This window comes from Pelophylax lessonae (genome assembly GCF_965119305.1).
Source record: "Pelophylax lessonae genome assembly, chromosome: 7".
Taxonomy (NCBI): domain Eukaryota; kingdom Metazoa; phylum Chordata; class Amphibia; order Anura; family Ranidae; genus Pelophylax; species Pelophylax lessonae.
The window spans coordinates 213,397,972-213,470,060 of record NC_138774.1 but is presented as its reverse complement, the minus strand read 5'-3'; the positions used below and the strand labels follow the sequence as shown (position 1 = coordinate 213,470,060).

The window sequence follows — 72,089 nt, the reverse complement described above, 5'->3', positions numbered from 1 at the left end:
GGTTAATTTTATTGGAGAGGGAGGGGTTAATGTATGCCTGGTGCTTACTGACGTGTGGGGGGGGAGGGGACTGAGTGAGTCATGGACAGATCGGATGTCCAGCTATGCTGAACAGTCCGATCTGTCACTCCCTGTCACTATGGAGATCCGCCCGCTTGTGTTTACACAGGCGGGCGGATCTCCACACTAGATCCCCGACGATCGGGGGAAGAGCGGCGGCGATCGCCGCTGCTCCTCCCCTGGCCCGACTCCCGCTGTGACTGAAAACAGCGGGAGCGAGCCTCCGGCGGCGCGCAAGCGCCGCCCAGAAGGGGGAGTGTCTGACGACGTAGTACTACGTCGTCAGACGATAACGAGCCACGCTGCCGCAGTAATATTACTGTGGGCGGTGGTAAAGTGGTTAAAAACCGACCTAAGCCATAGGATGAGGTAGAAGGGGAAAATCTGGACCTCCTAGAGCCAATTAGGATAATTATTTTAGGGACATCTACCCAGCAATTGAGGAATTGGGAGAAAAAGGAATACATGGGAGCAAGGAGGCAGCAAACATTAAGTCCCTCACTAGCCACAGCCATCCATAACACCAATAGTGATCTACAGATATACAGTATATATAAATATATATAAAGTACTAAAAGTGACTTAGATCTACGTCGCTAGCCTGTGAGGCTCTAGGGAGCGAGCGCGAGGCTCTAGGGAGCGAGCACGCGCAGCCGGTGGCGCGCTCCCGCTCGCTCACGGCCCCCACCCCGCGCGTGAGCGGCGGACCCAATGTCCGCCGCTCACTCGCGATCGTCGGTTACACCGGGAGAAAGGCAGGAGGCTAGTGTAAACAAAGCCGCCTGTCATTCTCCCCTGTGTAACAGCAGAGAACATACGGTCCTGCTATGTAGGACCGCAGATCTCTGCTGTTACATGAAAAGCCACATCCAATCAGAGTTAGAAGCACGCCCCTAGGGACACACTTAACCCCTCCTTCTCAAATAAAGTTAACCCCTTCCCTGCCAGTGTCATTTTTACAGTAACAGTGCATATGTATAGCATTGATTACTGTAGTAATGTCACTGGTACCCCCAAAAGTGTCAAAAATGTCAGTCAAGGGTCCGATTTGTAACGCAAAAAAAAAAAAAAAATCGCAGATCGCCGCCATTACTCGTTAAAAAAAAACAATAAAAATTACAAAAATCTTTCCCTTAGTTAGTAAACGCAATAACTTTTGCGCAAACCAATCAAAATACACTTTTTGTGATTTTTTTTACCAAACATATGTAGCAGAAAACAAATTGGCCTAAAATGTTAAAAAATTTTGATTTTTACATTCTTTTTTTGGGGAATTTCATATGAAAAAATTTGAAAAATATTGTTATTTTTGCAAAATTGTCGCTCTTTTTTGGTTTATAGCGCATGATCAAAAAAAATCGCACAGGTGATCAAATACCACCAAAAGAAAGCTCTGTTTGTGGGAAAAAAAGGACGTCAATTTCATTTGGGTACAGCGTCTCAGGACCGCGCAATTGTCTGTTAAAGTTACGCAGTGCCGAATCGCAAAATAGGCCCTGGTCAGGAAGGGGTTAAAATCTTCCAGGGCATAAGTGGTTAAGGCCTCATGTACACATAGCCTACTTTGACTACTGGTGGTGGGCGAAATTTTACGGTGATTTTGCGGCCAGCGGTCAAAACGTTTCTATCATGAACTCAATTCTTCTTTTAATCTACTTGAGTGGGTCAAGGACATAAACCTGTTTGCTGGGAAGCTGGCCCTTTAAAAATGAATATTGGAATAAACCCACTCACCCTATAGAAATGATGACATCTAAGAATAAAGAAGCATTGAGACTCCTGGAATCGTTACAAAATGAGTGTGAGGGAAGCAGTACGGAGATTATGGGACCATTCTCGCCATTTAAATTGAAAAGTAACTATAATTCACCCTTCCTCCAGGGCAGTTATATTCAGTTATTGATTAAAATGGTTCTGATGGGATTTATGTACCCTATGGGAAAATAGAGGTGGCAAACAGAAGTCCTTTAAACTCATGAATGCTGAGTAGAAAGCACTGGAAGAATTGTGTAATAGGTTTTTGTCAAACCAGCAGATAAGGATGGCAATATCGTCCTCACGGAGAGACCCTTCTATTTAAAAATCCTATGACATCTTAGGTATTGAGAAGAATTATGAGGACCTGCAAAATGATCCAACTCAGGAATATCTGGAAGAGCTAAGATGTATTTTGGAATGAGGAAGAGATAAAAGGGGTACTCTCCAAGAGCAAATCTCCATTTATCATCAACAATCACTCTATGATTGTGACTTTTTACGCGCTTCCACAAGTGCACAAAGATCAGACAAAACCTCCAGGCTGCCCCATTGTGTCAGGTAACTGCAATTTAACTGACGGCGTCAGCCAATACATAGACTTCATCGTGCATCCATTTGTCCAGGAATTGTGATCATATATTGAGAACACCTGTGACTTTGGTAAAAGCTTACTGACATAGTGCTGGAAGATGTACGACTGGCTAGTTTGGATGTTAAGGCACCTTTATAGCAACATAGGTCACCATCTTGCCTGCAGGCATGCATATACTTTTTTGGGACCAGAGGAGTCATTTTTCAGGTACATACAGAGTTTGTATTTGAACTCCTTAAATTTGTACTGGAACAAACCTTCTTCCTATTCAATGTAAAAATCTACAGAGGAAAGGGACTAATGAGCACAGCATGTGCACCCATGTACGCAAACCTGTTTCTGGAATGGTTGAAATGCACCCAGGCATTTGTCGAAAATATGAAAGAGTTCACTTCATGAATACTTCTATTGGTGCATTTTAATGATGACATGTTTTATCTTGTGACAGGGCCCAAGATAGAGTTTTGTGGACTTTATAGCTCCTTTGAACATGAATGATATTGACATGTACTTCAATAGTGAGATCCAATATGATTTTATAAATTTTTTGGATCTTAGAATCACAAGGGATGAAAGTGGGGTCATTAGTACAGCAGTCTATAGTAAACCAACCTCCACAAACAACTTCGTCCACTGGAAGAGCCACCACCCTACATCTTTGAAAAGAGGCATCCCCACAGGGCAATTTATGAGGGCAAAACGCAACTGCTTGACAGAAACAGCCTTTCAAGCAGAGAATGGTGGAACGATTCAGAAGACAGTTCTCTAAGATGTAGGACTTCAAAAGATCCTATGACAAAGTGATAGACATTCCCAGGGAATCCCTATTGGGTCAGAAACAGAGAAAAGCTGATACCCAAGAAGGGATGCAGATTGAGGGGCTGCGCTGCAATGTAAAGGAGGCACTGTGATGTAAAGGGAACTGCATTGAAAAGGGGCACTGTAATATAAAGGGTACTGCACTGTAAAGGGGCACTGTAATGGTTACAGTGCCCCTTTACAGTGCAGTCCCCTTTATATTACAGTGCCCCTTAGCAATTACAGCCTCCTCCATCACAGTGCCTGTGCAGTCTGCCCCCATTTCCTCTCTCCCCATTCTAATCTCTGTCTCGCCTGCTTAGGACTCTTATTTTTGGCAGGGCACAAGCTGTGCTCACTCATTGTTTCTTTGCCCTGCTCCCCCCATCCCCCCGAAATGTCACCTTAGCAGGACAGGGCATGGGAGGAGCTCTTCATTCCGATCTGCAGATCCTCCCGCAACATTGTTGGCCGGGCAGGTGGAGAAGCCAGCTGAGGACACATGGGCATGGGCGCATAGCAGGTGGTGAGTGGCAACAGCGGTCTGTAATAGCCTTGTGCGGGCTACGCTTGCCACTGTGTGGCCCGGTCATCAACAGGCTGCTGACCGGCACTGGTTTGTGGGCCAGTGGCTGGGGACCCCTGTTCTAGAGCCCGTAAATAACATCTTGTTGAAGGACAGACCTTTAGTAAGACATGTGGCAAACACATGGAGGAAAAAACGATTTTTTTTTAATTCTGGGTTATGAGATAACTCCATTTGGGGCCAAGAAAAGGGGACCTAGATAAAAGGTTTCTCATTGCTCTAATTAGAGGCCAGATGGATATTCCACCTTAAATTACATTCTCTATGTGATGAATATCTGGAGACCAGAGAACATATCTGTGACTGAAGGATCATCCCCAGCTCCAGCGACCAAACCGCAGTACTGAGGACAGGGAGTGTCGCAAGCATGACGCAGTGGAGTTGCGGTGCGAAACCGCAATGGCGTCCAGTGAGGTAGCCACCTCACCGATAGCATCCCTGCAGCGAACAGGGATGGGTCGTTCAATGTGCCAGGGCAAAACCTAAGCTGAACGCTCGATGGCAGGCTGGGAAGCCCCTGGCCCTGAGCCCTGGGAACCAGGGTGGCCAGACCGAGACCCAGCTCCGCACGATCATCTTCATCAGAAGAACTAACTAACACTGGAAATAAACAGCTAAGTAAAAGAAAGAGAAAAAACTTCAAATAAAACCAAAAAAGAGAAAAGTGGCTGAGACTAAGAGCCCCAGCACAGGAACAGCCTGCATACTCCTGAGCTAGGCATATGAAACTGGGTTGGTATTCAGGAAGCAGGGAGGTATTGACTGAGGGGACCACCCCCTGGGGGTGGGATATGCTAAAAGCTTTGATATTAATATATTCTGCCGCCATTTTCTTTACCATGTGGGAATAACTTGCAACACCCTTTTTTTCCCTTTATTTTTTTTTTATCACTTATGCTGGTGGTTCCTTTATATTTATTTACACTCCTGACAAGGTTTGAGCAAAACAGGAAGGGTTTATTTTCTTTGGGAGCACTTTTTTGGAACTTATTTTGGGGCTACACATGGTTTATTAGGGTGGGGGTTTTGAGGACTTCTAGATCTGATGGTCTTTTGAAGTAGTCCAGTTGCTATGCATGGAGAGAGCAGTGAATGGGGAGGCTGATGTTGTGGACCTCTATTCACTGAGCCTCTTTAACCACTTTACCACTAGAGCATTTTGCTGTCTTACGTCTGGGCCACTTTTTGCGATTCGGCGCTGTGCGACTTTAACTGACAGTTGCGCGGTCATGCGACGCTGTACCCAAACGAAATTTACGTTCTTTTTTTCCCACAAACAGAGCTTTCTTTTGGTGGTATTTGATCACCTGTGCGATTTTTATTTTTTGCGTTATAAACAAAAAAAGAGCATTTATTTAAAAAAAATAACAATATTTTTAACATTTTTTTATATGAAATTCCCCCCAAAAAAGATGTAAAAACCAATTTTTTTTTTAATTTTTGGCCAATTTGTTTTCTGCTACCCATGTTTGGTAAAAAAAATAGCAATAAGCGTATTTTGATTGGTTTGCGCAAAAGTTATTGCGTTTACTAACTAAGGGAAAGATTTCTGTCATTTTTGGTGTTTTTTTTTTTAACGAGTAATGGCGGCGATCTGCGATTTTTTTGCGGGACTGCGACATTGCGCTATGCTGAACACTCCGATCTGTCACTCCCTGTCACTTAGGAGATCCGCCCGCTCTGTTTACACAAACAGATCTCCAAACTGGATTCCCCGATGATCGGGGCAGAGCAGCGGCGATCACCGCCGCTCCTCCCCTGGCCCGACTCCCGCTGTGAATGAAAACAGCGGGAGAGCGCCGCCTACAGGGGGAGGAGTCCAGCAACGTAGGTCTACGTCGCTGGACGATAACGAGCCACTGTGCCGCAGTAGCAGCACAGTGGCTAGTGCTAAAGTGGTTAAACTGTTCTTAGACACCTTATTTGTCAAGTTGTTATTTTTTTTAGAGGTTCTCATTGTGTCACACATCAGAGAAAAATAACCTTCTGGACCGGAAGATTTTCCCCCTTAATGACCAGGTTTTTTTGCGATTCGGCACTGCGTTACTTTAATGGACAATTGCGCAGTTGTGCGACGCTGTACCCAAATAACATTGATCCTTTTTTCCCCACAAATAGAGCTTTCTTTTGGGGGTATTTGATCACCTGTGCGATTTTTATTTTTTGCACTATAAACGAAAAAAGAGCGACAATTCTGAAAAAAAAAATAAATAAATATTTTTCACATTCTGCAATATAACATTCCAAGAAAAAAAAAAAATCTTAAAATCAAAATTTAACATTTTAGGCCAATTTGTTTTCTGCTACATATTTTTGGTTAAAAAAAAAAAAAAAAATCGCAATAAGCGTATTTTAACCGGTTGCCGACCGCCGCACGACTATATACTGCGGCGGTCAGCCCCGGCCAGGCAGAGTGACGTATCGATACGTCACTCGCCTGTCACTGACTTGCGAGCCTATTGCGGGCGGGCGCGCGCCCGCCGCGGCTTGTTCACAGACAAGTCAGTGCGTGTGACCGGCGGACTCGATGTCCGCCAGTCACACTGCGATCGCTCCTGTGAAGGGAGAAAGACAGAGCGGCTTGTGTAAACAAGCTGCCTGTCAGTTCTCCCTGTGTAAAAGTGAAGATCTGACCGTTCTACTATGTAGAACTGTTGATCTTTGCTTTTACACCAATAGCAATGTCCCTGCACAGTTAGAATCACGCCCCTAGGACACACTTAACCCCTCCCTGTCCAATAAAGTTAACCCCTTCCCTGCCAGTATCATTTTTGCAGTAACAGTGCATATGTATAGCACTGATTACTGCAGTAATGTCACTGGTACCCCCAAAAGTGTCAAAAATGTCAGTCAAGGGTCCGATCTGTCCGCCGCAATGTCGCAGTACCGAAAAAAAAAAAACGCAGATCGCCGCCATTACGCGTTAAAAAAAAAAAAACACCAAAAATGACAAAAATCTTTCCCTTTGTTAGTAAACGCGATAACTTTTGCGCAAACCAATCAAAATACGCTTTTTGCGATTTTTTTTACCAAACATAGGTAGCATAAAACAAATTGGCCAAAAAATGTTAAAAAATTTTGATTTTTACATTTTTTTTGGGGAATTTCATATAAAAAAATGTGAAAAATATTGTTATTTTTGCAAAATTTACGCTCTTTTTTTGTTTATAGCGCGTGATCAAAAAAAATCGCACAGGTGATCAAATACCACCAAAAGAAAGCTCTGTTTGTGGGAAAAAAAGGACGTCAAATTCGTTAAGGTACAGCATCGCACGACCGCGCAATTGTCCGTTAAAGTCACGCAGTAAAAAATCGCAAAAAAAACCCTGGTCCTTTAGCAGCCAAATCCTCCGGGGCTTAAGTGGTTAAATTGGTTTGCGCAAAAATTATCGCATTTACTAAGTACGGGAAAGATTTGTCATTTTTTTTTTTTTTTTTTTACTAGTAATGGCGGCGATCGGTGATTTTTTTGTAGGGGGTTCGACATTGCAGCGGACAGATCGGACCCCTGACTGACATTTTTGACACTTTTGGGGGGGACCAGGACATTACTACAATAATCAGTGCTAAAAATATGCAGTTACTGTAATAATGACACAGGGAAGGGGTTAACACAGTAAGTGATCAAGGGGTTAAATGTGTACCTAGGGGCGTGTTTCTAACTGTATGGGGGCGGGGCTTGTGAAATGAACACAGAGACCTGTGTTCCTATATAGAAGGATCATATGGGCTCTATGATCATTCCAGAGATGCGATCGCGGGTGTCAGGCGGCATTCGGAGCCGCCTGCCCCATCCATCGGAGTCCCCGCTGAGCTTGAGGAACTCGGAGGGACTCAGCGTGTCTCGGAGAAGCTCGGCAGAGACCATGGGAGACGGTGGAGCTGAGCTGTCGGGGAGAGGTACTGTGGCCAGGAGGCTGTAGGCACCCGCCAGATGCTGGAAGATACCGACAGAGGACAGAGGAAAAACATAGGACTCAATGCCTAGCTAACATTAACAGGTCCCCTTTGGCGTATTTAAAAGAGAAGATTATCCAGGAAACTTCTGAGCATAGAGTGTCAGTCTACCACACTAAGAGGGGTCATAGGCTCCTATCATCTCCCATAGACTCCCATCACCCTTTCTAGGAAAACCACCAGTACTAGCTAAGTAGATTGGAAGAAAGTAGAGAACGAGCCAGAAGCAGCTCACCTGGTTTTCTGGACTGGTGAGTCAATTAAACTTTCCCTTTTTCATAATTTGATACTCAGTGGGATATCCAGTTAAAAAAAAAAGCTGAAAATGATAAAACTAGGAAAACTACAACACTAGGAGTCTTGGGTATATGTGGCAGGAGTGAAAATAGAGAAAGAAAGAGAAAGAAAAGCAAATAATAACTATGAAGGGGAAATCAGCAAAAGTGAGCAGACCAGTAAAATCGCCCAAAATAAGAGCAAGTCCAGGGACCATAAAAAAGTACATGCCTCAAGGAGACAGTCAGGACAAGTCAGCAACAGAAAAACATCCTGGGGCTCGGGCCAGACAAGTAACAGGGAATGTTAAAAATGGACATAGCACTTTAGCGGGATCAAGTATATCGAATCAATCGAGAGTAGATTTGGAAATTGATAGCGACAATGAAATGGGACACACGGAAGAACAAAGCTTAACAGCCCAATTACCTACAAAAATATAAATGGCAGACATGTTTGCAAAGTTAGAAAACTCTTTAAAAATAGAAAGGGCAACATTGTATAGAGATTTGAGCCAAATATTGACAAAAGTTGAAGATATAGAAAAGAGACTTGATACCCACTCACAAGTAATAAAAGAGTTAAAAAGTTAAATGAAAAACCTGCAAACAGAACAAAGGAACATGGTGTATAAACTGGAAGAAAATCTAAACAGGAGGAAAAATCTGAGAATCCGTGGTGTACCAGAAATAACGGAGGGAGAAGTTCTAAAAGAAATAATGAAAAAAAATTTCAATCCGCTGCAAGGTGGACAAACATCAGAACCCCTGAAAATTGAAAGAGTACATAGGATTAGAAGACCATATGGCACTGCAGAAGAAACCCCAAGAGAGATAATAGTTAGGTTCCATAACTATGAGGACAAAGCGCAAATATGGGGAAGTCTGAGGGATGGTGCTCCGCTGAAATATGAAGGTGGAGTGGGATGAGGGCCGCGCAGCAAGGCTGAGATTCCCTGGAGAGCTTGAAGATTTCTGTAAAAAGTTAGACCTTATAGTGCCAGACATTCCAGGATGGTCAGATATCAAAAGAGGGAAAGAACAACTAGAAGAAGAATGGCATTTGATCTAAAAAGGACTGAGAAATTAAAACAGTAGAAGGTGGGTAAAAGTTAACTAAAATTGTTGTTGTGGGGGGGGGGGGGGTACAGCAGGGATAATGGGGGTAATTACCCTATAGGGGAGGGAGGTCTGGAGAACGTGCCAGCCAGAATTCCACCCCGGGTAGGAGGAGTAAAGGGGCTGAATAGACCCAAATGTAGATGGTGGAAGTCTACTCATGGACTGAAAAGAGGTCAAAAGCTCTAATAAACAAGATCTTCTACATTAGAGTGGGGAAGGAATAGAGTGGGATGGGGTGGGAACCATACCGTGCCAAAGACTTGAAAAACTCCATTCTCATAGAAGTTAGATGTATAAGAGGTTTAAATAGCCTGGTAAAAAGACATACAATCTTAAAAGAAAACAAAAGACACTCGGCTAGTATAATTTTCCTACAAGAGACACACAGGGCAAGATACAAACTGTACTCAAAATACCATCCGACATGGTATCATGGGGACTCTCCAACAAAAAAAGCTAAAGAGGTGGCAATAGGATTGGCTAGAGTGAAGTTCTCTGTAGAGGATAGAAAGGTAGATCCTGAAGGGTGGTATATATTCTAAAGAGGGAAACTACAGGAGATGGAATGTACATTAGCAAATATATACTAAAAACATGTGTATATTCTCTATAAAGTCAATGCATAAGAAAAATTCAACACATAAGCAGCGCTGGAGAACCCTATACCAGAGTCCACATTAGTGAATGAGACAAAGTCCATAGGAGAGTGAAATCCACGGATGAAGATATAGGAAAAAAACTTCCACCACACCACGTGTCCCCCTCAGGTATTGCTCACTCACCAGATATTATAGTAATACGAGCTGTTAGATATCCTCCTGAATCACCAGATGCTGATCACTCCACGATTTTTTGGCACAGAATCTCCCCAATCCATATACCATATATCAAGCGATCCAACTCCAGTATATATATCAGGCAGTAAATACACAAACGAGAAAGGGGCTCATAGGGCAGTATATCAATGCAGAATTTATTGTTAAAATGCCCCCCCTAATCCCTCAATCAGTGCACTCACAGAAATCAATAATAAAACTCTCATATCACATTGTCAATAGGCTGATCGAGACCTCACCGCTCAGCTCCGCTCCCGCTGCTCCGTGCCTCTGTATCGCAAACTTCAGCTTACAGCCGGCAGGGTGTGGAGATGTGTCTCATGCAGCCGATGGAAGATGATGTCGGGGTGTCCGCGTGCTCACGCCCTGACATGTTTCGCCAACAGACTGGCTTCTACGGAGGGCATGAGCCCGCTGCACACCGCCTCCCTTTATTAACCTCCTCTCCGGACCATTAACCCCTTGTAGCGGCTAACTATCGTTACTGACAGTCTGCCTGAGGACAACAAGTCATGGGTCATGGGAGGATATACAAGCTTATAAAATGCTCTACATAAGTCAATGTGTATATGTGGCTATTTGGCTAGATTTTTTGTATATATAACAAAGCGATTAATCATTGTATATTTTTGGGGAGATAACATACCAAGATTTAATTCGCTAATATACTTAGCCAGAAAACGGGCTGGACAGATCAAACCGTTGTAGGAATACACAGACATCCCAATGTCTATTTTTAAAATTAGCTGCAAATCTATAAATACTATATCCACAGATTATAGCCACATATTTAAGATTGACATAGAGCTGTGCACCACCGATCGTATAGCAATCAGTGTGAATGATAGTAACATCTACCACATGTGCTAGTTAAATGTCAACATGGATACAAAAATAGGACACAAAGTGTCAATATAAACAGGCTACATATCCTATAGCCGAATATAAATAAACAAAACAATTGCATAATAGAATTTAACAGTTAAAATACATTAAAACCAAACCATTAAAATCTCCTCAGAATAGATATGCACGTTTAAAAAACATAAACGAATTAAAACGCACGGGATAAAAGTGGTATTATCATACAACAATTTATATTATTTATGATAAAAGGAAGGAAAAAGAAAAAGAAAATTTCTGTAATAAAATCAGGGATAAAGACAGGCTATACGTCAAAAGTCGCTAATAAAGCAATTCACGTCTAATTCAACGTTCAAGCCATTAGGTGTTAAAGAGTTGGTTAAATAAATCCAGTGAGTCTCCCGTTTGGAGAGATCCCTAACCAAATTTGCTCCTCTCCACACTGGATACACTGGATCTATTTTATCTATACCCCAAAATTTAAGGCCTGAAGGGTCTCTATTATGTTTCAATCTAAAATGAAGAGAAACATTATGATATTTGAAGCCTTTCACTATGTTGGCCAGGTGTTCTGAGACCCTTTTACACAATGTCCGTTTGGTACAGCCTATATAAATAAGCCCACATGGGCACTCCAGGCAATAAACTACATGCGTAGATTGGCATGAGATAAACTTCTTTATCTCAAAAATTTTGCCATTCGCGCTAGAGACAAAAGAGGTTTTAGCTCTTTGTATCTCTTTTACTTGTCTACAACATGTACACCTGCGGCATGAATAAAAACCGACCCTGTCCCAGAATAATTTAGGTCTCATCGGGGGATCTAAAACTTTCTTTATCACCTGATCCCCAAATGAGGGAGATTTCCGATAAATAAACAATGGCTCAGGTGGAAGAACCGGACCTAAAACTTTATCCATACAGAGGACCCCCCAATGCTTATGGAAAATGCCCTCCACCTCCTTATATTGCTCATTGAATTGTGTGATAAAGCCCCATTCATGTTTGGTGTCAACTGGGGCGTTCCTATCTTGCAAACAGCTCTTGACGTGAATTGCTTTATTAGCGACTTTTGACGTATAGCCTGTCTTTATCCCTGATTTTATTACAGAAATTTTCTTTTTCTTTTTCCTTCCTTTTATCATAAATAATATAAATTGTTGTATGATAATACCACTTTTATCCCGTGCGTTTTAATTCGTTTATGTTTTTTAAACGTGCATATCTATTCTGAGGAGATTTTAATGGTTTGGTTTTAATGTATTTTAACTGTTAAATTCTATTATGCAATTGTTTTGTTTATTTATATTCGGCTATAGGATATGTAGCCTGTTTATATTGACACTTTGTGTCCTATTTTTGTATCCATGTTGACATTTATCTAGCACATGTGGTAGATGTTACTATCATTCACACTGATTGCTATACGATCGGTGGTGCACAGCTCTATGTCAATCTTAAATATGTGGCTATAATCTGTGGATATAGTATTTATAGATTTGCAGCTAATTTTAAAAATACAGACATTGGGATGTCTGTGTATTCCTACAACGGTTTGATCTGTCCAGCCCGTTTTCTGGCTAAGTATATTAGCGAATTAAATCTTGGTATGTTATCTCCCCAAAAATATACAATGATTAATCGCTTTGTTATATATACAAAAAATCTAGCCAAATAGCCACATATACACATTGACTTATGTAGAGCATTTTATAAGCTTGTATATCCTCCCATGACCCATGACTTGTTGTCCTCAGGCAGACTGTCAGTAACGATAGTTAGCCGCTACAAGGGGTTAATGGTCCGGAGAGGAGGTTAATAAAGGGAGGCGGTGTGCAGCGGGCTCATGCCCTCCGTAGAAGCCAGTCTGTTGGCGAAACATGTCAGGGCGTGAGCACGCGGACACCCCGACATCATCTTCCATCGGCTGCATGAGACACATCTCCACACCCTGCCGGCTGTAAGCTGAAGTTTGCGATACAGAGGCACGGAGCAGCGGGAGCGGAGCTGAGCGGTGAGGTCTCGATCAGCCTATTGACAATGTGATATGAGAGTTTTATTATTGATTTCTGTGAGTGCACTGATTGAGGGATTAGGGGGGGCATTTTAACAATAAATTCTGCATTGATATACTGCCCTATGAGCCCCTTTCTCGTTTGTGTATTTACTGCCTGATATATATACTGGAGTTGGATCGCTTGATATATGGTATATGGATTGGGGAGATTCTGTGCCAAAAAATCGTGGAGTGATCAGCATCTGGTGATTCAGGAGGATATCTAACAGCTCGTATTACTATAATATCTGGTGAGTGAGCAATACCTGAGGGGGACACGTGGTGTGGTGGAAGTTTTTTTCCTATATCTTCATCCGTGGATTTCACTCTCCTATGGACTTTGTCTCATTCACTAATGTGGACTCTGGTATAGGGTTCTCCAGCGCTGCTTATGTGTTGAATTTTTCTTATGCATTGACTTTATAGAGAATATACACATGTTTTTTGTTATTTTAATATTTTAAAGCAGCAGCTATATGTCAAGTCACCTTTTGTATATTTGACATATTTTATGAATTTTTCCTTAAGCGCAGGGTGATTGCGATAATTTTTGGTGATAAGTCACTATTATCTCAGTCTTGGTGTTTCAGCAAATATATACTGCTCAAATAAGAATCTGACAAGTTACCTGAGAGAAGTCTTGAGAAAATTGATGGATTGTAAAAAAGGTATTCTTATTTTGGCAGGAGATTTAAATTTCTGTATGGGCCCAGAGGTGGATAGCACGGGGACTAGAGGTTATCAGCTTAGAAGGGTAAAAAAGAAACTGTACCAATGTCGACTGGTAGATGTATGGAGAGTCCAACATCCTGGAATGAGGGACTATACCTATTATTCCCCGATGCATGGGACATACTCTAGGTTGGATTATACGATGGTGGAGCACAGACTGTTAGAATCAGTAGGGAAAACATCAATAGAAATTATAACAACTTCAGACCATGCCCCAGTCACAATGAAGCTGAGTTTAAAAGGGAATCAAGAAAAAAGGAGTACATGGAGAATGAATGAAGATTTTATACAAGGAGGAAGAGGTGGTAACCAAATACAAAAAGAAATCGAACAATATTTTCAGTTAAATGAAACCCCAGGTGTCACAGAATCCACGATTTGGGAAGCCCATAAACCTTACATTAGGGGGCACGCTGATCTCCATAGAGGCAAGGAAGAAAAAAGAAAGTTTAATAACATAAATCTACGAGTTAGAACAACATAAAAAGAAGGCAGATAAAAACATACAGGGTGCCCTGGTAGTAAAAAGGGAGAAGCTAAAAGAGGTATTGGAATAGGAAACAAGACAGTTATTTAACAGAATGGCTACAGAAAGGTATAAATGGGGGAATAAACCTGGAAAACATCTAGCAAGAATCCTAAACAAAAAAAAATGGCAAATAAATTATATAGGGAAAATTAAAAATGGAAAAGGAGAGATAGCACATACAACAACTGAAATAGCCAGGGTCTTTCACAGCTATTATATATAGTGCCTTATATACTGTAAGGCAAAAAGGGAAAGGGAAAGCGAGTTTATAAGGAAGCAAAAAATAAAAAAAATATTTAAAGAAAGCAAACCTTCGTAAGATAACAAAAGAAAGGAGCACAAGTTTTAGAAGACCCAATTATATATGAAGACATTAATATAGCATTAAATAATACAGCAGTAGGGAAGAGCCCAGGACCCGATGGGCTAACGATTCGATATTATAAAAAAGTTCAAAGAGCAAATGATTCCAAAACTCTGCAGCTATATGAATGGGTTGGGGGGGGGGGGGGGGGGAGAGATGAGGAAATAATCATTGCAGGCTTAAGTTACAGTTATACCCAAAGAAGGGAAAGATGCAACTCTGTGCTCCAGCTATAGGCTAATTGCTCTTTTAAATGTGGATACAAAGTTATATGCAAAGATTCTAGCTAATAGATTAAAGGAGCTGATGCCGGACTGGGTTCATACAGACCAGACAGGATTCATCTCAGAAAGGGAAGGGAAATATAATGGGATAAGAACACTACTCCTATTACACAAATTGAAAACTGGGAAATCACGGGTCTATTCCTGTCAATAGATGCCAAAAAAGCATTTGACAGGGTAGACTGGGGATTTATGATGGATACAGTTGAGGATTTAGGGATGGGCCTTAGGATGATAAGATGGATAAAAGCACTTTATAATCAAATTTCTGTCAAAGTCAACGGGAGTCTATCACCACCCTTTGAAATGTTCAACAGAATGAGACAGGGATGTCCACTCACGCTCTTCTTGTTTGTGTTGTCTCTGGAACCATTACTTGCAACGATTAAGGGGCTGTACAGACATAGGAGGGGTGAGGATTAGAGATGATGAACATAAAATTGCAGTATATGCTGATGATGTTCTGTTTTACGTAACTAATCCCAGAAAAACATTACCAAACTTAATAAGAGAAATAAAAATATATGGAGAACTGTCTAACCTAAAGATAAACCCAGTAAAATCAGAAATTCTAAATATAAAGTAAAGAAGAAATCAAGCCCTACGGAATTAATTTCCTTTTACACGAGGGAAAGCAGATATAAAATATCTGGGGATAACATTAGCCCCATCACTGGGGAAACTATACTAAGTAAACTTTAATCCACTATTAAACGAGATAAAAATAGAACGTTAAAAAATAGTTAGTAGACCCATCTCCTGGATCGGATGAATAAATATGTTAATGATGGTAATATTACTGAGAATTCTGTATAAATTCCAGATGCTGCCAATACGAATTCCACAGACATACTTTAGAACATTAAAATCATTGATTTCAAGGTTCATTTGGCAAAATAAGAAACAGAGAATCAAATATTCAGTATTAGGTAAAGGGAAAATACACGGGGGATTAGCTACATCAGATTTCAAAAGATATTATGAAGAAGTATTGTTAGCACGAATAGTAGAATGGACTAAAATTAAAAGTGACAAAAGGTGGGTGAAGATAGAAAATACACTTAGTAAGGCATTTTTGAATAACAATATATGGATCCCACAGAGGTTTAGAACACTAGATGCAGAAACACACAAATTGACTAAAAATGTATTCAAGATATGGGACAAAGTATACAGACAAGCAAAATGGGAATATAATTCTCCACTTATTTCACTAACCGGAACAATTTTTTTTCCACCGGGTAATGGGGCACAATTTGGGGAATGGATAAAGAAAAAATAGATTTTTTTGACTGGGTGACTAAAATAATAGACGGCGGAGGTGCAGTAGACATTGCATATCTAGATTTTAGTAAGGCTTTTGACACTGTCCCACATAGAAGACTTATCAATAAACTACAGTCATTGAGCATGGACTCCCATATTGTTGAGTGGATTAGGCAGTGGCTGAGTGACAGACAACAGAGGGTTGTAGTCAATGGAGAACATTCAGAACAAGGTCATGTTACCAGTGGGGTACCTCAGGGATCTGTACTGGGACCAATTTTGTTTAATATCTTCATAAGTGATATTGCAAAAGGCCTCGATGGTAAGGTTTGTCTTTTTGCTGATGACACAAAGATATGTAACAGGGTTGATGTTTCTGGAGGGAAACGCCAAATGGAAAAGGATTTAGGAAAACTAGAAGAATGGTCAGAACTCTGGCAACTGAAATTTAATGTGGATAAGTGCAAGATAATGCACCTGGGGCGTAAAAACCCAAGGGCAGAATATAGAATATTTGACACAGTCCTGACCTCAGTATCTGAGGAAAGGGATTTAGGAGTAATTATTTCAGAAGACTTAAAGGTGGGAAGACAATGTAATAGAGCAGCACAAAATGCCAGCAGAATGCTTGGATGTATAGGGAGAGGTATAAGCAGTAGAAAGAGAGAAGTGCTTATGCCGCTGTACAGAACACTGGTGAGACCTCACTTGGAGTATTGTGCGCAGTACTGGAGGCCATATCTCCAGAAGGATATAGATACTCTAGAGAGAGTTCAGAGAAGAGCTACTAAACTAGTACATGGATTGCAGGAAAAAACTTACCAGGAAAGGTTAAAGGACCTTAACATGTATAGCTTGGAAGAAAGAAGAGACAGAGGGGATATGATAGAAACTTTTAAATACATAAAGGGAATCAACTCGGTAAAGGAGGAGAGCATATTTAAAAGAAGAAAAACTACCACAAGAGGACACAGTTTTAAATTAGAGGGGCAAAGGTTTAAAAGTAATATGAGGAAGTATTACTTTACTGAGAGAGTAGTGGATGCATGGAATAACCTTCCTGCAGAAGTGGTAGCTGCAAATACAGTGAAGGAGTTTAAGCATGCATGGGATAGGCATAAGGCTATCCTTCATATAAGATAGGGCCAGGGACTACTCATAGGATTCAGATATATTGGGCAGACTAGATGGGCCAAATGGTTCTTATCTGCCGACACATTCTATGTTTCTATGTAACACACAGTTGAAAGATATAATAAAAAAGGGAAGATTTGCCCATATCAAGAACTAAAACACGAGTGAGATCAGATGATATTGAATAAATGGAGGTACTTACAGCTAAAACATTTTGCATTAAACCTGCCACAGGCATTTAGATCGGTAGAAGATTTGAACCCAATGGAACGGCTTTGTAATACACAGATGGGTGCAAAGCACTCTATCCGCAAGATCTACAAAATATTGACGGAGTAGGCAGAGCCGAAATTAGCTCAGTTCATTGGAAAAATGGGAAAGGGAGTTGGGAACACGCTTAGCGGAAATACAAATAAGTAAAATACTGCGAGCAACATATAGCACGGCAGTTGACATGAATACAATTGAAATGAATTAAAAATGTATGTCAAAATGGTACATAACACCAGAGGGAGCAGAAAAATACCAACCAGAGAAATCATCACAGTTTTGGAGAGGCTGTAATGAGAAAGGGACAGTGACCTACTAGTGACCTAAAATACAGGGGTACTGGCAAGATGTAGAACATTACATTACAGAAATTACAGGTATAGAGATACCAGATGATCCGTGGTGCTGCCTATTTTATAGTAACAATAAAATGATAAAACAATATGGGAGCACAGTTGTGCCGCATTTGTTAAATGCGGCAAAAGGTGCGATCCAAAGAGATGGTTAGAGCCAGATAGACCCTCAATGAAGGAATGGTTTAAAAGAATGGATCATATATACAACATGGAGTATCTATGCAGTAGGGAAGAGGATGCGATGGAAAACTGTATAAAAATTTGGGAAAAGTGTACGGGTTTTAAGAAAACCAGTAAATAGGTAGAAATATGTATAAAATAAGAGATAAGGAGAAAAGGAGAGAGAGATAGGGAGGTGGGGAGAAAGAACAGAAGAGAGAGGCACAGAAATGGAAGGGAGGTAGGGAGAGTGGGAGGGAGGAAGGAGGGGTAATAGAAATTTTCTTAGGGGTTATTCATGAATTGTAAAAGATTTTTATGCATCCATTTCTTCTTTGTACTGAGAAAATAAATACAATTTAAATAAAATTTAAAAAAAAAGAAAGGCTGGATTATACTATCTAACAAACTGTGTCTGAACATACCTTCTGTGTGTTCATTAATGCTTAAACCTCCATTCATTCTAACTCGCACCAATACATTGAGTTCATTTACCACTAAACGGTCTTTCCTGGTGCTACTTCACAGCTGAATTAAAAGCATCTATACTCAGTTTTTTATAAGTGCTTGATTGACTTTCATTCAACCAGATGCATCAGAGGGGCTGAGGTTGTTCTTGGAGTTGAGGTGCAGAACAGAGACCCCAAATTACCAAGAAGCTCCTGCGATGGTAGCGCTACATTGGTTTTAGTGAAAAGAACAGTGCCCTATCATTTGTGTTAGTGGAAGGAATAGTGCTCCATCATTCATGCCCATGGGAGAAACAGTGCTTCATTGCTGGTGTTAGTGAGGGGGCATTGTGCCTTATTAGTAGTGTCAGTGCAAGGAATAGTGCTGCATCATTGGTGTCAGTTGGAGGAGAAAAGTTCCCTTTTATTGATGTCAGTGGGAGGAATAGTGCACGATTGCTGGTATCAGTTGGCAGAATAGTGCCTATCCTATTCTGCCAACTGATACCAGCACTCTTAACAGTGCAAAGCACTCTTAACAGTTATCATTCTGATTTTTTGCAATTAACACACCCAATAGAGAACCTTCCCCATATTTTCGCATGCAGCAATAGCCCTGAACAAGTACTCCCCTTTAGTCCTTGTTGCCTTGAAACTCATTGGCTCGATGTACTTGCTGCTATTTTCAATAAACACCTTCTAACTGTAGCACCCTACAGGTAGGTGCTAGGCAAATGTATAGTGGGCCTTGTCTGCCTAACAGCAGGGCCATGATTTATTTTTGTCAGGGTGTCATGGCTTCCAGGTGTGCCTACTGAGAGGGGAGTCTCCCCACTGGTTCCTGTGAGAGGCTTCTCATAGGGCAGTGGAGGAAACCCAATCAGGGGACACATTCAGGCTTGTAACTACCCCAGAATGCAGATTATGCCACAAGGGATTCTGGGAGTGGGTATAACTGAGGGAAGTGCGTGATTGGGTGTCTTTGGCGGGAGCAGAGTCCCAGGAGGGAGAGAACGGTAACCGGTAACAATGGCAGACCCACATCAGGCCCAATGCTACCTGCTACATAACCTTCCAACTTGCATATTATTGGACACCAGGCACTCCTTTCTACCCACCTTTCTGGTGTAGGTGGGAGCAGTGGTGGGATTCAGCCGGTTCGCACCGGTTCCATAGAACCGGTGGCTAACTTTCTGCAAGTTCGCAGAACCGGCTGAATCCCTCTGCGCGTCTGAGGACGCGCAGGACAATTGAATGTCCCGCGCTCGGGCAGACGTGGTGGCCGGGGGGCGGAGCAGTGCGCCCGACCCGCCCATTCTGTGACAATAGCGAATGAGAATTCGCTATTGTCACATGATCCTCCTCCTGGCCAATCAGGGAGCGGGTCCTCCCGCTTCCTGATTGGCCGAAAGGCAAACACCGTGCCATTGGACGAGGAGGAGGCGCCGCGGGAGGACTCGGAGACGCGGGGAGCCGACTGCGAGACCGTCCGTGAGGTAAGTGCATGGGTCTCGCGGGGATCGCTGGCACTCTGCAATTGGGGGCAATGTTGTGGCTGGCGCTCTGCAATTGGGGGCAATGTTGTGGCTGGCGCTCTGCAATTGGGGGCAATGCTGTGGCTGGCGCTCTGCAATCATTGGGGGCAATGCTGTGGCTGGCTCTCTGCAATTGGGGGCAATGTTGTGGCTGGCACTCTGCAATTGGGGGCAATGTTGTGGCTGGAGCTCTGCAATTGGGGGCAATGCTGTGGCTGGCGCTCTGCAATTGGGGGCAATGTTGTGGCTGGCACTCTGCAATTGGGGGCAATGCTGTGGCTGGCGCTCTGCAATTGGGGGCAATGCTGTGGCTGGCTCTCTGCAATTGGGGGCAATGTTGTGGCTGGCACTCTGCAATTGGGGGCAATGTTGTGGCTGGAGCTCTGCAATTGGGGGCAATGCTGTGGCTGGCGCTCTGCAATTGGGGGCAATGTTGTGGCTGGCACTCTGCAATTGGGGGCAATGCTGTGGCTGGCGCTCTGCAATTGGGGGCAATGCTGTGGCTGGCGCTCTGCAATTGGGGGCAATGCTGTGGCTGGCGCTCTGCAATTGGGGGCAATGCTGTGGCTGGCGCTCTGCAATTGGGGGCAATGTTGTGGCTGGCGCTCTGCAATTGGGGGCAATGCTGTGGCTGGCGCTCTGCAATTGGGGACAATGCTGTGGCTGGCGCTCTGCAATTGGGGGCAATGCTGTGGCTGGCGCTCTGCAATTGGGGGCAATGCTGTGGCTGGCGCTCTGCAATTGGGGGCAATGCTGTGGCTGGCGCTCTGCAATTGGGGGCAATGTTGTGGCTGGCACGCTGCAATTGGGGGCAATGTTGTGGCTGGCGCTCTGCAATTGGGGGCAATGTGGCTGGCGCTCTGCAATTGGGGGCAATGTTGTGGCTGGCACTCTGCAATCATTGGTGGCAATGCTGTGGCTGGCGCTCTGCAATTGGGGCAATGTTGTGGCTGGCGCTCTGCAATCATTGGGGGCAATGCTGTGGCTGGCGCTCTGCAATTGGGGGCAATGTTGTGGCTGGCGCTCTGCAATCATTGGGGGCAATGTTGTGGCTGGCGCTCTGCAATCATTGGGGGCAATGTTGTGGCTGGCGCTCTGCAATTGGGGGCAATGTTGTGGCTGGCGCTCTGCAATTGGGGGCAATGTTGTGGCTGGCGCTCTGCAATCATTGGGGGCAATGTTGTGGCTGGCGCTCTGCAATCATTGGGGGCAATGTTGTGGCTGGCGCTCTGCAATCATTGGGGGCAATGCTGTGGCTGGCGCTCTGCAATTGGGGGCAATGCTGTGGCTGGCGCTCTGCAATTGGGGGCAATGCTGTGGCTGGCCCTCTGCAATTGGGGGCAATGCTGTGGCTGGCACTCTGCAATTGGGGGCAATGCTGTGGCTGGCACTCTGCAATTGGGGGCAATGCTGTGGCTGGCACTCTGCAATTGGGGGCAATGCTGTGGCTGGCACTCTGCAATGATTGGGGGCAATGCTGTGGCTGGCACTCTGCAATGATTGGGGGCAATGCTGTGGCTGGCACTCTGCAATGATTGGGGGCAATGCTGTGGTCACTGTGCATTGAAAGGGGGGCACGCTGGTCACTGTGCATTAAAGGGGGCATGTACACTGGTCACTGTGCATTGAAAGGGGGGCACGCTGGTCACTGTGCATTGAAAGGGGGGCACGCTGGTCTCTCTGCATTGAAAGGGGGGCACGCTGGTCACTGTGCATTAAAGGGGGCATCTACACTGGTCACTGCATTGAAAGGGGGCACGCTGGTCACTGTGCATTGAAAGGGGGCATGCTGGTCTCTCTGCATTGAAAGGGGGCACGCTGGTCACTGTGCATTGAAAGGGGGCACGCTGGTCACTGTGCATTGAAGGGGGCATGTACACTGGTCACTGTGCATTGAAAGGGGGCACGCTGGTCACTGTGCATTGAAAGGGGGCACGCTGGTCACTGTGCATTGAAAGGGGGCACGCTGGTCACTGTGCATTGAAAGGGGGCACGCTGGTCACTGTGCATTGAAAGGGGGCACGCTGGTCACTGTGCATTGAAAGGGGGCACGCTGGTCACTGTGCATTAAAAGGGGGAACGCTGGTCACTGTGCATTAAAAGGGGGAACGCTGGTCACTGTGCATTGAAAGGGGGCACGCTGGTCATTCTGCATTAAAAGGGGGCACGCTGGTCATTCTGCTGGGAAAGTCGGAACTGGTTACTAAAATTTTTGAATCCCACCACTGGGTGGGAGGAATAGTGCACTATTGTTGGTATCAGTGGGAAGAATAGTGCCCCGTTGTCTGTGTCAGTGGAAGAAAAAGTGTCCCATATTTGGTGTCATTAGGGAGAATAGTCCCCCCTTGTTGGTGTCAGTGGGAGGAATAGTGTCCCATAGTTGGTGTCATTAGGGAGGATAGTGCCCCCTCATTAGTGTCAAATGGAAGGAATAGTTCCCCATCGTTGGTGTCAATGGGAGGAATTGTGCCTATTTTTGGTATAAGTGGGAGGCGTTTTACCGGAAGAATATTTTGTTTGTTACTGTTCAATGTTAAACATTAGACACAGGTCTTTGCCCAGAGGGACTACAGCCTTCAAACCTGTATAAATAGGTTGGGTAAGATACGTTACCAGTACAGAAGAGGGACTGCCAATATTGAACATGAAGATGTATCTACTTTTCTTTTCTGCTCTGCTAACAGCAGTTACCAGTAACCCTGTAGAGACCGAGACAGAGATGTTCTACCCAATAGAGGAGAATTTTGAAGTCATCAAGGTAACTGTCATACATTTTTTTTTTTTTTTACACCTATGAACAAGGTTGGTAAACTCATCAAACATGTTACAATCTTGCTGTACAATCAACTTTAGATTTACCAAATATATGTAATATGAGCACCCACCTAAGCAAGCCAATACATTTCTATCCAATCAGGAAGGCCCTTGTACTACATAGTTGTTAGTAGATCTAAGGCTGACCATACACTATACAAGCCGACTGTACAATCACCTTTAGATCTACCATCCACTATGTTGTGCGTAGGCCTGCCTGATTTGATACAAACTGATTTGATTGTTTAAGTTGTCCTCACATTATATAGCTCTGATAAATCTAAAGGCTATTGTGCAAAGATTGTCCAATCAGATTGTATAGTGCACGGCCAGCTTAAAGAAAATGGTACAATCCGATTATAATGTGTTTGGTGGGCTTTAGGGATCACTTGGATTTCTTCATGAATAGCTCCTTAGGGCTCTTTCACACGGATCGATCCGCTCCGGCACTTTTTTTTTTTTTTTTCACGGAGCGGATGACATTTGTGTAATCCAGTCCGTATGTCCGCATATCATCCCATCCGTTTGCGGATGATATACGGACATAATGTATGTCTATGGGCATTGCGGATGTCAGCGGATGACACCACTGACATCCGATTTTGCATCCGTTCCGTTTTTTACACGGAACAAAAATAGGGTTCTGTTCCGTTTCAAAAAACGGAACAGAACTAAAAGGATGAAAATCGGATGTCAGCGGATGGTCATCCGCTGACATCCACAATGCCATTTATATACATTATGTCCGTATATCATCCGCAAAAAAATAGGATGATATACGGACATGCGGAACGCCCGTGTGAAAGGGCCCTAAGTCCTAACTCATGGTTTCCTCTTCCTCAAAACCGCACCACATATTTAATTGCAGCATCTTTATTGAGCAACTAGTTTACAATGAACCCAGCATCACGTACTGTATATTTTTCCAGGTTAGATAATGCATTCTAAGTAATGTCTACATTGAACTCTAAATCTAGCCAATGTTTCAATAATCTGTATAAAACCTGTCAGATTATTGTCCAGTTGTATTGATCAAATACAGATTATAATCAAATGTATGGGTAAGAGATTGTTTGTTTACAGGCAACCACTTTTGATCTTATGTTTGATTCCTGGCTGATTGAAAGTGGATGAAATTTTCCGAAAAATTCCACATGTATGGCAATCTTTATACAGGTTTATTTCCTCTCCAGAGATTGCAGTACTCCCCGACAACAACTTCATCTGCTTTTCCTTCCAGAAGATTGGTACTAGATTTCTTCAGAAATCATTCGGGGTTAGCTTCATGGTCTAAAGTCCCATACACATGTAGCACCCTCCTAGGAAGGTGCTAGGAAAAGGATAGTTTTCTCTGCCTGGTTCTCTGGGGAGCCTGGTCTATAGTTATGCCTGTTGCATGTGTCCATGTGAGATTCATCTGGGCTGAGGGAGGGGAGCCTGTTGGACAGTGGAGGAAACCCAGCCAGTGACACACAGGCTTTTGTGGCTATTCCAGTGGGTTGGCACAAGAATGGTGCATCCTGGGATAGGTCATAAAAGCCAGGGGCACATGTGACAGAGAGCGTCTTTTGGCGGGAAGCCAGGTCCCAGGAGGAGGGTGACAGCTGTCTCTCCTCCTGTCTGCAATGAAGGTTGTCACAGGCAGTTGGCCTAGTGAGCCAGAGTGTGGTGCTGAGCCAGAAGGTCCAGGAGGCTGACAAGTGGAGCTGGGAGCAGAGCAGCCTGAGGAAAAACAGTGTCAGTGAGTACCAGGAAGCTTGCCAGGAGTCTGCCCAGGAAGAGGACCACTCCAGTGAGGTGTCAGTGGACAGGAGTTCAGCACACACAGCCAGTGAGAAAGGGGGTGCCAAGTTAGACCCTGAGGAGTAACTTAGAAAGACACCATGTTCTTCATCTTCACTCTAGTGGCAAAGTGAAGCAGCGGCCTTGCCGCATTCTGTAGTCAGTTGTCCTCAGAGATTGTGCATAGTTCAAGTTGGAGTATCCCACTCATCCCTTCTTCCATCCAAGTTCTAAAATAAAACACAAAAACCAAAACCCCTGGACTGTTCATTGTCTGAGTCAAGTATTTAAACGGATACGTTTCTACACACTGTTGCTACAGGTAACCCAGGGGAACCCAAGAAGTGTAATTCTCAGCAGCTTCCTAATGGGCAGTGCTACACACCATTTCAAAAATAAAAATATTTCATACATAAGTTTTGTCCTCGTACGAGGAACGATCGGTCAATAATTTGTTCATTAGTAGAGTCCAATCAGTAAAATTTTCTTTCAACTGAGATCCAAATCACATTTGTGTGATAACTCAGATCCTTCACATCACAACTCCCCTCCTACTAAATAACAATCCCATTCTTACATCAGATCCTCTGTCCCGCCCCCCCCTTGCATATCACAGTTTCCCCTTCACAGTAGTGTCCTCAACCCCCCTTCACATCACCACCCCACAGTGGTGCCTTCTGGCCTGTCTTCAAATCACTGCCCCCACAGAAGGGCCCTCTGCCCCCCCTTCATATCACCCCTCCCCCTCTACAGTGGTGTCCTTTTCCCTGTCTTCGCATCATAGCCCCCCGCCCCCAAGGGTGTTCTCAGCCCCCCTCCCATCGCTGCCTCTACAGTGATGTCCTCCCTCAAATCTCAGCCCCCCCACATCAATGTCCTCTGCCCCCTCTTCACACCACCCACCCTCCAAGGGCATCCACTGCCCCCCTTTTAAATCACTACCATTAGTTCTGAGTGGCGAGCAGGAACTAGCTTTCCCCCCCAAGCCTCAGTCGTTGCTATTGAAGGCAAAGTTAGGAGTGGGAGGCTGTTCAGTTCTGAGTGGCAGAAGGGATCGGCTGGAGTTAACTTTACCTATTAACAAGAAGATGATTGGTTGCTAGGACTGCCCTGTGTCCTAGCAACCAATCACCTGCTGGTTAACTTGAGAAGTTAACTCCTGCAGCTCCCACAGAACAGCCTACCGCTCCTCACACTGCTTACAATAACAACGGCTGAGGCTTGGGGGAAAAGCTGGCTCCTAAATGGTGGGGCCACGGCAGTCCAGGTAGGACAGTGACTTTTTGTGATGCCTATAGTGCTTTCGACAAACCGATTTTGACTGTTTATATGAAAAGACTTGAAGATGTAGGCTAGAACATTTTTACTGTAGAGTAACAACGTCTGATTTTCGTTCAATGTAAACAGTTATCGTACAGAAATAACGGAATCGAAAATACCACGCTCGATCAGAAGCAAAGGATGACCCGGAAGTTCATAACTACAGTATATTTGCCTATGTCAATACTATTCTCGGTTACATCATGATTAACACCTGCGTGGAATATCTGACAATCGTTCATCATAGTGTGTACTAGGCTTAAAGTGTTACTAAACCCAGGAATCTGCATTCATTATATCGGGTCTCCCACAGTACACAGAACATGGAAATGCAATAGTTTTAGTATATATAAACCGCTAAATTTCATTTTCTCATCAGCAGTATATAGCAGTCTTCTGACTGTCAAATTAAAGATTGTAGGAGGAGTTTTCATTCTGCTCTGACTGTCCTATCAGGCTGCAGGATCCCTGACCCTCTGTTTAGACACAAGCAAGAGGAAGGGCGGCTGGAAGCAAATAAAAAATAAATTTCTGCATATGCACACAAGCCTTTCTGAGGCTCAACAGAGAGAAGGCAGCTGCTCTAGAATGATGCAATGCAAATGCTTGCATGGATTGAAAACCAGAAACTGGAAGAAGGCTACTTGTGAAACACATGCCAGAAATTCAGAAGTCATACCTAGACAAAACAAACAATAATAGGTCAAAGAGAAAAAAAAAAAAAAAAGATGGATAACCTACTTCCACATGGATGTTTTGCTGCAACTTCAGATTTTTTAATAACCTATTGAACTGCATTACCTGTGCTTCCCAAAGACTAGCATGTAAGCTGTTGGAAATAGCAAGTTAGATGCTGCCCCAGGACAGGAGGGTAAGAGTTAATACTTTCCCAGATCTTTGGTTTTGGCGGTATTTTCTCTGGGTCCGACCCACTGATCCTGTACTGTCGGTGGTCTGGAGGGAGGGAGAGAGCAGGAAGGGGGTCCACATGGGTAGAGCAGAGTGCTTCCCCGGTAACCTGGGGACCACTGCCCATAACGGAAGGAGACTGTGAACAGCACTCGAGAAGAAAAAAAAAAGGCGCTTACCACTGCCGAGATGTAAAAGACCTCAAAGACTGGGGGGGGGGGGGGGGGGGACTAGCTGCTGGAGTATGCAACCGATAGACTCTGTACTGTACATGGACTCTACCTTTGCAGGTATGCCGGGGCAGCACATAGCCTGTGTTAGGTTTAGGGAAGTACGAAAGAATAGTGTTTCCGCATGCAGACTTTGTAATGTCTTTTGGACTTTTCAAGTAAAGTTTTAAAACCTTGTTCCCGCCTGGTCTGAAGTTACTAAAAGTGGTGTAATGCAAGTAGTGGACACTATTCCATAGTTCAGGTCACCATGGTACTTGGGGTATGAAGACATCAGTACAAGAGTAATACGGTGTGAAGACACAAGGGTTACCTAGGGTAATGGAAGCTACAAGCAGCCTGTCATTAAGCATGTGCATGAAAAAGGTAGGATAGCCTCTTGCAGAAGGGAGTAGTTGTTGACATGAAGGTCAACTATTCCTAAAAGGCAGCCTTGTTCCAGGGCATTGATGGAAATGGCACAGAAGTGAAAGGTACCCCATGTGTAAAGCAAAGCGAAGCCCAGCGTAGACCAGAAGACCCTTGCTTGGTGCTCAATGAGGGGAACATGGAGGATGGGACAACCACCACAGCACCCTACCCTTACAAGCAGAATGGGGTGCCTTTTACATGAACCTCATTTAGAGAGTATAGGGGAAGGTTTTAATCACAGTTTATATAAGGTCAAGGAGGCCACAACACATCAATAACTGCCAAGATGCTTAAGGAAATATGATCTCCAAAGTTAGAAAAAGAAAGTTGCTAATAAATATAAAAAAGATTTAAAATAATGTATTGGACTTTCCCTTTTTGCATTTTTGGTGTATTTTGTTCTTATTTGAGGCTTTTTAGATATTAGGAAAACAAATGAAACCAAAGAGAAACTTTCAATTTGTAAAGAGACAGTACACAGTAACTTTTTGTTTTTTCTTCACCCTTTTGGCATATTTTATGTTGGATGTGAAAATATCAAACAACAATGAAAAACAAGAAAAAAAAAAAAAAAACAATTAAAACAATCTTGTGTGCGGTTTCTAAAATTTTAAAAAAAACCTCATCTATCAACAAAATATACAACAAATACCAAAAAATATAAGAAAAAAAGAAATAGACATAATAAAAAGAGGTGCACACATACTTTAATGGGGGCTTTTAAACTAGGGAATGGGGGGGGGGAGGGTACAGATGTAGAATTAGCCAGTGGAAAGCAAGTTGCAGAGGGCAGAAATGGGGGCACTAGCGGTAGGGTGTACGGAGCTCCTATACCCAGGATGGGTATGGGGAAAAATCAGGAGGGCAACCTAAAAACATCAAATGAGGATATATGTAGCTGCTCAAAATTAAGAGGTTTGTATACCAATGCCAGAAGCCTGGCCAACAAGATGGGAGAGCTAGAGCTGCTGTTGTTGGAGGAGGACTTAGATTTTGTGGGGATAACTGAGACTTGGTTTGACAGCTCTCATGACTGGATGGCGACCATTCAGGGATATTCCCTTTATCGCAGAGATAGAGAGGGTAAAAAAGGAGGAGGGGTATGTCTGTATATTAAGAACAGTGTGCAGGTAAATATGAGGGATGATATTAATAATGGAGCTAAGGACGAGGCAGAATCCCTATGGGTAGAGCTTCAAAGGGAAGGCACAGTGGGGAAGGTAATATTGGGCGTATGCTATAGGCCCCCCAACCTGAGGGAGGAGGGGGAGGCGGACCTCATTTTACAGATAGGATTGGCAGCAAGGATGGGAAATGTCATTATAATGGGGGACTTTAATTATCCAGATATAGACTGGGCAGATGGAACCGCGCATTCGGCCAAGGCTAGGCAGTTCCTAAATATCTTGCAGGACAATTTCATGGGTCAGATGGTGAATGCACCGACAAGAAACAATGCGGTACTTGACCTACTGATTACCAACAATACAGACCTGCTCACGGATATAGAAATACGGGAGAACTTAGGAAACAGTGACCATAGGTCAATAAGTTTCAGTATTAATTATAGTAATAGGAAGCAGAGGGGTAATTTAAGGACGCTGAATTTAAAAAGAGCCAATTTCCCAAAACTGCGCTCACTGCTAGAAAATATCAAATGGGATAGAACCCTGGGAACAAAGAACACGGAGGAAAAATGGGAGTGCTTCAAGAGCATACTTAACAAGGGGATTGACCAGTGCATTCCAAAGGGAAATAAATTTAAAAGAGCAAAATTAAACCCTGGGTGGCTTAACTCCAACATAAAAATGCATATTAGTGCTAAAGGAAAGGCTTTCAAAAAATACAAGGCTGAGGGGTCATTGGCAGCATTTAAGCATTACAAAGAGTGTAATAAGAAATGTAAAGATGAAATCAGGGCGGCTAAAATAGAACACGAGAGACATATAGCGGAAGAGAGTAAAAATAACCCCAAGAAGTTCTTTAAGTATATATAAACAGTAAGAAAGCGAGGTCAGAACACATTGGCCCCATAAAAGATGACAAAGGAAATATGGCCACTGAGGACAGGGAAAAGGCGGAAGTGTTAAATAATTTCTTCTCTTCAGTCTTCACAAAAGAATCGGGGGGCTACACGAACCCAGCTTGTAAGGCCAATCTAAACAACACACCTCAGGAAGTGCCGCCATGGCTAACAGAAGACAGACTTAGAACTAAACTTGAGAAACTTAACATAAATAAATCACCGGGACCGGATGGCTTGCACCCGAGGGTTCTTAAAGAGCTCAGCCAGGTGATTGCCAGACCATTATTCTTGATCTTTAAGGATAGTTTACAGACAGGTATGGTGCCAGCAGATTGGAAAAAGGCCAACGTAGTACCAATATTTAAAAAGGGGCCGAGGTGTATCCCGGGTAACTATAGACCTGTCAGCCTAACATCTGTAGTCTGCAAGATTTTGGAGGGGATGTTAAGGGACCACATACAAGACTTTAGTAATGAAAACAATATAATTAGTAGTAATCAGCATGGATTTATGAAAAATCGTTCTTGCCAAACCAATCTATTAACCTTCTACGATGAAGTGAGCTGCCATCTAGATAAAGGTAAGCCAGTGGATGTGGTGTATCTGGACTTTGCAAAGGCCTTTGACACCGTTCCCCACAAACGCTTACTGTACAAACTAAGGAACGTAGGTATGGACCATAAGGTGAGTACCTGGCTAGAGAACTGGCTCCAGGGGAGAGTCCAGAGGGTGGAGATTAATGGGGAGTACTCGGATTGGGCGGGGCTGGAAAGTGGGGTCCCCCAGGATTCTGTCCTGGGGCCAATCCTGTTTAATTTATTCATAAATGATCTAGAGGAGGGGATATCGAGTACAATCTCAGTATTTGCGGACGATACTAAACTAAGCATGCCAATATCTTCTATACAGGATGTGGAAACCTTACAAGCGGACCTAAACAAAATAACGGGGTGGGCAACTACATGGCAGATGAGGTTTAATGTTGATAAATGTAAAGTAATGTACTTGGGGGCCAGAAACCAGAAAGAGAGCTACTCACTAGGGGGGGAACCTCTGGGGGAGTCTAGGATGGAAAAAGACTTGGGGGTACTGGTAGACAACAGGCTTGGCAGTGGCATGCAATGCCAAGCAGCTGCAAGCAAAGCCAACAGAATATTGGGATGTATAAAAAAGGGGATTCACTCCAGAAAAAAAGAGATTATTCTCCCGCTCTACAAGACTCTGGTCCGGCCACATCTGGAGTATGCTGTCCAGTTCTGGGCACCGGTCCTCAGGAAGGATGTGCTGGAATTGGAAAGAGTCCAGAGAAGGGCAACAAAAATAATTAGGGGAATGGAGGACATCAGCTATGAGGAAAGACTACAAGCACTGAACCTATTCTCTCTAGAGAAGAGACGATTGAGGGGGGATATGATATCAATGTACAAATACTGTACTGGCGACCCTAGCATAAGGAACAAACTATTCAGAGTAAGGAAATACAACAAGACACGTGGCCACTCACTAAAACTAGAGGAAAGGCGGTTTAACCTTAAAATGCGTAAGGGGTTCTTCACTGTAAGGGCGGTAAGGATGTGGAATTCTCTTCCACAAGCAGTCGTATCAGCAGGGAGCATTGATAGTTTCAAAAAACTATTAGATGGGCACCTTAAAGACCACAACATACAGGGGTATACAATGTACGGTTAAAAGCAAACACACACACACATCATAGGTTGAACTGGATGGACTGATGTCTTTTTTCAACCTCACTAACTATGTAAATTTACATTACTAACTATAACTATCCAATTGCAGGGGAAATTCTAGCAATTGGACAAGGTTTTCTAAACTGTCTGATTGTAATTTATTTAACTGAAAACTGTCAACTAAAGACATGAGATGTCACCCATTTCATCCAAAATCTGCTTTAATTACCATCATCTCTTGTTTGAGTCTTGGGGTTCTTGAGTTGTTTAACCACTTGCCGTCTGCTCACTAGAGCTCTACTGCGGCAAAGTGGTTCGTTATCGTCTGGCGACGTAGACCGTAGGTCGCCAGACCCTCCCCTCTCTCGGCGGCGCGCGCGCCGCCGGAGGCTCGCTCCCGCTGTATTCAGTCACAGCGGGAGTCGGGCCAGGGGAGGAGCAGCGGCGATCGCCGCTGCTTTTCCCCGATCGTCGGGGAATCGAGTGTGCAGATCCGCCTGCTTGTGTAAAAAAAAAAAAAAAATCGCAGATCGCCGCCATTACTCGTTAAAAAAAAAAAACACCAAAAATGACAGAAATCTTTCCCTTAGTAAACGCAATAACTTTTGCGTAAACCAATCAAAATACGCTTATTGTGATTTTTTTTATCAAACATAGGTAGCAGAAAACAAATTGGCCAAAAAAATTTTTGATGTTTACATTTTTTTGGGGGGAATTTCATATAAAAAAATGTTAAAAATATTGTTATTTTTTCAAAATTTACGCTCTTTTTTTGTTTATAGCGCAAAAAGTAAAAATCGCACAGGTGATCAAATTCCACCAAAAGAAAGCTCTGTTTGTGGAAAAAAAAGGACCTAAATTTTGTTTGGGTACGGCGTCGCACGACCGCGCAATTGTCAGTTAAAGTCGCACAGTGCCGAATCGCAAAAAGTGGCCTGGACGTAAGACAGCAAAATCCTCCGGTGGTAAAGTGGTTAATATAATTTCCTATGATTATCAGTCATCAAAGTAACATTTGACTTACAATCATTTTGAATGATAAAAGTAAATGTATATATTTTTCTATTATTACAGAGATTTGCACGGTCAGTGGAGGATGCAGAGGGCTCTGGACACACTGTGGATATACTCACTGAAAACAGGGCAGGTAAATGACCTTTCATCGCCAGCACACAACACATTTTTGCAGGGAAATCTTTTTCTAAGCATGTTGTGTATTTCATTTTGATCATTTGATGTTTATTTTAAAAAATTTCAGCCTTTTGTGTTATTTTTTCATTGAAAATATCTCATACAGGGCGATTAGGTGCACCTGTCTGTATACCAGACAGGGCAGTCTGCACCATGGCTAAATTAATATATTGAAAAGGGGGGGGGGGGAATTTGGGACTTTAACTACTTAAGCCCCGGAAGATTTTACCCCCTTCCTGACCAGGCCCTATTTTGCGATTCGGCACTGCGTGACTTTAACGGACAATTGCGCGGTCGTGCAATGCTGTACCTAAACAAATTTGACGTCCTTTTTTTCCCACAAAACAGAGCTTTCTTTTGGTGGTATTTGATCACCTGTGCGATTTTTTTGATCATGCGCAAAAAAAAGCAACAATTTTGCAAAAATAACAATATTTTTCAAATTTTTTTATATGAAATTTCCCCAAAAAAATGTAAAAATCAACATTTTTTAACATTTTTGGCCAAACTATTTTTTGCTACATATGTTGGTAACAAAAATCTCAATAATTTTGATTGGTTTGTGCAAAAGTTATTGCGTTTACTAACTAAGGGAAAGATTTTTGTCATTTTTGTTGTTTTTATTTTTTAACGCGTAATGGCGGCGATCTGCGATTTTTTTGCGGTACTGCGACATTGTGGCGGACAGATCGGACCCTTGACTGACATTTTTGACACTTTTGGGGGTACCAGTGACATTACTACAGTAATCAGTGCTATACATATGCACTGTTACTGTAAAAATGACACTGGGAGGAGAGGGGTTAACTTTATTAGTGATGCAGTGGCTAAGTGTGTCCCTAGGGGCGTGCTTCTTACTGTTATGGGATGTGGCTTTTCATGTAACAGCAGATATCTACGATCCTACATAGCAGGACCGTATGATCTCTGCTGTTACACAAGGGAGAATGATAGGCGGCTTTGTTTACATTAGCCGCCTGCCTTTCTCCCTCTGTAACGGATGATTGCGAGTGACCGGCGGACATCGGGTCCGCCGGTCACTCGCGCGGAGGTGTCCGTGAACGAGCGGGGGCAGGAGCGCGCCTCCGGCAGCACGTGCTCGCCCCCTATTGGCTCACAGGCGAGTGACGTACCGATACGTCACTTTGCCTGCACGGGGCTGGTCACCGCAGTATATGTACTTGCGGCGGTCAGCAAGCGGTTAAATGAGGAAATGACAGGGTAGGGTCATATTCCTCCATCCCTATGCATAAATAAAACAAAAGGAAATTGGGACTTTTATTAATTTATCTATCGTATATGCTGGTGCTAGTCCACAATATCCAATAGGACATCATTGACATCATTGCATGTGCAATCGTATTATGCTATTCTGTAATGGGCTGACCTATATGCATTTCTTAATGTTATCTACCAGTAATGATGTATCAATGTCATTTTGGTTTGATGTAACATGTATATATATATATTTATTAACCAAATATGATATTATGATTTATGTGTATTTATTAAATGTTATCAACCAGTAATGATGTACTTTTGTCATTATGTTGTGATGTTAACATGTGTATTTATCAATTAAAAAAATGTGACATTATATGTTTATGCTGTGTTATGGATTTCATGTACACATGTGCAATATCTATGTCAGCCCATTGATATATTCATTATATATTTCCTCTGATTGCAGCCACCTGTTTCATTCAAAGTCCCAATTTTCTTTTGTTTTATTTTTTAATTATGGCTAAATGATTGCTGGTAAAACTTTCTAATGTTATCCACAGGCATCAGATGATTGCCTGATGTGTAAAGCATCAGATTATTGAACGATCTGTCGTCCGTTTTTTGTGGCATGCTAGTCTGATGTGGAAAGTGAAGAGGTTATTTTCATACGAATTTTCCCGTACGACAGAATTCTACTTCAGAAGTGACGTCATGTGCTGGATTGCTTTGTATGTGTTCTTTCGTCTCGGAGCATGCCTAGTTTTGCTCTTAAGATTTTTTTCCGTCGAAAACTGTACTAATGAGACGAAAATCGGACGTTGTGTTGACAGACGATAAAAATTTTATAGCCTGCACATCGACTTTTCGGCTGAAAAAATCCTGGAGTCGGCTGTCGAAAGCACCATACTAACAATTCGAAAATCGGCAGATCGGTCGTGGGAAGAAATTCCCTTCAGATTTTCTTATCGTGTGTAAGGGCCTAAAGGCTGGCTATACATTATACAAATTTCTTAAAATTTTCTGTACAATTTTCTTTAGAGTTACCTTCAATTATGTAGTACAAAGTGGCATGGCGGCGGTTTTTGAAATGTAATGGCGCATGCATTGTGGATCTATGAGCAGATTCATGGTATGATTTTATGGATCTAATATTCATAAAAAGTTCTCAGTTTGGGAACACTACGATCACTACTACAGATGCTTTGGGGTGATAACTATGAATGAGGTTTTTTAGCAAACAACAAGTATCTTGGATACCCTCAAGCATCCACGGAACGGTTTCCCTCTCTATTTTTGGGACCCCTTGACATTTTCAAACCTACATGCTTAGGCTTACCTACTAGCTTCTTTGGCTATACTGCTCTTTTTGTGGAAGGATCCACACTGCATTATCCAACCATCTCTACCTATTGGATCTCATACTGTCCAATGTTGCGTTATGCTCCTGAAGAAGCGGTTTTGCAAAATATGTCGAGCTGATGCTCTAACCATCACCGCATAGCACTGCGACCAGGCCGACATCCCCTGATGGGCTTTTGGTAACATTATCCCCTTGGGGGATGCGGCCTTCTGACGGCCATTGCTATTTGGGTTTTATGTCTGTATTACTGTATCTATTCCAATTTTTGATGTCTTGTATGTTTCCCTTTTTATATTGTATGTCACTATTATGTATTAATAACTTTTGATATTTTTTATTTATGTGCCTATAAAGTCCATATTTTTTGTCTAGTTTCCCATAATTTCCATCAGGATGTGGCACATAGTTTACTTTATGCATTCAGATTGCCCCTCTGTTAATGCATATTCTAATCCCCTTCCTTCCCTATGCAGTACAAAGGCCTGCCTTATAGGATACAATTAAAAGTGTTGTTTTGTTTTGACCTCATATTTTATGGATTTTGGTAAATCTAACAGAAAATTGTTCAAGAGAATTGAACATGTATGGCCAGCCTAAGGAAGATCCAACTACCGAAACCCAAAAACAAACATGCTCAGATCACACATTCGTGCATGCTTATGCTAGAGCTGCAGGATTAATCATTAAAAAAAAAAAAAATCACAATCTCGATTCAACCCCTCTAACGATCTTAATCCGGGGCTCAGGGCTGTCAAAAAAAAAAAAGTGAGCCAGCAAAGCTTATCACATTGCTCAGCGCCAAGATAAAAAGAAACATTGTATCATTTGGTTCTTTCAGATCAAAGGGATGAACTTTGTCTTTAAATGAGGGCAGTTTAACCACTCAAAGACCAGGCCTTTTTCTGACACTTGTTATTTACAAGTTAGAATCAGTATTTTTTGCTAGAAAATTACTTTGAATCCCCAAACAATAAATTTATATTTTTTAGCAGAGACCCTAGAGAATAAAACGGCGGTCTTTGCAATATTTTATGTTACACCGTATTTGCTCCATTTTTTGTCAAAAAATACACTTTAATAAATAAAAAAAAAACGAAACAGTAAGGTAAGCACAATTTTTTGTATAATGTGAAAGATGATGTTACGCCTAGAATCGTGATCTTTATTCTAAGCAAAAAAAAAATTCAAGTTAGACTTACCGGTAACTTGTTTTCCAATAGTCTTTCAGGACAGCACCTTAGAGAGATGGCTCTTCCCTCTCCTCATCAGGAAACACCCCATCCACCAGATTTTAAAAGGAGGCTTCTCCCACCATTCATCAGTTTGTAGAAGAGTACCTCCGGCCCATGCTGGAACACATAAACAGATATGGTTAATCGCAGCAATACATTTTATACAATAGGGCGGGATCCTCCTGCTGTCCTGAAAGACTATTGGAAAACAAGTTACCGGTAAGTCTAACTTGAATTTTCCCTAAAACGTCTTTCAGGACAGCACCTTAGAGAGGATTATCAAGACTTACTCAATTTAGGGAGGGACCACAGCTTGCAGGACCTTTCTGCCAAAAGCCTGATCTTCAGCTGCCAAAAGGTCCAACCTATAGTGTCTTGCAAATGTAAAGTAGCTTGACCACGTAGCCGCTTTGCAGATTTGATCTGGAGTGGCACCAGCTTTCTCTGCCCATGTAGTGGCTAACGCTCTAGTAGAGTGAGCTCTGATCCCCTGCGGGGGAGACAATTTCATTTGGGAGTAAGCCTCTGAAATAGCGGATCTGAGCCATCTGGCTATTGATCCTTTTGATGCCTGCCGACCTTTTTTGTTGCCAGAGAAAAGAACAAAAAGAGAGTTTGATGATCTAAACTCTTTAGTAACCTCCAAGTAGTGTATAAGAACCCTTCTTACATCTAGGTAGTGAAAGCTTTCTTCCTTATCTCCTGATGGATTAGGACAGAAGGTAGGCAACACAATTTCTTGTGATCGGTTTCTCGTTGAAGCTACTTTTGGGAGAAACCCTGGATCCGTCTTGAGAATTATCCTATCTGGATATATGGACAAGAAAGGTTCGATAGCTGATAAAGCATGTAATTCACTGATTCTTCTTGCTGATGTTATTGTCACCAGGTTTTTTAGTGTAACCGTTTCTAGTGGTTCAAAAGGTTCCTTTGTGAAAGCCTGAAGGACCACCGACAAATCCCATTTGGGGAAGCTTCTGATAGGCACTGGTCTGGAGCGGGTAAGGGCCCTGAAGAATCTGATGATTAAAGATTCTGAAGAAATGGGCCTTTCCAAGAATACCCCCAGGGCTGTAACTTGTACCTTGAGGGTACTTACTGCCAAACCTTTTCCTGCGCCCTCCTGTAGGAACTCCAAAATTGAAGTAATACTGTCCAATTTTTGATCTTTCGATTCACACCAGGTATTATATGTCTTCCAAACTTTTGCATATATATTCCTTGTGACTTTTTTCCTACTGGAAAGTAGAGTAGCAATTAATGCGTCTGAAAATCCTTTCCTTTTCAGCAGTTGCTCCTCAGATACCAGGCGGTGAACTTTAGCTTTTCCACTTCTGGATGATAAACTGGACCTTGAAACAGTAGGTCTTGACGAAGAGGGAGCTGAAAAGCAGGTTTGACTGATAGTTGAAGGACAGTCGAAAACCAAACCCTTTTGGGTTAAATAAGGAGTGATCAGGATCACTGAGGCTCTTTCCATTTGGATTTTTCTCAACACCAATGGAATGAGCTGGAAGGGGGGGAAGGCATACCCCAACCTGAACCTCCAGGGATGTGCCAGGGAATCTACTCCCAGAGAGTTGTCGTTTCTGTGGAGTGAGAAATAAAGTGGAAGTTTTGCGTTTTCTTTCGTTGCAAACAGATCCACCTCTGGCTTTCCCCAAGTCTTGGTTATCAACATAAAGACTTCTAGGTTCAAGCTCCATTCTGCTTCTCGGATCTTCTGCCTGCTTAAATAATCCGCCACACTGTTTAGTGTACCTTTTAGGTGGATTGCTGACAAGGAAAGTAACTGCCTTTCCGCCCATTGCAGAATTTCCGTTGCCAAAAGCTGTAGGGTTTTGCTTCTTGTGCCCCCTTGCTTGTTTAGATATGCCACTGTAGTGGCGTTGTCTGAAAGGACTTGAACATGAGTCCCCTGAAGATTTTGAGAGAAGGCAGTTAGGGCTAGGCCGACTGCCTTTAATTCCTTCCAATTTGAGGATTTTCTTGTCTCGGTCTGAGACCAAACCCCCTGTGCCAGGTTTTGGTTCCAGTGGGCTCCCCACCCCCACCTGCTGGCATCCGTTGTTAACCTCTGGTCTGCCGGGAAGGACCAGGCCAAACCCTGAGACAAGGTTATCCGATTTCTCCACCACCAAAGGGACCTCTTGACCTTGGTGGGGATTTTTACCTTTAAGTCCAAAGTCTCTGGATTGTGATCCCAGATTCTGAGGAGGAAATATTGGAGTGGTCGAAAATGCAGCCTTGCCCATTGGACAGCTGGAATTGATGCAGTCAGGTTTCCAAGGACTGACATGATCTCTCTGATCGACCACCACTGATTTGTTTGTAGCCTTGCTACCAACTTCTGTATTTTGACCTGTTTGTCTTCTGGTAGGAAGATTCTTTGTTCCACGGAGCATAACTGAAACCCTAGGAACTGAACCCGCTGAGCCGGTGTAAGATTCGATTTCTTGATATTCACTATCCATCCCAGAGCTTCTAGATGACCTCTTGCCTTGTGCAGGTCCTCTTGAAGTTTTTCCTTTGACGGGGCAAAGAAAAGCAGGTCGTCCAGGTAAGGCACCACAGAGATTCCCTGAAGGCGGAGGGGAGCTAGACACTCTGCCATTACCTTCGTAAAAATACGAGGGGAGGATGATAGCCCGAAAGGGAGTGCTTTGAATTGGATATGGAGCATTTCCTTTCCCAGATTTACTGCCAACCTTAGGAATCTCTGTGAGCGAGGGGCAATAGGGATATGTAGGTAAGCATCCCTTAAGTCGATTGATGCCATGAAGCATCCTTTTGTTAACAGGGTTCTGACTGTAAGAATTGAGTCCATTCGAAACTTTTTGTACAGAACTGACCTGTTTAATGGTTTCAGATTCAGTATAAGACGAAAATCCCCCGATGGTTTCTTTATCAAAAATATGTGGGAATAAAATCCCTGATGTTGTTCCTCCACTGGAACTGGACAGACAACTTCCTGTCGCCTCAGGTCCTTTAACAGGTCCATCATAGCCAGGGCTTTTTCTGCATCTCTTGGGAGGTTTGTGACAAAGAACCTTTCGGGTGGCGTCTCTGAAAACTATGTTGTAGCCTTGGGACAGCATACCCAGAATGTATTGATTTTCTGTTATGGCTGCCCAATAGGGGAGGAATTCCCTCAATCTTCCTCCCACCGGCAATGTCTTGTCATTGTGTTTTGTTGGTTGACACAGGAGGATGGAAGAGAACACCTCCTTTCCCTTTGGGTTTTTGTGTCGACCAGTTTCTTCTCTTCTCCTGGGGTCTGCTATTTTGCTGAGCTTTTTGAGGTCGAAAAAGCTTCTTTGCTGCCTGTTTCTTCTTCACAGGAAAAGACTTCTTTTTGTCTGCTGTTCTATCTAGAACAGAGTCTAGCCCAGGCCCGAATAGTAGATCCCCTTGAAAAGGAAGTCCACACAGCTTATTTTTAGAAGCTGTATCTCCAGGCCATGTCTTTAACCAAAGAGCCCTTCTGGCTGAGTTGGATAAAGCTGCAGATCTTGCTGTCATCTTCACTGACTCTGCTGAAGCGTCAGCAATGGAGGCTATGGCCGTGGAGAGCGTGGAAAAGGAATCCAAAATTTCCTATTTAGGTGAGTCTGCTGTGATGTGTGCTTTTAGCTGGCTAAGCCAGTATTCCAGATTCCTGGACACACAGGTTACTGCCATGGCAGGTTTCAGACTCCCCATGATGGATTGCCAGGATCTCTTAAGTTGCTGGTCCATCTTCTTATCCATGGTATCCCTCATGATTCCCATGTCTTCAAATGCTAGGTCTGTTGACCTAGAAACCTGGGAGAAGGCTGCATCAATCTTTGGCATCTTATTCCAGGGAGCTCCTGGGTCCTCATCAAAAGGAAATCGCCTTTTAAAGGCTTTAGGGAAGAAGGTTTTCTTTTCCGGATCAGCCCACTCATGTTTTATTGCATCTGAGATGGTCTGATGCACTGGGAAGATACGGCCCTTAGGCTCTTCCAAGCCTGCATACATGTTGTCATGTAGGGACAGTTCCTTCTTTTCCTCCTCTAGACCCAGGGTGATGTAAACTGCCCTCAGGAGACCATCCACTTGCTCTAAGGATAGTTTGTATTTAGTGGGCCTGCTTTGTGCCCCTCCCTCCTCTTCTTCCTCTGAATCCTCCTTGGAATGTGAGGGGGAATTATCTCCTTGGGTGGAAGGAACCCCTTCTGTCCCCACCGAAGGAACCAATTGTGAACCCTGAGAGGACAGTGAGGCTGATGGCTGACTCAGGGCAGGGTCCTGTAGGGATGACCGAAAAGATTGGATGGTAGCATCCAATTCCTTCCTCACAGATGCGACTAAATCGCCACAAACTGCAGATGCTTCTTCCTTTACTAGTGCATCAATACATCCCTGGCAAAGTGTCTTTTTCCAACTTTCCGACAACTTTGCTTTGCATGAAGGACACTTTCTCTTGAAAACAGTTTCAGAGCTTTTAGCCTGGAAGACATGAATGGGAAAACATACACATGCTTCTTAAAAGTCAGCCTGATTCTCAGGGCCACCAAAGGTGCACAGAAAGACATTTAAAGGGAAGTCCCATGTGCCCTGACAGGCCCCCAGCCACCGGGGGGAAAGTAAAAGGGATGGAGAGAGACCCCACAGTAAGATAGGCCATATAAAGATACCCCTTACCTGGGCCTTACTGGTGCCTGTGCCTGTCCCACTCGCTGAAGAAGCTTCCATTGCTTGGCAGCGGTATCACCCGTGGCTTCGGTACCGGTTCCGGAGACCAAAGCGCACCTGCACTAGACCGGATCCGGAATAAGGCACCAGCTTGCTCCTCCCTTCTTCCTCTGCGTCCGGCGGAAATGACGCCATACGCCCCCTGCAGAACGCTGCCCTTTCCGGAACCTCACTTCCGGTCCGGACGAGCGTCACTCGATCTGGAGAAATGGCGGCAAATTTGAAAAAAAAAGGCGGCGGAAACCTAAGAAAAATCGTTCCGCTCCTCCAAGATGCCTTCCCAGGGCTGTGCTCTGCGGGGTCTTGACTCAGCCTAGAGCACTGAAGAGGAAGAAGGAGCCCATGCACTGCAGTCGGTCGCGTGAATGGGAGAAGCAATCGTCTCCAAAAAAGGGTAGGTGGACGTAGGAAGCCCGGTCTCTCAGGATAGCACCTTAAGAGCCCAGCTCCCCACAGAGGTGTTCCTTGGCCGGAGGAAACACAAAAACTGATGAATGGTGGGAGAAGCCTCCTTTTAAAATCTGGTGGATGGGGTGTTTCCTGATGAGGAGAGGGAGGAGCCATCTCTCTAAGGTGCTGTCCTGAAAGACGTTTTAGGGAAAATTGTGATTCTCATTTTATCCAGAATCGTGTAATTCTAGTTTATGCCTATATAGACCAGATGTAGGAGGACATATCTGGAGGCGGATAGTTTCAGTGAAAAAATTATAGAGACTTATAGAGAAAATCCAATGCAGCTAATCATTTCTCAGTCAGCCATATCGTACCTGGAGAAGTCATACATGGGTGCTCAACCTGTGGCTCTCCAGCTGTTGAGGAACTACAAGTCCCTTGAGACATTGCAAAGCTGACAGTTACAAGCATGACTCTAAAAGGCAGAGGCATGATGGAAATTGTAGTTCTGCATAGCTTGGGGGCACAGGTTGAGCACCCATGTAGAAATATATTATATATATATATATAGAATGACCATAAACCAATGTCTGGTTTATATTTGCGCACTGGAGGGGCTGGGCAAACCTCTGGTCATACTTAGGTCTCATGCACACTGGACCTTATAAAAACGCCAGTAGCTTTGTAGTGAGTTTTTCAGCGTTTTTTTAGCATTGGCGTTTTCAGTTAGCGTTTTTTGGCATTTTTAGCTAAAAATCACCTCTCTGCTATTTTTTTAACTCCCACTTTCCCACAATGCAGTGCTTGCCAGAATTGTTCACACCCATGTGAGAAGATTTAGGTGCGAGGAAAAAAGGGTCCTACAACATTTTGGTGCAAATGTGGACCCTTTTCTTCCCGCATCAAAATCGCATCGCATGATGGTGCGATGCGATTCTGTCAAGCTCACTGCATTTTGCAATCTGTTTCGGGGTGTCGTTCTTGGAACATTAAGCCCCCGCTCACATCGGACAGATTTGACATGCGATTTGACATGCCAAATTGTATGTCAAATCCAAACCTATTACCAGCAGCGTCACTGTCCGAATTGGTGCAACCCTGACTTTGCGGAGCTGCACGATTCCCAAAAGTAGTTTCTGCACTTTTTTTGGCGACTTCCGGACGATTTCAATAGAAATCTGTGCATGAGCCCGTACAGATGTCTGTCAAATCTCCCCCCGAAGTTGCACTGACATGCGAGTTTGAAATCGTGCGTGTTCAGCTGAATGATTTCAAATCCGCCCTCTGTGTGAACCGGTGCCATTGCCGGCAATAGTCTCCGATTTGACATGCGATTCAACATGACAAATCACATGCCAAATCAGCACAATGTCAACGGGGCTTCATGTTCCATGTTCACACCCATGCTATGCGATTAGGTGTGGAGAAAAAAGGGGTCTAACAACATTTTGATCCAAATGTGATGCAAATATGGCTCAAATTTGCATCGCATAGACATCACATGTGAAGTGCACAGGAATGCGGTGCGTTTTTGGTGCAAATCACATGCAGTGTTCAGCATGCACCAGTGTGAGCCCAGGCTATGTTCCATGAATGACACCTCGAAACAGAACCCAGGCTTATAAAAAGCAATGGAATCAAAAATGTCAAAAAACACCAGTTAGCAGCGTTTTTTGGCGTTTACTGACAGTTTTTACTGTTAAAAAATGCCTCTCAAAACCCAGCAGTTTTCTGTTTTTTTTACGACCAGAAAACACCCCTGCCAAAAACTGCTGATAACAGCCTATGTGTGCATGGACACATAGAATAACATAAAAAGTATAAACTCCGCGCTAATGGTCTATCTGGATGTAAAACAAACAAAAAAATGTGTACAAAAGTGTATGTGCAAATGAGAGATATAAAAATTATAAAAAATGGTGTAAGTAGTGATATATATAATATGTGAAGAAAATATAAAATATATAGGCTGCAGCAGATATACGGCTGCTGAAGACGTATCTATTACGAAGCATGTACAGCGTGTCGCGTCACTTCCGGTTCCTCACGATCGAGATCGAGGCTTGGACCGCATCGCGCTCCAGACTCCCGATTATATGCCTGTATTTTCTCCTGTTATGCGAGTACCTCTCTATTTTTGCGTTATTAAATTACCTAGATGGTATCACACTATGTGCCTTGTCTATTTATTATTCCCTGGTACACCGTTATGAGTGATTCCCTGCGGACATCTCGGACCATTACCTGCTTATAGGAGTTCAGTAAGACCGGTCATTACTCCAGGGATACTTATATATAGGATCTCCTAGACCACTTCCAGGACGCCCTTATCCAGGAGTAGGGGAGATACCGAGAATCTCTGGTCGCTGGATACTTTTGTACACCCGCCTTATACCCCTGTGTGGGGTGGGTGTTTCTGGTGAGTGAGTTTTTCTACCAGAAGGATCACCCAGCACCTCACCGTCCAGCACGGGGTCACTCCTTAAAGCTATTTTTAGAGTGTTGTCACTTACTATCTATTTTTTGGTATTTTTGGGGATTTTTTCACATTGTATTTAGTCACTGCATGTGGCATAGAGACATTTAACTGACATTGGACTGTCTATGAATATATCCGTTGTATTTTTTTTTTTTCTTATATTTGATTGGCACTTTATTGCACCTAAATACCACAGTGTGTGGTATAGTTGGGAGATTTCACGTGCACTCCAGCACTTTTTTTGATATGCACTTTTAGCATTGCACTATTATAGTTAATATTATTTGTTTTATTCTTGATTCTTCTAAAGATCCTAATCGAATATTTATCTGCACTTGTCACTTTATATGTCAAATACCTTTATATATTGAGTTTTATCACTGATATTTATCGCATTATATTTATATTTCTTAGCATTTTCTAATTTTAGGCAGCGCCACCACCCTACCTTCCTACATAGAATAACATGCTTGGGAGGTTTTTGGCTGTGGAAAAAAACATCTGACGCCAAAAACAGCCGCTGTAAATGTCCAGTGTGCATGAGGCCTCAGGCTGACCCTATGCACTACAATGTGATTGTGCAATCTCCTTTTACACCCTTTTCGGCAGCCATGCAGGGTTGGCTGTACAGCCCCGAATGCAGACAATGTGTGTGTGTGGGACCGTACAGCCGCTCTTGTGTGGCTGTCAAATTTTGACATCTGGCTGCTATGTTTGTGCAGCCATGGGTTCTGCATCCACTCTATAGGCGGCTTGCATGCAGCCCATCCGACATGCAGGATGGGTTTTGGCACCCATCAGAATGCAGCCACATGAAAAAAAGTATGTATACAAAACAAACAAATATGGCCAGAAACGCAGCTAAAAGTTGTTTAGCACCCAGTGCAATGATTGTCCTTTAGTGCATTTTTATCACATCTACGGGCAGTTTAATTGGATCTCAAAGTGTTACTAAGCATTTACTTGTATGTCTTCTTAACTATTTTCTTGCATTAACATGAATGCCTAATGCTATTCTTTCCTTCCTCCTGTCAGACTCATGTAACTTGCACCCAGGCCATGGTCCTTGTTCTTCATATATCACTCGCTATTTCTATAATACCTCGTCTATGGCTTGTGAGAGTTTCCAATATGGCGGCTGCCTCGGAAATCACAACAACTTTCATACTGAACAGGAATGCATCCAGACATGCAGAACTAAGGGTTGGTATATAATAATGTGGTTACACAACTCTGCAATCATGAATCAACTTACTCTTATTTTTAGTTTTTTAAAGCCCAACTCTGACTTTATATTTGTATATTTTGGATGGAGTTGAGAAGCGGTAGAACCTTTGTCAGGCTTTAATTGTTTTTCAAGTTTGTTGACTAGCTTTTGAGTCACTTCCTGTTTTGGGGAAATTCTGTTACATTCTGACACACAGAGTGTCACTGGGAGAGGAAGTGAAATCTTACAGTGAAAACATAAATAACCTCACTTCCTGTTCTTGCAACAGAAACAGGAAGTAAGCAAGAAATCTCCCCAATGGTGGCATAGAGAGCAATAAAGGTATGAGCCCCTGTATTCCTCTCAGATGACCTGCTTATTGAACAGTATACTGATTTTATTTGTTGCCTTAAGTTTACTGTACATTACACAAAAAATTGCTACATTTCATGCTAGCTATCAAATCCTCCCCATACATGTTTAGCATTGGCTGAGAGAACCAATCAGAGCTACCATCAGGGGGGACACCCCATACACATATAGGGGGCCTGGGTGTCCCGAGGGGCCTGGCCATCCGGGCCTCAACCATGGCTGAAGCCCCCCAGGCTGCTGTGCGGGGCTACTTTTCAGGTCGAGCTCGGCCAATTCAGCAGGGAAGGAAGGGAGGTGGGTGGAGGCAGAGAGGAGACTCTGGCAGTGCTGTATTTTGGCCTAGGCACACAAGGCCCAGGCCTAGGGCGGCACTTTGCAGGGGGGCAGCAAAAAAGCCGCCCCCCTCCACCTGATACTCTATTGGCCGCTGGTTGCTAGAGCCACCTCGCTCATCCCCCCCTCTCTCTCACCCCCCTTCAAACCCTCCCTCTCTCTCTTATCCCCCTCTCTCTCATCCCCCCCTCTCTCTCTCACCCCCCCTCTCTCATTCCCCCCTCTCTCTTTCTCTCCTCCCCCCCCTCTCTCGCCCCTCTCTCTCTCTCTCACCCCCCTCTCATCTCCTCTCACCCGCCCCCCTCTCTCTCTCCCTCACCCACCCCACCTCTCGTGAGATCTCAGGGGTTCATGCTGGGACTTGTAATCCTTCAATTTTGGAGGGAGTCACATCCGTTAAAAAAGGAGTGGGGCAAATTTGCATAGGAGGGGAAGGGGGTGGGGGTGCCCTATTTTAGTCTTGCCTAGGGCAGCACAAAACCAAAATACACCACTGGACTCTGGGCACCACAATCTGCAAGCTGTAGCAATTAAAAAAAAAAAATAATACATTTCCCCAGCTAAGAGGACTGTTTCATCACTTTCGGCTGCCGCCATGCCAGTTTAGTAGTCTCCTTTGTCAGACAAGTACATGACAGCCCCTGCCTGCCCGGCGGATTGATATACAAGAGGCCAGGATGTGGGCAAATTCGGTGGGACGGACAGTGGGCGGGCTCTGCAGAATAATGGTGGTCAGGCCCAGGGGGCCCAGGCCCAAAGCTGTGTATGGGGCCTGGAACCAATTAAATCTTTCCTTTAAATTCTGGACCGTCAGAAATCCAAGACAGCTGCAGTCTCATTGGATACCTTTGTCTAGCCTTGTCCAGCTCACTAAACACCTCTTTTGGGTTCTGGCTGACATCCATTTCTCTCTTGTAGCTGCCTGCCGTATTCCCATTGCCACAGGCTCATGCAGAATGTCTGAAACCCGCTGGGCTTACGAAGAGAACCAAAACAAGTGTGTCACCTTCCAATATGGAGGTTGCAAAGGAAACAGCAATCACTTTTACACAGAGAAGGAGTGCAAAGATTTCTGTGAGGTGCTCACAGGAGGTTGGTAGAGTTTGGAGATTTAAAGGCATTGTACATTTTTAAATGTTTTCGTTATTTTAACTAGGTTTTAGTGTAGTTACTGTATATTACTTGTGTCATTTGTTTGCCTTACCGTCTAATGATGGCCTTTCATGTTGTGACTGCAGTTTGTAGTGTCATGGCTGATCAATTCCCCTATGTCCATGTGTATTTACCCACCTAGCTAGTCCCTAAGGAGAGACAACTTCTTGTTGCAGGTCATTCAGTGTCTCTAGTGCATGCCTCACCATTTCCTCTGTGTTGCATTACAAATGTTGGGGTGCTAATGTAGGGTGACCAGACGTCCCCGATTTCCAGGGACAGTCCCCGGACTTAGGACACTGCCCCTGAACCAAATCTGTCCCCGATTTTGTCCCCGGATTCAGGGCCAGCTTAACGTAGACAGGGCAACCCATTCTGGCTGAGAAACAGCCTGGTGGCCCAGATGCCAACGTCCCCTGCTGGATGATCTCACTGCCATTCCTGCTGCTGCTGTCTTGTGCCCAGCGCGCTGTGTATTATGCAGTCCTGTGCCCAGCGCTCTGTGTTTTATGCAAACCTCTGCCTAGTGCTCTGTGTATTAAGCAGTACTGTGCCCAGCGCTCTGTGTATTATGCAGTCCTGTGCCCAGCGCTCTGTGTATTATGCAGTCCTGTGCCCAGCGCTCTGTGTATTATGCAGTCCTGTGCCCAGCGCTCTGTGTATTATGCAGTCCTGTGCCCAGCGCTCTGTGTATCATGCAGTCCTGTGCCCAGCGCTCTGTGTATCATGCAGACCTGTGCCCAGCGCTCTGTGTATCATGCAGACCTGTGCCCAGTGCTCTGTGTATCATGCAGACCTGTGCCCAGCGCTCTGTCTATCATGCAGACCTGTGCCCAGCGCTCTGTCTATCATGCAGACCTGTGCCCAGCGCTCTGTATCATGCAGTCCTGTGCCTAGCGCTCTGTGTATCATGCAGACCTATGCCCAGCGCTCTGTGTATCATGCAGACCTGTGCCCAGCGCTCTGTCTATCGTGCAGACCTGTGCCCAGCGCTCTGTCTATCATGCAGTCCTGTGCCCAGCGCTCTGTGTATCATGCAGATCTGTGCCCAGCGCTCTGTGTATCATGCAGATCTGTGCCCAGCGCTCTGTCTATCATGCAGATCTGTGCCCAGCGCTCTGTCTATCATGCAGTCCTGTCCCCACCGCTCTGTGTATTATAAAGTCCTGTGCCATTTGCCCCAAAAAAAAAAAAAAAAAATGTCCCCGGATTTCATTTTAATAATCTGGTCACCTTATGCTAATGTGATGAAACACATTTTTTCCAGCATAGTGAGAGCTCCTTAATTGCTCTGCCTGTTTGTGTCAGGTCTAATTACTGTTTAGCTCTCACCTGCAGACCACTAGACTGAGAGACCCAGGGATTATGGAACTTGTAGTTTCTTCAGGGGATGTGTCATTTCCTAGACTACAGACAGATCATGCATTAACCTGCACAGTGCCTTGCTGCATGCCTCATGGTTGAACACAAACAGAAAATTCTGACACTACAATGTGAAGCTGAAAACAGAAACTACATGATCAATGCACATTATGCAGGTGGAAAACACAAGGTGCACGTAGGAAGGTTTATAATGCCTTAAAAGGCATAGTTCACCTTTACCAAAAAACTCTCTATGCAGGTAAGAGGTGTCTTAACATAAAAACAGGAGGCACGTAAATCACATAACAGTGCAAGCTGACTGCAACAATGTAATAAAGACCTTTACTATCAGAACAGGAGAATCACTTAAAGGGCAGTTCCATAAATGTATAGCATACAAGCCATACTGTTATGTAATGTTACTTAAAATTGCCTCTTCTTTTTAGTTTGCAGCCACTGTATTCTTTTCTGCTAAATTTAATGTACTATGACAACCTGGAGGCCTTCTGAACACAGTTTATGTTTAGACCTTCCCCAGAAATGTAATTTCCTGCTTGTGTGATTGGCTCAATGATTTCCAAAGAAGTCTGCACTAAGACCTCATTAACATGGAGCACTTTAATCTGTGCTCCAATGCATGGCTGTTTTGACCAGCCTTTAATGACTGCCAACAGTGTACAGTTGTGATTTCACACTTGTTTGTCTTTTCAGATGAAGACTGATTTGTGTAAAGAAGAATCTTTCTGGAAGGTTGTCTCTGCTTAGCTCTCTGCATTCTTTGCATTTACTTTACTAAGCTTCCAGTAAATGTGGTAAAAAAATGTACCAATAAATACTGTATGACTACATAGTGAATTATATGTTCCTACTCTTCACATCACTGACATGTCGTAATAAACATCAACCTTATACATTTTCAAAAAAGCTCTACCATTTATCAATAAAAAGAAGCCCTTGTGTTTTGCCTTGGCTGGGATGATGGTATCAGTATTCTTCATGCACTAGGAAGCAGTTTCTCAATCTCTTCTCCCACACTGATCACTCACACTGCAACTTTGTAGTTAGTTATAAGATGAGTCTTCTCAGAGGGCTGATCTGTGTCAGACAATTGTGAACACAGCCACGAACTGCAGAGGCAGCAGGATAATGGCTGAACAGAGGCAATACTGTACATAAGTGTTTTTCAACCTGTTTTCAGTGAAGACCCCATTTAGAACTATGCAAAACTGCAGGGCACAACACTTTTTTGTGTACTCCCGCACATTGCATTCATTAATGAACTGCTCTATGCACCTACATGCGTCTGCAAAAAGCAGGGTTTTTGTGCAGTACGGGAAGGCTGGCTGTAAATCTCCTACCCTCCAGTCCCTCCTTCTCACATAATGCACCCCAAATCCCCCCTCCTAGAACAACCCCCCCCAAATCCCCGTCCTAGCACATCCCCCCCAAATCCCCCGTCCTAGCACATCCCCCCACCCCCAAATCCCCCCTGAGGACAACCCCCCCAAATTTCCCCTTCTAACACAGCCCCCCAAATTCCCTCTCCTAGCACACCCCCTCCAAATCCCCTCTGCCCCAACACCACCCCCCTTCCTAGCACAAACTTTGTCCCTACAGGACTAGTGAAAGCAGCAGAGAGGAGAAGAGAGCTAAAAGGTGTGGGTTGTGCTCTATCTCTCCTCCATCCCCCCTCCAGCTCCTTACCCTCCTGTACATTTCCATGTGTGTGATCCTCCTGTGTACAGAGGAGGCAGAGAGCTCAGCCTGCACCTCCTCCTTTTTGTACTATTGCCAGTAAAACAGAAAGCTGTGCTGGCTGTCCGCCTACGTCCTACCAACTGATGATGTAATCAGTTGCTAAGGACTTGTCAGGGGGGAGGTGCCTACTCTGTATATTGTTCACATTGGGCTGTTGTCGCAGCACCCCTGACGACTCCTTGCCGCACACCAGATGAAAAATGCTGCTGCAGAACTATAGGCAAAATATTTTCCTGGTGCCTCCATGGCAGCATACTAGTGATAGAGCTCCGCCTCTACTCCTCCCTCAGGACCAGTGAGTAGCATAAAAGAAAGGCCCAGCCCCCTGTCCCATCATTCTTTTTTTCCTCATACCTTCCTGACTGGTGAAGAATAAGCAGTATGTCCATACCTCTGCCTCCAGGCAGCTTTCCGCCGGGTTCAGCCTCTCCCGTGCGCAGTCCCGGCTCTTGGGTCGCTCAAAGCACTAATAAGGCCAGGAACCCCTTCTGTGGATCTTTGGGGTATAATTTGCAGTGTTTCCTCACAGGAACGCATACTGCTACTGTCTCTTTAAAAATCTTTAAAATGTTTGGTTTTGCAGGATTTTGCACAAGGACCGTCTTTTTTTTTTTTCCCTCTCCTTCTTTACAGGTTGGATTCCCTTAGGTTTTCCAGTACTTGTTTGTTTGTGTGTGTTTGTTGTCATTGTTATCTTCCCCTTCTCTTTCCCTCTTCTTTTCCCCTTCTTGCCTTTGTCTTACCTTTTCTAAAGCCTGTCCCTTTAAGTTCGCTAAAAACATCCGATTCCATGTGGATGGCTCCCAGTCCTGGGATTCCCCCTGCAGCGCCATGCAGATCGAGGCCGCTCCTTTCCTCCACAGAGTCTCGGCGTCTCTGCGGGCCGCCTCGCAGGGCGGAGAATTGAGCCGTGCACGAGGAACGTTCTGCGCATGCGCGGGCGCATGCGCAGTGCGATTGAAGCTCGGGCGGCCATCTTGGATGTGGGAACCAGGTGTAATTTTGCCCTGAGTTCCCACAGAAGCTAAGGGGAGGGGTTTTCTGCTCCCTTATGCTGCTCTGCCTATTAAAGGGCCATTCCACCTGCTGTCCATCTGAAAGACAGCATCTTTCCCTGCTCCTGCCGACTTGTTAAAGCCCTTGGTAGGTAGCACCGTTGAACACTTTTTTTTTTCTCCGCCCTCCTTCCCATTTATTCAGTTTTTATTTTTTTCAATAAAACTTTTTTTATTTTCCTCTTCTTTTCTCTTTTTCCGTTTCTTTTTTTTTTTTTTTTCCCTCCCATTCTTTTTTCTTCTTTTTTCTTTTCTTCTTTCTTGTGCTTTCCTCTCACAGCCGGTCCTTCTGCAACGCCCTACGATGAGCCACTCATCACGTAACCAAGATCCTCACAATAGGTATGGGACCACCTTTCTGTAAGTATTGAAGAAAGAAGGAAAAGAGTGCTTGTATGGACTAACAAATGTCCTTTGTTCCAGCCCAACGCACTCCAAAAGATCCGGGAAGTCTTCAAGGCACCGCGACCATGACAATCCAGATTGCAGATCAAGATCTTCCCACTATAGATCTTCAGAGAGATCAAGGTCGAGACACCATCACTCTCCTTCTCCACCATCCCACTCCTCAAGGAAGAAGTGCTGGGCTTGTGGCGCAGTACCTTTACCCAGAAAACTAGTCTGCCAAGACTGTTTTCGGGACTACGCAGCCAACCGTGAGCTGGAAAACCAAAAAGTGGTTGATCTGCTAAAGCAGACAATGAAGGATTCCCTTTCGGAGTTGACAACTCTAGTACCCGCACAGGCGGCTCCCTCTACAGCTCAGGTTCCGAACAGGGATGATAGCGCCCCAGGCCCCTCAGGGCTAAACCCTTCACGCCCTGCGGCTCCATTACTTGGAGAGGCATCTTCAGGACACCTTTCGGAAGAATCCTCAGAGGAGTCGGACCCGTCAGGCTTTAGCTATGCCTTAATCCCACCTTTTATTCAGGCAGTAAAAACAGCAATTGCCTGGGAGGATCCTGAAGAACCCATTCAAAAGTCAAAAACGTATTTTCCCTTCCTTAAGAGGAAACAAGTATTCTTTCCTCTTATGGGCGAGATAAGAGAAATTATCGAAGAGGAATGGAAGAAGACGGATAAAAAGTTTTCATTGGGCCGTCTTAATAAGCTCTACCCTCTGGCCGAGGCTGAAGCGCATTCATTAAATTCCATGCCGGTGGTGGATGCTGCAGTCATACGACTCGCCAAAAATGTGAGGATGCAGCTTCTTTCAAAGATCCGCTGGATCGAAAAATAGACCTGGACCTAAAAAGGAGCTACTTGGCCTCGGGCGCAGCCTGTAAACCGGCTATTGCCCTTACATCTGTCTCCAATGCCATCAGGGCATGGACGGAAAATGTCGAGACAGCTCTACGCCAAAATGTCCCTAGGGAAGACATTGTCAAGGCACTGGAGGAACTGAAAATTTCTGCCGATTTCATCGGAGAGGCCGCCATTGATACCAGTCATTGTTCTGCACAGTCAATGCTCCACACAGTAATGGCCAAAAGGGCCCTCTGGCTAAAACCATGGACAGCTGATCTCGCGTCCAAACAGAGTTGGTGCAAGATTCCGTTCGATGGCAAATCCCTCTTCGGAGAAAAGATGGACAAGGCAATTTCCAGGGTAACTGGAGGCAAGTATGGTCTCCTGCCACAAGACAGGAAAGCCAAGAGGACAAGAGTCTATTCATCTAGATTCCGACCCTCAAATTCCAGGGATTATAGGCAAGCCAGACAGAACAGGGATAACAGAAGACCCTGGAGAGGCACCCAGGCCTCTTTTTTGAACACGCGCAAGACCAAGGCTTTCACCACCCCCCAGGAGGCAGCGAAGCCTTTTTGACGCCAGAAGATTGCAATCCCTCCCAGTCGGAGCGAGGCTACAGGCCTTTTTCCCAATTTGGGCTTCGCGTTGTCAGGACCCCTGGGTTCTGTCAACAATCCGTCAGGGTCACCGGTGGGCGTTTGCCCATCCTCCTCCTCATGCCTCGTTTCAGGAGTCAAGAATACCAGCCTCGCCATCAAAAGCTTTGGCATTATCCCAATTCCTGACAGATCTTCAGCTTCAAGGTGCAGCCATACCGGTTCCATTGGCGGAGCGTTACACCGGTTTCTATTCTCCACTCTTTTTAGTGCAAAAAAAGACGGGAGGTTGGAGACCGGTGATAGACCTCAAGAGGCTCAACCGATATATAGAGCTCGAGAGCTTCAAGATGGAATCCTTGCAAACTATCATCCAGGTCATTCAACCAGGAGATTGGTTGATATCTCTCGATCTACAAGATGCTTACCTGCATATCCCAATCTTTCCAACTTATCAGAGATTTCTGAGGTTCGCTGTAGGCGAGATACACCTTCAGTTCAAGGCTCTTCCATTCGGGCTCTGCACGTCTCCGCGAGTGTTCACCAAGACCTTGATAACTGTCCTAGCCCCCCTCAGGGAGAGGGGGTTGAGAGTGTACCACTATCTAGACGACATTCTCCTGTTGGCAAGCAATCCAGATCAACTCAGATCCCACAGGGAAATTCTCCTTCAGACTTTGCAGGAGTTTGGCTGGCTCATAAATTTTCAAAAAAGCAACTTGACACAACAGATGGTTTACCTGGGGGCCATGTTCAACACCCAAGTGGGGACAGTGTCCTTACCCAGCCAGAAGATGGATGACATCATACGGAGGATGTTCACTGTGATTCAGAGTATTCATCTGACGGCCTCTCAGTGTCTGAGTTTAGTCGGCACAATGTCCTCTTGTATTCCCATGGTGCCATGGTCCCACTGGCACCTGAGGCTCTTCCAAACAGGTTTTCTGTCACAATGGAGGAAGCAACACCTCTCCCAGAAAATCTGAGTGACCGTTTTAATGCGCAGAAGCTTGTTTTGGTGGACGAAGAAGGGAAATCTTGCCAACCCCCGTCACCTAGGCTCATTCAACTGGACCATCCTTACGTCCAATGCAAGTGGGCACGGATGGGGCGCCCATTGCGGGGAGGTCAAGCTTCAGGGAAGATGGTCCCACTCAACCAAAGGAGTGGTATTCAACGTACTGGAACTAAGAGCGGCATTTCTAGCCCTGATTTCCTTGGCACCCCTCCTACAAGGCCACAGAGTCCTCCTGAGATTAGACAACAAGACAGCAGTGGCATACCTGCTAAGACAAGGAGGTACTCGCAGCAGGACCCTCCTCCGGGAGGTCGAACCCATCATGCTGTGGGCAGAAAGGAACCTACGAGATCTCAGGGCCGTTTACATTCCAGGCCGGCTGAACACAGTGGCAGACGCTTTATCCAGGAGGTTCGCAGACAACAACGAGTGGTCTCTACATCCACAAGTTTTTCTCCAAATCACCAACCTCTGGTACCCTCCTCAAGTGGACATGTTTGCCACTCCGGACAACTCAAAACTCCCCAGATTCTACTCTCGCCTCCCCTACTCTCAGTCGGAAGCAGTCGATGCCCTGACATGCCCATGGAATTTCTCGACGGCTTATGCCTTTCCTCCCCGCCCACTGATTCTGAAGTTTCTCCAGAGACTTCTCACAGAATCAGTACAAGTCCTGACGATACTCCCTTTTTGGCCGAAGAGACCGTGGTTCCCTCTAGCCATCCATCTCAGTGTGGAACCCCCCCATCAGGATCCCACATTTTCCCAACCTACTGTCCAGCAGGGACTATATCATCCGAATCCATGGAGATTAGATCTTCGGGTTTGGAAACTGAAAGGCAAAGGTTTCAGTCCTTAGGTTGTACTCCTGAAGTCATCTCAACACTTTTGAAGGCCAGGAAGCCCTTTACCAACGCGGTCTATTCAAAAGTATGGAATAAATTTCTAGCGTTTGCCGCGGGGCAGGACTTCAACCCCATCCTCCCCTCTACCTCTCAAGTTTTGGCCTTCTTACAGACAGGATTGGACTTAGGATTGGGGCTAAGCTCCCTTAAAGTGCAGGTAGCAGCAATCTCGGCTGCGACCAACAAGAGATGGGCTGAAGATCCTCTAGTGGTTACCTTTTTAAGAGGAGTGTTGAAAATCCGTCCTCCCGTTAGACGCTCTTTTCCACAGTGGGATCTTACCCTGGTCTTGGAAGTCCTTTGTAACCCCCCTTTTTCTCCAGTGGAACAAGCTTCTCTTTGGAACTTGTCATTACAAACTGCCTTCCTCTTGGCCATCACCTCTGGCAGATGAGTCTCCGAGCTACATGCCCTAGGAATAAGTGAAGATCACATCACCTTTTTTCCGGACAGATTTGAACTTCGCCCTAGGCAGGGGTTCATCCCCAAGGTCTCCTCCTCTTCTCATCTTCTAGAACAGTGGTTCTTAACCTTGTTGGAGGTACTGAACCCCACCAGTTTCATATGCGCATTCACCGAACCCTTCTTAATTGGAAAAATAAAATATGTTTTTTTCAAATTCAAAACATAGGTATATATTATTTTAGGTATATATTTATACATAGGTGCACAAAATGAACAAAACCATTAAAACATGATTTTAGAAATAATGAATATTTACTGCAAATTAGTGTGACTTCTGCTGTTGTCTTTCAGAGACCAGCTCAGAAATACGCGGCTTTATCTTGGCAAGTGCCACTCTCATGTCATTATCATGTCTCATGTCGCCTCACCCTGGCCTGCTGTAAGGGGGAATCTATATGGGGGAGGGGACCTCACCTCACCCTAGCCTGCTGTAAGGGGGGAGATCTATATGGGGGATGGGACCTCACCTCACCCTGGCCTGCTGTAAGGGAGGATCTGTATGGGGGACCTGGTCCCCCATATAGATCCCAGGTCCCCCATATAGATCCCCCCTTACAGCAGGCCAGAGTGAGGGGAGGTGAGGTCCCGTCCCCCATATAGATCTCCCCCCCTTACAGCAGGACAGGGTGAGGTGAGGTCCGGACCCTGGCCTGCTGTAGGGGGATCTATATGGGGGACCCCAGAGTGACCTAACCTCACCCTGGCCTGCTGTAAGGGGGGATCTATATGGGGGACCCCAGGGTGACCTAACATCACCCTGGCCTGCTGTAGGGGGGATCTATATGGGGGACCTCACCTCACCCTGGCCTACTGTAAGGGGGGATCTATATGGGGGATCATGTCCCCCATATAGATGCCCCCTTACAGCAGGCCAGGGTGAAGTGAGGTCCCGTCCCCATTTAGATCTCCCCCCTTACAGCAGGCCAGGTTCCCAATAAAATAGATCCCCTTTACATAGTCTTCTCAGTGTTCCCAGTCCTACCTTTTTTCACCTGTGTCCCGCCCTTTCACCTGCTGGCTTCTTCTGCTGCTGCCTGGCCTGGTGGTTCTCTCCCGCGCTGCGCTGGGTGGCCGCTGCACAGGTTATTCCCTCCCCCAGACAGTCCCTCTCCGCACCGCACGCCTGGCCTGTCTCCCCCCCCCAACCACTCCACAGTGGGCGATGCCGGCTCCGGCTGGATCGGATTCGGCCGGGAGCCGAGCTGCGCGGCCAGCAGTGAGAGTGAGCCAGGGGCAGAGAGAGCTGCGAGTGCGAGCAGACTCAGCGGGCGGCGGCGGCCAGCCTATCATGACAGAGTGAGTGACATGACACTGTGGAGTGGATGCCCCCCCCCAGATGTTGCGCCCGGTGCGGCCGCCCCCCCCCTGCACCCCCCACGCTACGCCACTGGATGTTATGTATTTCCATGATGAAGGCGCGGAGCGGAAGGACATGCCCGAAACTGGAGAAATAGTCCCTGACAGCAAAGTGGTACTAGCAGAGGGTGTGCCGAACCCTCGAGACTGACCCACCGAACCCCTGGGGTTCGATCGAACCCAGGTTAAGAACCACTGCTCTAGAACCTTGGGCCCTTCCGGTTTTCCAAAACGCAGATGCAACTCAGCATGACCTAGACATCTCTAGAGTTCTTCGGGCCTATCTGGAAATCACAAGCTCATTCAGACAGTCTGACAGTCTGTTTGTCATCCCCTTCGGGAAAAACAGGGGCAAAGAGTCCACCAAGAGGACTCTATCGTCATAGATCATCAAGCTCATCCAGAAAACCTATAAAGTCAAGGGGCTATCTCCACCTTCACAAGTAAGAGCTCATTCTACTAGGGCAGTCTCGGCTTCCTGGGCGGCAAGGGCCAACGTTTCCTTAGAGACGGTTTGCAGGGCCGCCTCATGGTCATCACGTCATACATTATTCAAGCATTATCGTATCGACCCAGGGTCGCTTACAACTGTGGAGTTCGGCAGAAGGACTATTCAGTCTGCCATGTCTTTGTCCAATTAAAAATTTGCATATTTAGCATTACCCACCCATTTGTCTTGCTAGTTATTTATCACTAGTATGCTACCATGGAGGCACCAGGAAAAACGGAAAATTGTTTCATACTTACCGTAATTTTCCTTTCCTGGTGCCTATCCATGGCAGCATATGCTCCCACCCCTGGTATTCTATATGACAGAGAATGATGGGACAGGGGGCTGAGCCTTTCTTTTATGCTACTCACTGGGGTCCTGAGGGAGGAGTAGAGGCGGAACTCTATCACTAGTATGCTGCCAAGGATAGGCACCAGGAAAGGAAAATTGCGGTAAGTATGAAACAATTTTCCGTTTTTCTTCATTTTGGATAGAGCAAGGGAGGGCTATAACCCCTGTAAGGTTTATTTTTGCCATCTTTGTCCCATTTGGGAGATTTCCCTTCACTTCCTGCCCCAGAGCTAAACAGGAAGTGAGAGGAAATCCCTGCAAATTAAGAAAAATTCTTGGGGACCCCCCAGGTCCCCAGAACTAGTGTCTCCATTGGAAGATTTCCCCTCTTTTACTTTTCTGGAGACAACCCAAAATATGGAACTTTGTTTAACTTTCACTTTTAATAAAAATGGTAAACAGGACAAATAGAGAGGTAAATCTCCCTAACGGGGGACACAGACAGCATTTAAAACTGATTGCTGTTCTAATCCTTCTCTGCTCTATCCAAAACCAAAAAAAAAAAAAAATGTTTCCTTTCGTTATACTTTAACCACTTCCGCCCCGCCCACCGCACACATTTACTGCGGCAGTCAGGCGCTCCTGGGCAAAGTGACGTAGTACTATGTCACTCGCTCAGGAGACTCTAGGGGGCGAGCGCACGGCGCCGCTGGTGCGCTCCCACCCCCGCTCGTTAGCTGGGGAGCCAGCGCGTGTGACCGGCAGCTCTGATGTCTGCTGGTCACTCGCAATCTCCCGCAGCAGAGAGAGAAGAACAGACGGCTGATGTAAACACAGCCGTCTGTCATTCTCCCTGAAGCACAGAGGCTATGCGATCCTGCTATATAGGATCGCATGTTTCTGTGATTACTTCACAAGTTACGCCCCCTGACAGTTAGGATCACGCCCCTAGGGAGACATTTAACCCCTTGATCACCAGTACAATTAACTCCTTCCATGCCAGTGTCATTTTTACAGTAACAGTACATATTTTTAGCACTGAATACTGTAGAAATGTCACTGGTACCCCCAAAATTGTCAAAAATGTCAGTAAGGGGTCCGATCTGTTTGCCGCAATGTCGCAGTCCTGCAAAAAAAAAAAAAAAAAAACATCGCAGATCACCGCCATTACTAGTAACAAATAAAAACAATAAAAATGACAAATCCTTTCCGGTAGTTAGCAAACGCAATAACTTTTGCGCCAACCAAAATACGCTTATTGCGATTTTTACCAAAAATATGTAGCAGAAAACAACTTTGCCTAAAATGTTAAAAAATTTAGATTTTTTACATTTTTTTTGAGAATTTCATATAAAAAATTTGAAAAATATTGTTATTTTTTCAAAATTGTCGCTCTTTTTTTGTTTATAGCGCAAAAAAAAAAAAAAAAGAAATCGCACAGGTGATCAAATACCACCAAAAGAAAGCTCTATTTGTGGGGACAAAAGGACATCAATTGTATTTGGGTACAGCATCGCACGACCGCGCAATTGTTAGTTAAAATAACGCAGTGCCGAATCGCAAAAAATGGTCTGGTCATTAAGAGGGTAAAACCAAGGAGCACCTTTGAGCTCTCTGCACCCTTTGGTGAAAAGTGATTGCACATCAAGCACATTGTTTCACCCTTTATAATGGACAATTATTGCACGTTACAATTTTCTGGATATGGACCCATGTTATGTGAAATGTTTTTTATTCCTGTGTTATTTGCACTAGATTTGCACAGTTTTTCATTCATGTGATATGTTTATATAGTGTGATTATTTACACATGTTCATTTAACCACTTAGAGGGACAGCGCACTATTGTTTGTTTAAAATTCTGCTTTCCTTGCCTAGTCGAGAATGACAGAGACCCTGGCTGTGTGACATAGATGTCCCAGGAGGCAGTGTGTTACTAATGGGGTGCATGTGTGTCATGAGATCTGCACATGTTACAAACATGATGCTGATCTCTACAATGTCCCAGATATCGGACACCAGTGGCATGTGTGCGTATGTGCGGGAATCATCCGCAAGTGGGCGCATCTGCTGCAGGTGTCTACCAGGTCTCACGCACAGGATATTTCAAGATGGCAGCAGAGAAGAAGAATGGCTGGAGGAGAATTTTATGCGTGTCTAAATTTTTAACATAAATTTGAGCTAGATAGAGAAATGACAAACTAAATACAAGGAGACCCAGTTCTATCAATATTGACTGTGTGCTAAAAGCCACCTTGGGGTGAGTGCTCCGCATCTCAGTGACTCCTGACCTTCTGTCATCCTTTGTGTGTTACAGATGAGATTATTCCTGGTAAACCCCGAGCTTTCCGTTGTCCTTCTCTATACATCTTCAGGTCACATTTCTGTCCATTACTCTCCTCTCTTATTATTGTGAAATAAAACACACCAATAAGGCCAAGCACTGATATTTATTTACTGACCATAAGGTGTTTTGGTCTGAAATTCCAAATTGCCCAATGAGTTTGTTATTTCACTGTCCTAGTATTTGTATTCTGCGGTACATGGTGTGTTCCTGGACATAAGCCAAGGAATTCAATCATCATCTGTGATTCTCAAAAATGTTGGCGCTGGAGTTGGGGGGCTTTAAAAAAAAAAGCAGCAGCAGTGGTTGAGCTGCATACCACCGCTATTATACTGACTGACACCAGCCAATTAAACAAAGAGGGGATTCCATAGCTTTATAAATAAAGTGGAACTCCAACTACAATATGTTTTTTTGGGGTCTCAATGGAGCAGGATTAGTAAAAAAAAAAAAAACTCTTCCTGGTTTGATTTTTGTCTGTGCCCATCTTGTGGAGATCATTGTCTATGAGAGGATGTCTGGTGGTGAACAGCAACTCTTCAGGGCCAGGGATCCTAGTCCAAACCCACCTGAGCTATCCCACCAGGAAGCTGTCATTGTACAGACCAATGGTAAGTGGCCAAGGCATTCTCTGCCCTGCAGTCACACGTACAGTGCCTTGAAAATGTATTCATACTCCTTTAACCACTTTACCACCGGAGGATTTTCCTGCTTTGTCCAGGACACTTTTTTCAACTTGGCACTGTGCGAATTTAACTGACAATTGCGCGGTCATGCAACGCCGTACCCAAACGACATTTACGTCCTTTTTTCCCCCACAGAGCTTTCTTTTGGTGGTATTTGATCACCTCTGCGCTTTTCATTTTTTGCGATATTAATAAAAAAACAGACAATTTTGAAGAAAAAACAATATTTTTCTACTTTGACAGTTAAAAAATATCCAATATATTCAATTTTTATCATATATTTAGGCCAAAATGTATTTAGCTACATGTCTTTGACAAAAAAATTCTCAATGAGCATATTTTTAACCGCTTTAAGACCGGAAGATTTTACCCCATTCCTGACCAGTCCATATTTTGCGATTCGGCACTGCGTTACTTTAACGAATTGCGCGGTCCTGCGACACTGTACCCAAATTAAATGTATGTCCTTTTTTTCCCCACAAACAGAGCTTTCTTTTGGTGGTATTTGATCACCTGTGCAATTTTTAGTTTTTGCGCTATAAACAAAAAAAGAGCGACAATTTTGAAAAAATAACAATATTTTTCACATTTTTTTATATGAAATTCCCCCCAAAAAAAAAAAGTAAAAATCAAAATTTTTTAACATTTCAGGCCAATTTGTTTTCTGCTACATATTTTTGGTAAAAAAAAAAAAAAAAAATCGCAATAAGCATATTTTGATTGGTTTGCGCAAAAGTTATCGCAGCTACTAACTACGGGAAAGATTTATGTAATTTTTATTGTTTTTTTTTTTTTAACTAGTAATGGCGGCGATCTGCGATTTTTTTTGCGGGACAGCGACATTGTGGCAGACAGATCGGACCTTTGACTGACATTTTTGACACTTTTGGGGCTACCAGTGACATTACTATAGTAATCAGTGCTATACATATGCACTGTTACTGTAAAAATGACACTGGCAGGGAAGGGATTAACTTTATTGGTGATCAAAGGGTTAAATGTATGCCTGGTGCTTACTGACGTGTGTGTGGGGGGAGAGGATTGTGTGACACAGGCACAGATCGCAGGTTCAGCTATGCTGAATCCTGTAATCTGTCCCTGCCTGTCACATAGGAGATCCGCCTGCTTTGTTTACACAGGTGTGCGGATTTCCTCACTTGATCCCCGACGATCGGGGAAGAGCGGCGGTGATCACCGCCTCTCTTCCCCTTGCCCGACTCCCGCTGTGTCTGAATACAGCGGGAGTGCGCCGCCCAGAGGTCTACGTCGCTGGACGGAATCGAGGCACTTTGCCGCAGTACGGTCAATGTGAGTGGTCGGCAAGTGGTTAAATTTTCCACATTTTGTCATGTTACAACCAAAAATGTAAATGTATTTTATTGGGATTTTATGTGATAGAACAACACAAAGTGACACATATTTGTGAAGTGGAAGGAAAATGACAAATGGTTTACAAAATCTATTACAAATACATTTGTGAAAAGTGTGGCATACATTTGTATTCAGCCCCCCAGTCAATACTTTGTAGAACCACCTTTGGCTACAATTACAGCTGCAAGTCTTTTTGGGGGATGTCTCTACCAGCTTTGCACATCTAGAGAGTGACATTTTTGCGCATTCTTCTTTGCAAAATAGCTCAAGCTCTGTCAGATAGTATGAAGAGCGTCTATGAAGAGCAATTTTCAAGTCTTGCCACAGATTCTCAATTGGATTTGCACTTTGACTGGGTCATTCTAACACATTTTCAGATGATGGATTGAACAGTGCTCCGTGAGATGTTCGAAGCTTGACATATTTTATAACCTAAACCTGCTTTAAGCTTTTCCACAACTTTATCCTGACCTGTCTGGTGTTTTCCTTGGCCTTCATGATGCTGTTTGTTCACTAAGGTTCTCTAACAAACCTCTGACGGCTTCACAGAACAGCTGTATTTATACTGAGATTAAATTATGCACAGATGGACACTATTTACTAATTAGGTGACTTCTGAAGGCAATTGGTTCCACTAGATTTTAGTTTGGGGTATCAGAGTAGAGGGGGCTGAATGCAAGACACACTTTTCAGATATTTGTAAAAAAAAATTGAAAACCATTAATCATTTTCCTTCCACTTCACAATTATGTGCCACTTTGTGTTGGTCTATCACATTGGATTCCAATAAATAACATTTACATTTTTGGTTGTAACATGACAAAATGTGGACAATTTCAAGGGGTATGAATACTTGTTCAAGCCACTGTATGCACACACCCCAGATAGCTCCGGTGGGTTTGGACTAGGATCCCAACTATCAAAACTACTGTATGTCAATTATAAGTTGTCAGCGATGAGCCTGGGCAGGCATACCGTTTGTGCAGACCATGTAGGTGCACAGGGGCCCTTTTACATGCAAGATATCTTTTTACACTAGATATTAGTCAGATAGGTACTGGGCCCCCTTCTACCCAACCTTGAATTTTTAGGTCCCTTTCACATGGGCGATCCGATCCGCCTGTCAGTTTTTCAGGCGGACCTGATCGGATGCTCCATGCATCCCTATGGGGCAGCGGATGTCAGCGGTGACATGTCTGCTGACTGACACCCGCTGCTATCCGATCTTGTCTGTGAAATCCGGATGGATGGAAACCTTGGAGGAACAGACAAGATGGGATGGGATCGGATGAGCGGACAAGGTCCGTTCTCATCCAATCTCCCCATAGAGGACAGCAGGGATCTGACAGCTCCGTCTCCGCACACAGAGCGGAGAAGGAGCCGTCATCCACCTGCTCAGCAGGGATCGGCGGATTGATCCCCCGTTGAGCAGAACGGACTCTGTCGGGCGGTGCGCCTGTGTGAAAGAGGCCTTACACTGTGAATATGTGTTTTTTCTTGACCAACTGTTCTCAAGTAGGGGCCCTTTGGTGACTCTGTACCCATCTGTAATGAACGTTCACTAAAAATTCTGAAGTGTAAGAAGGAACTCACTGAAATACAGTACTTGACTTCTATCAATACCATTACTTTTTGTTGTTCATGTAAGCCCCTCATTACTTTCATGCAATCTTAAATGGGATGCAGTTATAAATTGCAGCTTGTGAAATTTCAATACAGCCCTGTGGGGGGGGGAAAAAAAAGTAAACCTGGCTTATCAACTGTGTCTCACACAGAGCTGTCAAGGTCTTACCTTGCCTTCCTGTTGGCAGCCATCTTGGCCATGTGTAGACTGCTGTCTCTTATAAACTCTGTTTGCATCATCACTTGTCTGCTGCCTGGGCGTCGCTCAGTGATGATGTTGCACACCTGACGGCTTCCAGACCTCGCCCTTGCATTTGTGCTTCAAGGTGCATCACTGCTAGCAGGCCTCTGGTCTCTGTGCATGACTTGGCTTGGCTGAGGCCTTCCTGGCTCTGGATTCTGCATCAGCAGACGACCCGGCTTCGGCAGACTACCTGCTTCTGGACTCGATCCTGGCTTGGATGACTTCTCGCTTCCGAACTTGACCCTGGCTGTTCTTGATTTTGCTCCTCTCTCTTGCTGTGCGATTATTATTGTTCCATAAATAAATCGCTTTATTTTACTTGCATCTTCGTGTGGTCTGGTTTCCTGGCACCCTGACAAGAGCACACCAGCAGCTGTGGCTCGCTAATGTGAACAGGACCTTAATGCGTATATCAACTTTACTAAGGACATCTTTTTATTTTTTTACTTTAAAGTAGAAGGGTAATAAAAGCAATATGAGAAATATGAGAAATGCCATTACTGACTTCCTAAAAAGCTAGTTGGCTGGCTCTTAGTATTATACTGATCCAGTCACTTCTGTACCTAGTCACTCAACAGTAGAGATTGGCTCAGGCGTGTTTGGGATCCTAGTCCCAACCCACCTGCCGGCTCCCACCAGGAAGCTGACACCAGACACTGCTTATCACAGGCAGTGAGATATTTCCCGGTCCTCAGCTGCACAAACCGGGAAATGTCTCACTGCCTGTGATTAGCGGTGTGCAGTGTCAGCTTTCTGGCGTTATCGGGCACGTGGGTTGGGACTAGGATCCCAAACACGCCCGAGCCCATCTCTACTTACCAGGAACAAGCACGCAGATCAGAAAAGTCAGATGACCTTACCTGCATACTCGACATGGGTCAGAAACTAAAGGTATTATAAGCTAGAGGGCCAGCATGGCAGCCAGGCAACTAGCAGTTTTATAGGGTGAGAAACATGTAATCTGCCATTTCTGATTTCTCATTTTACAAATACTAGCTTCTATCTTGATCCTCTGGCTTCAATATGCCGACTTATGACTTTCCTCCATCTTTCTCGATCTGCATACTTGTTCCAGGTCAGTGACTCAGAAAACACTAAAAATAGCCAGGCAATTAGCATTTTCATAAGAGGGGTGTCCTGAGAAAGCTTTTCATTGACCGGGAATGTGGACATACAATTCACACTTCACATGTGTAGCACCTTACAGATGGGTGCTAGGTAAATGTATAGTGGGCCTTGTCTGCCTAACAGCAGGGCTGTGATTTGTTAGGTAGGGTGTCAGGGCTTCCAGATGTGCCTGCTGAGGGGAGAAGTGTCCCCACTGGCTCCTGTGAGAGGCTTCTCATAGGGTAGTGTGGGAAGCCCAATCAGGGAACACATCCAAACTTGTAACTACCCCAGAAGGCAATTTATGCTGCAAAGGATTGTGGGAGTGGGTATAAGTTTGGGGGAAGTGGGTGACCCGGTGTCTTTGGTGGGAGCAGAGTCCCAGGAGGGAAAGGACGGCTGTCTCTCCTCCTGTCTGAGGAAGGTGGATGTCTCGGGGTGTCGCCTGAGAATCCAGAGAGTGCTGAGCTGAGCTGAGGGGATCCGGTGTGCCGAGAGCCTGCGGAGCGTGAGAGGGGTCCAGTCCCAGGAAAGCCTACACAGGTTGTGAGTACTGCGGATTGCCCCTGGGGGTCTGCCAGAGTCAGAGAAACCACTCCAGAAGAGGTTCTGGGATCCAGTGCCAGCTAGCTGAAAGGGGGTACCTAGGTTGAGGACCCTGAAGGTACAGAGGGGGGGTACATAGTCAGTGAACCCCAAAGAATTCAACGTTAAAGGGGGCACCTGCAGTTGGGCCCTGAATTGTACAGAGTGTGCCAGTTAACAGTTGCAGCTTTACAGAACCCTAAAACGTACTACCTCAAGCCAGTGCAAGGCAGGAGTGGAGTATTCAGTGACTTTTCAGTACAGCAGAGTCAGTAATTCTACAATTCACAGTCTTGGGTCTTCTGGACTTATTGTCGAGGATCCAGCACTTCTATCAAGCTGCAGTTGGTTCTCAGTGTTAGTGAGCGTCGGCTAGCATCAAAGAAGCGCCAACGGGCATTTTTCAAGGATTAAGTCCCAAGTGTAATTAGTTAAGCCTAAAGGAGTATCGCACACATTCCCTTCTCCCATCCCCTTTCTCTACAATAAAAACCACAAAACCAAGATGCCGGAGTTGTCCATGTCTCAGTTCTCACACCCAGGGCCGCAGCTCACATGGGCTGGAGAGATAACCGGTAACAATGGCAGACCCACATTAGGCCACAGGCCTGGAAAACCTGCTACACATGCATCAATAGAATGTCTACATTCAATTATTACTATGGGTAAAAAAGTATATCTGTTCCTGGAAATTAATAAAAATGCTGCTACCACCCTAACCTAGACAATCAAAATCAACCAGTGGTGAGATAAGAGGATCAAAAAGATTGTTCCATGTACGTAGATAACAACAAAATAAATAGAGAAACACTTTTTGTGATACATTAACTCATATTAGTAAAAATGATTACATTTAGAATTGATTACATTGTTATATTAAAGTATTACAGTACCTCCTGGGTATGTGTCATTAGGTCACCCTGGGATTATAGACGACTGCTGCAGAAAGCAGTGCCACAACACTACATAGTGACATTCTCTGCAACATTCAATATCCTTTTGCCGGAAGAGGTCCTGTGTGTGACATCATGGTTGGACCAGAAACCTAAGGAAATAAGAGATGATAGATAGATAAGATATATACTGTATAAAGAATTTTCAGTAGGATGGGGAAGGTTTATAATCTCTAAAGGGTTCTCATTTCTTCCTGTGTCCCTGTTGTGGAGATTCCCCTCACTTTCTGTCTCAGAGACACAACAGGAAGCAAGTGAAAATCACACCAAAAGCTCCAATGTAGACAGTTGTCACCAGAACAGGTGTCCGTCTTGGAAGATTTTCCATTTACACTGTATACCTGTTCTAATATAACCTATACAACTTTGGATTTCCCCTAACCTTTGACAATGGTCATCTGGACACATAGACACGAAGGGAAATCTCTCAAACAGATCAGCAGACAACAATAAAAGCCTAGCCATCTGGCAATATCCCAGAGAATACTATATACGAAGAATCATCCAACTGAAGTTTCTATTTACCCTTTAGGGTAGATATGAACTTTACCATACAGTCTGGTTATTAGATATGAACGCTATTTGTGTTTTCATTTCTGGATTTTGCCTTCATCACCAGCAGTCTCGCATTTGGGTTCAATCTAAAATATAATCTCAACGGCCAACACTGACTAAATCTGTGTGGAGTGAGATAAAGGACCCAGGTGTCTGTATCAATCGGTGGACCTACACTGAACAAAATTATAAACACAACACTTTTGTTTTTGCCCCCATTTTTCATAAACTGAACTAAGGCTCGGTTCACACTGATGCGATGCGGGAAGGCTGCGAATTTGCAGCCTGTTCCCGCATCGCACACGCACCCCCGGCAGTTCACACTGCCATATGCGATACGCTGGGGGTGTCAATGTAATCTTAACGACACCCCCAGTTTGATCGCATATAGCAGTGCGATCGTGCAGTTCGCACAGGATCGGATCGCACAAGTGTGAACCGCTGTGCGATCCGATCCTGATGCGGCTGCAAAAATGCCTCCTGTGCGTGTTTGCACCGGGTGCGATGCGAATTTAGCCATACAAACTGTATGGCTAAACTCGCACCGCACAGCTGATCGCATGTAATGTCGGAGCAGTGCGCTCCGACATTACATGCGAACCCGGCACTCGCAGAAGTGTGAACCGGGTCTCAAAGATCTAAGACTTTTTCTATGTACACAAAAGGCCTATTTCTCTCAAATATTGTTCCCAAATTTGTGTAAATCTGTGTTAGGGCTCTTTCACACGGAGCACACCGTATTGCGATCCGCTCCTGCACTTTTTTTTTCACGGACACGGATGACACTTGTGTCATCCGCTCCGTATGTCCGCATATCTTCCCATCCGTTTGCGGATGATATACGGACATAATGTATGTCTATAAGGATTGCGGATGACACCGCTGACATCCGATTTTGCATCCGTTCCGTTTTTTAAACGGAACAAAAATAGGGTTCTGTTCCGTTCCAAAAAACGGAACAGAACTGAAAGGATGAAAATCGGATGTCAGCGGATAGTCATCCGCTGACATCCGCAATCCCATAGACATTCATTATGTCCGTATATCACCTGCAAACGGATGGGGTGATTTACGGATGTACGGAACGCCCGTGTGAAAGAGCCCTTAAGCCTCGTACACACGCAACGAATTTCCGCTGACCGGTCGTCCATCTTTTGTCCAGAATGGTGTCTGTTGGTTGGAATGTGCTCTAGACTGCATACGAATTTTCCCGCACGACAGAATTCTACTTCAGAAGTGATGTCATGTGTTGGATTGCTTTCTTTGTGTTCTTTCATCTCTGAGCATGCCTAGTCTTGCTCATAAGATTTTTCCCCATCAAAATCGGTACTAATGAGACGAAAATCGGACGTGTTTTGACGGTCGACAAAAATTATATAGCCTGCACACCAGGATTTTTCCAGCCGAAAAGTCGGAGTCGGTTGTCGGAAGCACCATACTAACAAGCCGAAAATCGGCAGATCGGTCGTCGGACGAAATTTCCCGGCCGAATTTCTACTCGTGTGTACGGGGCTTTAGTGAGCACTTCTCCTTTGCCGAGACAATCCACCTCACAGGTGTGGCATATCGGGATGCTGGTTAGACAGAATGATTATCGCACAGGTGTGCCTTAGGCTGGCCACAATAAAAGGCCACTCTAAAATGTGCAGTTTTATCAATGCCAGATGTCGCAAGTTTTGGGGGAGCATGCATTTGGCATGCTGACTGCAAGAATGTCCACCAGAGCTGTTGCCCGTGAATTGAATATTATTTTTCCTACCATAAGCCGTCTAATAAGGTGTTTCAGAGAATTTGGCAGTACATCCAACTGGCCTCACAACCGCAGACCACGTGTAACCACACCAAACCAGAACCTCCACATCCAGCATCTACACCTCCCAGATCATAAGAGACCAGCTACCTGGACAGCTTCTGCAACAATCGGTTTGCATAACCAAAGAATTTCTGCACAAACTGTCAGAAACCGTCTCAGGGAAGCTCATCTGCATCCTCGTCATCCTCATCGGGGTCTTCACCTGACTGCAGTTCGACCGACTTGAGTGGGCAAATGCTCACATTTGATGGTGACTGGTACTTTGGAGAGGTGTTCTCTTTACGGATGAATCCCGTTTTTTTTAGATCTTTGAGTTCAGCTCATGAAAAATAGAGGCAAAAACAAGTGTTGCGTTTATAATTTTACTCAGTATAGATGATCGGTTTGTCCTTCCAAGCTGTCATTGCACTGTATCTCAAACTGGAATTTAGAAGGCTACCTGTATGACATTCAAGCCATTTCTGTGCTTCAGGCACTTCACGTAAAATAACCGTCTCTTTTGGTTGGCTTCTTCCTCTTGGTTGTACAATTTTCACCCACCCATTCTGATTGGCTTTCGTTTCCACACGATCTCTGCTATATCATATATTGCTGCCATTATTCCTGCATGCGCATGTGTTCAGAACAATAGCTGATTGTGTATTTTACATTATGATAATTAATTGTAATTCTTGAGTCTTACATATCTCAGACTCTTTACAAATGTTTTTAATTTTTTGATTATATAATAGAATAAAGAATATATATTTTATCTTTACGGTCTGTTTGATGCATAGTCCTTGGCACATTTAGAGTCCCTTATCTCACACAGATTTATGGCCGGAATACACGATAAGAAAATCGGCCGAAAATTTCTGTATAATTCCGTGTATTTTCTATACATTGGTGTTAAGGTGGTATATCATTTGAAATCTGTAGAACATCATCACGCTGAACAATGTTTCGATGGTCGGCGGTCAACGGTCAGGCGATATTCGGCCCGTGTATGTTGGCAACGTTTTCGACCAACGAACACTTTTTCATAAGTCGGTGGTCGAATGATAGGGCGATATTCTACTTGTGTATTCCGCCATTAGTCAGTGTTAGCAATTGAGATTATATTTTTGTACCTTTACTTCTGGGATGTTGCCATTTTTCAATGTCATTGTAAACCCCACCCACATGATTATTACTAAATCTGAGATGTGTTCTTTTGATGGTTTGAGCCGCTTATATATGGCAGGCACAGTTTAATCGTAAAAATCGTTTTGACTCTACTGCATACAATCTATACCAGGGGTGTCCAACCATTTGACCTTCCTGGGCCACATTGGAAGAAGAGAGAATGTCTTGGGCCACAAATAAAATACACTAACAATAAGGATGGCTGATGAGCAGAAAAAGTCAGACAGATCACAAGTTAACGATCACTGATATAGATAATCTATCTATCTATCTGAATAATAATGCTTAATTTTTTGTAATAATTTTAACTATAAAAGTAAAAGTGGGCAACATAAAACCAGCACGGTATTTGACACTGTTTTTGATAATCTAACGCATCAAAATCTGGTTGGATGGAGGTAGTAGCAATTCTCAATGAATTCTCAGGGTGCTCATCAAATATTTTGGTTCTAATTTTGCCCTTCATGTTCTTCATACTTGAAAATCATTGCTCAAACACAAACACAGTCATGCAATCTGGCACTAAGGGAACTTTACCTGACTTGTCCTCTGTACTTGGCTCCCAGCAGACATTTTGGGGTAGCCAGTGTCTAATTGGACATTGAGATCTCCCGAGATTTGGGCAGCCATTTTGGGACCTTAAGAGGCCATATATAGCCCCTGCTGGGGCAGTCTGACATGCCCACAGTGTGGGGAGTAACTAGATAGGGCAGGAAAGTTAGAACAATTGCAGGGAATGGCTCCTGACTAGTAGAGACACTGTAAGTATGGCCTGGAAAACCCGTGGAGACTGTTGCAAGTTTGAGGAAAGGTCCTATTCCATCCTGCATCGCGTCCGATGAATTCATAGAACCTATTTTGCCAACACAGCACCCTATTGTGAGGCCACTTTTTTGCCAGCCAAGGGGATCTGTTTAAGATGCACTCCTGGAACATGCTGTCCCTGTAATTTCTCCATACTGATCGCCTTGTTACAGAACTGTTAAGCCCCTTATTGTGCATATATATATACTTCCGATTATCACCACCCTGCTATACTGTTCAGTATTCATTAAATAAAACAAGAAAATTCACAGACTATGCCGTCTCACTTATTCCCCTAAAATCATCAACACCCAGTTTGCCTCATCCAGAAGCTTGCAAGCTTTTATAATGTTGCCAGTAATATGGAAAATGCTTTATTTTTGTGTATTAATAAAATTGTATTTCATCTTCTTCAAATACTGCACTACTGAAATTTCTCCTTTACTCTTTTTTAAAAATTAAAGCATTACATTGGTTCTAACCCCTCCTCATTTATTCCAAAACTCTATTCTGTGGTATTTCCTATTATTATTATTATAATAATACAGGATTTATATAGTGCCAACAGTTTTCACAGCGCTGTACAATATAAAAAAGGAGACAGTACAGTTAGAATACAATAAAATACAAGAGGGTTAAGAGAGCCCTGCTCATAAGAGCTTACAATCTAATAGGGTGGAGCAAGTGGTACAAAAGGTTATAACTGTGGGGGATAAGCTGATGGAAGTGTTAAAAAATTAGTTGGAGGCATGATAGGAGTTTTCAGGGATCGCATAAAGGCAACCAGAGTAGAAGATAGCCAGACAGATTGAGGTAGAGAGTTCCAGAGGATGGGAGAGGCTCTAGAGAAGTCCTGGAGACAAGCATAGGAGGAGGAGACAAGGGAGCTTGAGAGCAGGAGGTCTTAAAGAGGAGTGGAGAGGATGGTTTGGGTGATATTTGGAGACAAGATTGGTGATATAGCTTGGGAAAGAGCTGCGAATGGCTTTGTATGTTGTTGTTAGTATTTTGAATTTAATTTGCTGGGCAATCTGAAGCCAGTGTAGGGATTGGAGGAGAGAGTTGGCAGACACTGAGCGGTTGGTAAGGTACTGTAGATGAGTCTGGTAGCAGCGTTCATGATAGACTGAAGAGGGGATAGCCTATAGAGAGGTAGGCTATTAGAAGAGAGTTACAATAGTCTAGGCGAGGGATAACAAGGGAGTGAATGAGTAGCTTGGTGGTTTCATTACTTAAAAGGGGGCAAATTTTAAAGATGGTACAGAGGTGAAATCTACAAACTTTTGACAACAATTAGATTTGGGTCTGAAAGGAGAGGTCAGAGTTTAGGATTACACCTAGTACCCTGGCGTTAGGGGAGGCATTGATGGTTGCATTATTAATCTTGATGGATAAGTCATGAAGGGGGGCATTGGTTGGGGAGAGGGAATATTATCAGCTCAGTTTTAGAAAGATTTAAAGAAGGGGTGC

The 72,089-nt window shown here is 44.3% G+C and overlaps 1 protein-coding gene across 1 annotated transcript; it reads left to right on the top strand.

Annotated features, from left to right (window-relative positions):
- Nucleotides 1–22,586: 22,586 nt before the first annotated feature.
- Nucleotides 22,587–48,993, top strand: LOC309560391 (inter-alpha-trypsin inhibitor-like). The gene is made up of 5 exons (XM_082264027.1): nucleotides 22,587–22,740; nucleotides 32,237–32,309; nucleotides 44,796–44,963; nucleotides 46,591–46,764; nucleotides 48,898–48,993. Exons 1-5 carry the CDS (start codon nucleotides 22,627–22,629, stop codon nucleotides 48,906–48,908), a joined length of 540 nt encoding a protein of 179 aa, XP_082120153.1. The 5' UTR covers nucleotides 22,587–22,626; the 3' UTR covers nucleotides 48,909–48,993.
- The last annotated feature ends 23,096 nt before the right edge of the window (nucleotides 48,994–72,089 follow it).

Bases quoted from the DNA above. Each gene is read 5' to 3' on its own strand.
- LOC309560391 (XM_082264027.1), top strand. From the start codon at position 22,627: ATGAAGATGTATCTACTTTTCTTTTCTGCTCTGCTAACAGCAGTTACC. The intron at 22,741-32,236 runs GTAACTGTCATA...CTATTATTACAG, and splicing joins AGAATTTTGAAGTCATCAAG to AGATTTGCACGGTCAGTGGA. The intron at 32,310-44,795 runs GTAAATGACCTT...TCCTCCTGTCAG, and splicing joins ACTCACTGAAAACAGGGCAG to ACTCATGTAACTTGCACCCA.